The 72,089-nt window shown below is 42.2% G+C and overlaps 2 protein-coding genes and 2 pseudogenes across 2 annotated transcripts; 1 reads left to right on the top strand and 3 right to left on the bottom strand.

The window, feature by feature from the left end:
• Positions 1-35,079: 35,079 nt before the first annotated feature.
• Positions 35,080-36,102, bottom strand: LOC147418009 (uncharacterized; annotated as a pseudogene).
• Positions 36,103-40,614: 4,512 nt separating this feature from the next.
• Positions 40,615-48,977, bottom strand: LOC147418008 (uncharacterized). Its single transcript, XM_086507060.1, has 4 exons — positions 48,937-48,977; positions 41,023-41,185; positions 40,828-40,929; positions 40,615-40,726 (listed from the first exon to the last, which is right to left on the bottom strand). Exons 1-4 carry the CDS (start codon positions 48,975-48,977, stop codon positions 40,682-40,684), a joined length of 351 nt encoding a protein of 116 aa, XP_086363186.1. The 3' UTR covers positions 40,615-40,681.
• A 5,000-nt stretch (positions 48,978-53,977) lies between these two features.
• On the top strand, positions 53,978-57,849 carry LOC147418007 (uncharacterized; annotated as a pseudogene).
• Positions 57,850-58,409: 560 nt separating this feature from the next.
• On the bottom strand, positions 58,410-59,732 carry LOC147418006 (uncharacterized). Its single transcript, XM_086507351.1, has one exon. The coding sequence runs from the start codon at positions 59,717-59,719 to the stop codon at positions 59,255-59,257; it is 465 nt and encodes a 154-aa protein (XP_086363477.1). The 5' UTR covers positions 59,720-59,732; the 3' UTR covers positions 58,410-59,254.
• Positions 59,733-72,089: the final 12,357 nt, after the last annotated feature.

The raw sequence follows: 72,089 nt of genomic DNA, 5'->3' as shown, positions 1-72,089 counted from the left end.
CACACACACACACACACACACAAAGCATAGAATTCATAAAGACAAGCTGTAAGAAGGTGTGAGAACATGGAAGAGAAGATTTAGGCTTAATTAAGGAGTACACAGAGAACACAGAATAGCTTAAGAGATGGGATATGGAAATTGAGAGCATCTACACAAGAAAGGCCTAAAATCCAACCCCCAACTCCACGGCACCTCTCTTGTGGAGTTGGTATTTGATATTTGATTTATTATTGATGCCAAAATTGAAGGCCCCTCTTTTACACTTTAGCTCCACTTAAGTAATGAGTGGTACATACTAGCTATTGCATGACCCTCTTAGGGTGGATTCTCACTGTCCTATTTACAAAGGAGCCATAGTGGCTTATTTCTAAAATGTTGTGCTAGGATAAAATGACAGAGAAGTATTATTTGACGACACCTCCTAGTTGTTCCAATCAACAAACCATCATGAACTCACTGTTAGTAAAATTCAAATAGATAGCACATAATTAACCATTAAGCCAGCTATCCCAATTACAATTAACCACATGCAACAAGAGGGTCCTAGTCTCGTTAAAAAAATTGCATTTCTCAACCATTGCAGCCTCTATTTTTGCTCCAAAAAAAAAAACAACCTCTATCATCACTCACTGGATACCCCTCCCCCCCCCCCCCCCCCCTCTCTCTTTTCTAGCCAACCCAAAGGGCAAAGGCCATAGAGATGCTTTCTCTTTTTGGCTCGCAAAAAATAGCATTAATTTTTTTAGTACAAACAAATTGATTGGTGAGTGTTGTAGTAAACATTCATTAGAAAGCGATGAGTATGTGGATGTGGTGGACAGTTGACGTGGGATGTGCTAGCCTTTATGAAACGTATACCTCTCTCTCTCTCTCTCTCTCTCTCTCTCTCTCTCTTATGCTCCGTGTTTTTGCTAAGCTGTGTTCTCGTTGTCTCCATGCTAGAGAGAGAGAGAGAGAGAGAGATAGATAGATAGATAGATTTTATTATCGTCCTCGGAGGTCAAATATGACCTATGGGACCAAAGTTACATGTGATGTAGTATGTGTATGGCTGATGAGTGACTCTCGATGCTCCAAAATTGTAGTGATGAGAGTCGCAATGGAGAGCCCACACTTTGGCTGGGAGAGGAAAGTGTGTAGGTTTAGTTATGGCTGAAAATGTGAGAGAAGCAAGTTCGGATGTGATCAAAAGCTGAGCACTCTAGTAGTGTGTGGTACTCAGACTCTCGAACTTGCAGTGAGCATAATGTGCACAATCGATTTGACTCTTCTCCATTGCCCCAACGACCTATCTCGCATCGAAGGAAATGGGAGCTAAGCCGAATTGCTGCGATAGTGCGTATCGCGGACAAGGGAATAGGCTCAAGCATGTAAGTGTGAGTACGGTTTCCTCTCTCAGCAAAGAACATGGTTTTGTAGTTGGGGGCAATATAGGTGGTGTAATGTATGAAGCGTGACCCACCGGATTTCTCCCAAGCCGTAATACATTGGTGTTGTAGAAAAGCTTCATTCACTTGAGAGTCAATTGAAGCATCATGTAGCAAGTGTAATGCATCCCATCTCCCAAACCACTTCTTTATGTCTTGCATCCATCCCGTGCTCAAGATCTTGCTTTTATGCGTCTTTTGAACTTTTTTGCTTGCTTCCCATGCAATTGTAGGAAGTCGATGTGAGGGGTTTTGACGCATCTTTATCATGTACTCCACAACCCTTTCCATGCCCATAACCTCAATTGGAAGAGATCCCGACTCAAGAAGTAGGAGCATATATGGTGTTTGTGTCTTAACTTGGAGAAAGTTTTTAAGAAAACGCTTTTGGACATTCTCAAACTCTTTCCAAGTAGACTTTGAGATGCTCTCACCCCACACTTCAACTCCATAAAGAAGAACCGGTGTCACCAATGCATCAAAAAGATACTTCTTGAGAACCCAACACTTGATGTTTCCCGCATTACACATGTTCTCAAATGCATAATATGCTCTCTTTCCCGCTTCCAAACGACGCATAGCACATTCATGCCACTTGTGATTGGATGGAACCTCAAGGCCGAGGTACTTAAAGCTCTCAACAACTTCAAGTGTCTCGTTGTTGTACACAATGCATGGCTTCTCCTTATGGTTGGTTTTCACAAGCATAACCTTTGTTTTGGATTCATTTACAATCAGCCCACTATGCAAGCAAAAGTTCTCAAGGACAACTATAAGCTTTTGTGCATCTTCTAAAGTGTGTGCTAGAAGCACTACATCATCCGCATACAACAAAAGCATGATTACTGCATTGCAAATAGTGACCTCTTCAATGCCTTCTTCTTGCATAAAGTCAAGTACCATTTGTTCCAATTGATCGATGCATAGACCAAAGAGAGTTGGTGACAATGGACATCCTTGTTTAACCCCAATAGTGCTTACAAAAATTTCTGAAATTTCTCTTCCCATGCGCAATTGACAAATCACCTTCTCATAGATTCGAGAAACCACAAGCATAAACTCACTTGGCACTTGGAGTTCTTCCATCCTTCTCCACAAATTGTTACGTGGAATCATATCAAAGGCTTTCTTAAAGTCCACAAAACAACAATACAATCGCTTGCCTTTCAACCGACTTTCCTCCATGAGAACACGAAGAGTGACAAGATGATCAATGGTGCTATGGCATCGACGAAAACCCGCTTGTCCCTTTGCACGCTTGTCATTCTCTTCAGCCCAATCACTCAATTTCATCTCCATTATGCACCCAAATAACTTTTCCATAAGAGACCCAATCATTATAGTCCGGTAGTTGCTTACATTCTTTACATCCCCTCCTTTATGCAAAGGCTTAACCCAATTAGTACTCCAATCATAAGGCATACCATGTTGAAGTGCAAGGTTGAACATATCACACATCCACTCATGGGTAAAATCTCCTGTCCATTTGATCATCTCCGGCTTGATACCTTGAAGATCTCCCGCTTTGCGAGTGGCCAACTTTTCAAGCCCACCGCATACATCCTCAATAGTAAAAAAAGACGGCATACATGGGAGTGAACCATAAAATGGCATTTTTTCAGTATTTTCTTGCTCATATAATTGCCTACAATGTGTGTACATATCCACTAGACTCAAGTTACCAAAATTCTCAACCCGCTTGCCTCTCAAGTTTCTCCAAAATCTTCCACATGCATGTGCCTTTTCTTGGACTTGAAATTCTTGTTGCTTTACTTCCCATCTTCTTCTCTTCTTTTGAATCAATGCCTTGTATGTATGCAAATGACTTTGATAGTTGTCTTTGTCCTGTCCATAGTTGCATCAAGCTTTATCAAGGACTTGAGAGAGAGAGAGAGAGAGATATTGCATGCTCCGTGTTTTTGCTACATTGTCTTCTCGTTGTCTCCATGCTAGAGAGAGAGAGAGAGAGAGAGAGAGAGAGAGAGAGAGAGAGAGCTTCATGTTTTTGCTAAGTTGTGTTCTCGTTGTCTCCATGAGAGAGAGAGAGAGAGAGAGAGAGAGGGGGGGGGGGGGGGGGGGGGGGGGGGGGGGGGGGGGGGGGAATGAAACAAGGGCTTTTCTCTTACTGCACCCGCCTTCTAAGCTGCATCTTCACATCTCATCCTGTTCGTCCTTGGGATGTCTTATTTCTCTTCTCCATGTCTAGCGGGCAACATTGCACATGATCCTCATTTCTGCATAATCTCCCTTGTGTGCCTGTAAGAAACATGCTTTGCCTTTGAGTGGTGGTTGGTAGAGGCTTCGTACACTATTCGATGTAAAAGATCACTATCTGTAGACTAATTTCTTGCCATGGCTTGGATGCTTGCAGTATGTTGAAGCCCTTAGCCTATAAGGGTTAGATGTCACACCAATTGTAACAGGTGATAGGAATTCTCTCTCTCTCTCTCTCTCTCTCTCTCTCTCTCTCTCTCTCTCTCTCTCTCTCTCTCTCTCTTTTTCTCTGTGTGTGCTTGTGTGTGTGTGCGCATGCGCGCGCACGTTTTCATTCAAAACAGCTTTACATGCTACACCCGTTAACCTTGTTTATGGTTTGGATGCCATACTGCCAATAGAATTTCTATTGCCGACATTAAGGGTAGTAAGAAAGCTTGAGTGGACTGGACATGAATTGTCAGAAAGACTTGAAGATTTGGAAAAGCTAGATGAGCAAAGGCTAATTGCTGTAGCTCACATCTATGCACAAAAGCAAAAACAAGAACAGTTTTTTGATTCCCACTTAATCAAAAAAATCGTCAAGAAAGGGAACTTAGTTTTAGTCTATTCCCTTAAGCAACACATTCCCAAGTTTAAGAAAAAGGAAAACGGACTGTTTATCATTAAAGATGTATCTCCAAGTGGACCAGTAAAATTGTCCACCCTAGATGGTGAACCAATGGCTAATTGGATTAGTGGATGTTGTTTAAAGAAATACGATTTGTCGCTAACCATAAATTTCTCAAAAGAATACATGCAGCCAAGCAAAGGAGGATAAAATGACAGCATGTTATTGATGAAGCCCAAGAGGAAGCTCGGCTTCGGGTACTCAAAAGGAAAGATGCTCTAAAAAATCAACAGATATCGATTCCCATCAACACTCTGGAAACAGATGACCGACAATGGGAATTACCTAAAGATGCAGTTTCAACAGATGATGACTGGTTAGACGGAATGGACCTGCGTATCAAAGTACATCTCAACAATCATAGCACCAATGCCTTAGTCGACACAAGAGCTAGAGTGAATGCAGTAAGTTATTCCACGTACAAGAAGGCAATAAGTCAAGCATTGACAGAAGGAATAGCGACAATCAAAGGATGCAACAAGAACCCAACTCGAACATTGGGACTAGTCAACCTGAACGTGATAGTACATGGATGTTCATGTCCTCATTAGTTTGTATGCTTACCAGATGAACACATGAATGAGACGATGATTCTTGGAATTCCCTGGAGGCGAACATACAAAGAAATACCATATTGGGATACAAACCAACTAAAGCTATCACCTAAAGGCGGGCAACTCATTGTTCCAATTGCACCAAGCAAAGAGGAATGGAAAGGAAGCAATCAACATACCAAACAACAAAGTAGTCAATCTTCTCCATCCCCTCGACAAGAAAATTACAAGTAGCATGCAAGGAGTCATGCAAATTTGGGTACGAAAAGCACAACTTAAGGATAAACTGATTTAGATCTGGGTGCCTAAAACTTCACCGACAAGACAAAAGAAGGTTCCAAGGGTTAAAACACAAAGAAGAGCATCTCCAAGCAAGGAATCTAGCATGAAATTGGTTTGGAAGAAAAAAGATAACTTATCTTCTCCACACATTGTAAAACCAATCAAGCAATGGCGAGTTAAGTCTCAAAAGACTCCACCACACCATATAGCACCAAGCAGACCAAGCTACCAATGGCGAGAAAAAGCTCGACAGCAAACTAAAGTGCTACCAACAGCTCAAGCAATCAGTGTGCTGAAGAATCCTGATGGTACAATCAAACATAGAGCACACAAGCTACAAGATTTTCTCTTTGGAAGATATCAACAACAAACATCGACATCAGAAACCTTTGAGTTAATTACTCAAGACCCAGCTCTTGCACAACATAATGGTTTGAATTGCATTGATCTTCAAAGCATGGTAGAGCCAACCATGGATATGCATAGACATGATTCTTCAACCCATGCACACAGTCGTCCCGGAGTATGCCATCTAGGAGGGGTGGAAGGGTACTAAATACTAAGTAATTAAGGGCAATATTTGAAGAGGGAGAAAAAAGTTTGATGTTAACGTGTGATTTTTTACAAAATTACCTAATAATGCCCTTATAATTCATCATCAAGGGAAAATTCATTGATAATATCTTCTTGATGAGTGTAAATAGTGTATATACTATCAAAAAATCATCAAAAATTAGTCCTTTTTGGATATTTTTCATCATTATTATTGATATTGAGACTTAAAAATATAAAATCCAACAAAAAATAATAATGCTGTGTTTTTCAATGGATTTTCTTATTTATTGGATCTTCACTTTACTTTTTTAGAGCATTTTGCTATTTTCTTTATTTTTTAAATAAACAGGTAAAAAATTAATAATAAATAGTAGGGAAGCTCATATGGAAAATGAAAGACACGATGGTGATAAAAAAGACAAGGCATATAAACACAAAAATGAAATCAGAAGATGGAAGCGGGAAGCCTAAATTAGGGCGCGGCCAAGCCTAGTTTTGCAAAATTCTTGCAGAATGAGTTATAGGAATCCGATCAGGGAAATTTTTGAGTTGAACATAAATTTCACGGCCTAGTAGGACTAATGGAGGAATATGGGGAAAATTGGTTCGGGAAGTCCGGGTATAGATATCCAAGGTAAACTAAAACCACCTCATTTCCACTTGCAACCTTTGCAGAGAGAGATTTTGACCTCTTTCGCGCGTCTTTTTCGGTGTCCACAGTTGCCCGTTTTTAGCACCGTCTCACACGAGACATGAAGGGTAAGTTCTTTACTCATCAATGATCCATTTTGTACGGCCGGTAGCTAGTCTAAACCCCTAAAAAAAACCCTAGAAATAGAGCAGTGCACGAAGAACTACGACCAAAAACTGACCATAGCGGCGTGTGAGCTCGACCAAATCATATGGGAATTGAACTACAATATGCCCTAACATGATAGAACCTATCTATACCATCCGTTGACCATTCAGTAGGGGTCGAGGGGGTCATTAGTAGAAAAGCTAGGTTTTTGGCAAATGCCAGAATTCCGATTTGACTCCACAGATAGCTTACCTACGAGATCCATATACAACGTATATGATTGGTTTAGTGAAATCAATCAAGCAAAGCCCTCGAAAAGCAAAAAATGGCTCGGTACAAAGCGTCAAATTTGACATACGGGGTCAAATTGACTCCAAATGAGCCAGAATTGGACGAGTTGCTTCACGACTATGTTGCGGACAAGTCCAAAGCTTCAAAGTTGACTGACCAACTCAACAGGTAGTGTAGTCACAGAAAACGGTGATTTCAGAGTCAACAAAGCACAAAGTGATGCCGACATGACCAAACTTAACCAAATTCAATTTAGGACTTGTTTTAGGTGTATAGAATGTGTCTAGGTCAAAAGTTGTAAGCTTTGCAAAAAATTTGTCACTGTTGTAAATAATCGCGATTATTTACTTTTGCATCATTTTTGCTTGGAAATTGTATCATCACCTCACCTATCATGTGTGCACACCTATTATATGCCAAAAATCAATTATGAGCCAAAATGAGCACCTATAACTTGGAAAATTGCCAGAAAACGCAAAGAAGTCTTTGCAAGCCAATTTTTGGGTTATGGACAACATTTCTTGATCCAAATCACCTCATATATCATACACACGGTCTATACAATGCCTAGAACCAAATTGTACCAAAAAATGTTGATTTTGGTAGAAAAGTTAATAATCGCGATTATTTACTTTCTAGCCAAATTGGGGGAGTTTTGATATTTTGCCATCATACATCCAAGGTACATGATGTGTTAAGCCCACTAGCCAAGTTTGAACCAATTTGGAGCTCAAGATCTCAAATTTCCTTTATATCTACTATTTCAGAGACCTAAAGCAAAAATCTGGTACCATTTTCATCCTATGTATCCAAATGAGCCCATATTTCATTCAGAGTATGTATTTGGTATATACTTCAAGCCTATGAAGCCAAAGTTGCAAAAAGTTGAAAAACATACTCAGCTATAAATAATCGCGATTATTTACTTTGGTTGCAAAAAATTGTTTTGACTTTACAGTTTTGTTCCTTGCATGTTTTTATGCATCTATGCTTGCTCAAAACTTGATTTGAAGCAAATTGGACCAAAATTGTCAGCATTTCAAACTAAAGGACATTTCAGAGAAAATACCAACAAATTGACTAACTTTGACACTCTATTCATTGAATAGGAGCCATGCAAGCAGCAGAGAGAGCAAGAAGAAGCTCAACCAAAAGGAAAATTTGCAGGAACTACCCGCATATCAACTAGACCCCAATTCAGTCAAAGCAGCCAAGGCAGCATACCTCTCCAAGGAACAGCTAGAAGAGCATCATACCACCGTCTTCACTGGTAGATTCAAGAGTGAAGAGGGACATTAGGTGGAGTTCTCTTACCTAAGGAAGTATATGATGTTGCCGCGAAGCCTAAGACGAAAGAAGCCAACCGCAGGCTGGGACTCAGAGAATTTTATGAACAGGAGCCTTGCGGAGTGGATTTCCAGAAAGCTTATGAGCTTTTGTCCACTATGAAAGAATATGGAACTATCCAAATATCTGACACTCAAGAAATAAGGTCGAAGTGGTAATAACCAAAGATATAGTGGCAAAAGCACTCAGACTGCCCATAGAAGGAATGACCATGAGAGCAAGGGACCGGAAAACAGCACGAACTTTTACCAAAGAGATTGCTGTAGCTAGCTTTGCAGATTAATTCACAAACAAGTGGAAGAGCCAGCCTGGTTATACCATTAGCACTTCAACTTCTTGGCAAAAAAGGCCACCAAGGTACACTACGCCAAATCACACGGTTGCCACCACTTTCACACAAGTTCTCAAGTCAACAACCTGGCAACCGGTGGACCACGCCCAATACGTCCTGACCACCTTGAAGGGCACCAAGAAAGAAGGGAAGATCACTTACTTGGGTGCATCAGAAGTCTTGACAAGGATAGCGTACCATGCCATCGGCATGGCCGACAATCTACCACCAGCCCCTGACCAAAACACATGGATATTGGTAGCACAACCATCTCCGGGAGCTACAAGATCAGCAAAGAGAGCCTACAAATCTGATGGAGAGTCGCGGCTGAAAGCTCGCCGAAAAGGTACAGCAGAGAGCGAGAGCTCAGATAATGAGAAGAAGAGAGCTCGTAGAGAAGAGATGAAGAGAAAAGCTGTGGCCACCAACCAAGAAGAGCCAGTGCAAAAGCAAGCTAGCTTTGAAAGAGAAAAACATGTCTACCAACGCAGCCAACAAGCACCCCAGAGAAATGTGTGCCTAGTGGACTTAAAGGCCCAAGGACAAAGCATCACACGAGAAAAGAGGCTGAAGATCCAACACTCTCTAGAAAAAATGTACCAAGAAGCAGAAGCCCTCAAGCTGAAAGAAACCCAAGAAGAGGCACGGAAAGCAAAAGAGGTAGAGGAACAAAGACAAGTAGAGGAAACAGCTAGGGAAGAAGCACAAGAACAAGGCTATGAGTCTCCCAAACCCACTTCACCGTCTACTGAACAGCAAGAAAACACTATGCCAAGCCCACCACCATCACCTGCAGGCAAAGACACCACCAAAGAGAGAGAATTTGAGTCAAAAGAAGCAGAGCCGGAACAAGAGAAAGCCTTCGAAGCCATGTAGAAGCCTGAACAGCAAAAGACAGATGAATCTGCACAAGAGGCTACCACTGTGCAAGAGCCTACTGGTACACAAGAGCAGCAACAAGATAAAGAACTTGAGCCAACAAAGGAAGTGAGTCTTGCACCAAAAGAGACCACAAAGCTTGAGCAAACACCCTCTACTTCCACACAGCAAGAAACAGCTAAGGCATCCACAAAGCCTCAGGATGACAAAGAAGAAGAAGACCAACCCTCTACCTCCACACAAGAAGAACCAACAGTCACGACACAACAGAAGGACACACAAGAGGCTACAGGCACATCAAATCAGTTACCAAGATAGGAGGACTGGTAGTCTAATGACGAGGTAATACTGCAAGTAAAAAATATGCAAGGCAAATGCAAGATATGACAGAGAGATTTTGATGAGCAACACTTAGCCGCAACACAAAGGCTAAAGAACTCGAGATGGTGATTGAAGCTCTCCAAGGAGAGTTAGAAGATAGAATGAACATCATCATCGATCTTCAAAGGCAAGTGCAGGAGATGAAAGCCGAAGCTGCACAACATCAGCTAGCAAGAGATCGAAAGCAGAAAGAGATGGAAGAGCTAGGTGATCTGCTCACAAAATTATCAGATGCTTGCAAAGCGAAAACGAACAACTTACATACGTTAACAATGAACTTCTGACGACAACCGTGTCAGCTCAAAAAATTCAAGTGCAATTGGATGTTGCAAATGCTTCTTTGCAATACTCCAAACAAAGAATAAATGATTAGGCAATCTTTTTGCGGTAAATAAGAGAGAATCCACCAGCTGTGGCTTGATCAAAGGAACAAATGAGGTCTATAAAGCATTGGAGAAGAAGAACAAGGACCTCGAGCTGGAGTTAAAGCTGGAGCAATCTCAGTGCAGGGACCTGACTTTGATGCGGGCCCAGAGAGACGAAGAGCTCCTAAAAGAAATAGCAGAGCTCTAAAGAATTAACCAGCTCTTGAGAGATGGAAAGCCAGAAACGAAGGAAGAGGCAGGCCCTTTAGAGCAACCACAAATAGATATGCCCTCGATCTCATTTGCTGAATTGGACACACAGTTCACAGCAGAGCTAAGTGGTGACGATGATTTTTAGATAGACATTACAGATGTAGACACAATACCTATGGTCCAGCTATCAAAAGATGAAGAGGACGCACTGAAAGAAAAAATGACACAAGAGGTTGATGAGCAGTGGAAGGCCGCGATGGATTGGGAGTTGAGAGTTCTTCACTCTGTCAACGTCACTCAACTCACTCCCAATTAGATCAATGCTCAATGGCATCAACAATCCCTGCCATACCCCTTGATAAAGGTGGAGTTACTCCAAGTAAAAGAAAGACTGTACGCAGACATGCAAACAGATAGCGCAGATAAAGACCACCCAAAGTGGAGGTTGAGCTGGTTGAACAAGAATCCGAGGTATTTGATTCTATTCACAAGAGCACCTGCAGTCCTGCAAAGAGATCCCACTTTTTGTCATGTACCTAGAGTAAGGACTTGGCATGAGCATGAGGCACTGACAAAGAAGCGGCCAACCTAGCTGAACTACCCAATGCTGCCAGCTCCAGAGGAGGGACAAGCCACAGAGGAATACATGGTGAAAACCCTAACGGGCGTCATGTCTTTCTTCAAGAGTCTACCGGATCTCTCCTACGCAATGTTATATAAGATATGCCGAATGCTGCTCACCTGTATTGAAGTTTTTCATGAGCCAAAGCAAGCTGGTGCCCGGTGGATGTCATTCCTCGAGGGTCATAAAGGATTATGCAATGATCTTAGTGGTTAGCCTTCCAAAGAAGTCCTTTATGGCTTCTATGCCCGGTGTATGTTCTTACCATCACATAATATGTTTGCGTTTGAGGAAGCTTTCTACACAGGATTCTTCACTTGGCGAACGAAGATATTTGCGTCAGTGATTAGCAACCTCACCTCAAGATTTGTAGGCTACTCAGTGGTGGAGCTGAAGAACAGAGTGACCATGCAGTTTCTGCAAGTGCCAGATAAAGAAAGAAAAATCAGATACCAAAAGGCACTGAATGCGTTTAAAGACTGCCTCGCCAGCCCGAAGACTATTTCAGCCCATAAAGTTGTGTCAAGGGATGACATAGGCGAGGAGGGGGAGAATGTTAGCAGCAAGCTAACACAGATACCATTTTTCGAATTTCTCTTTGTAAACCACTTATTATTTTGATAAATCGAGAATATTGTAACTCCTATTTTTTCAGACAAACTCTATAATTAATGAGCTAGGGCTACAAGCTTCCAGATTGTATCAGCCTGTCATAACCCAGCTTTGGTAGAACTCCATATCATTAGTTTGACCACCCAAAAACCTTGTCTAAGGTGTAGAAGCCAATTTTTGTAAGTTTTTCATAAGTTCTTGGATAATGAAATACACATCGTGACCTAACGACGCTCACTGCTCTCCTTCTCGTGCTTCCTACTTCCTCCCCGGTTCTCACATTGCAGTCGCGTTTGTTACGTGGCAACCGCAGGTAAGAGCTCTACGCATTGACATAAGCAGTTCACAGTATTGCGTAGCTTTTGGCGTCGCCGACCCACGGCATAATTTTATCATAACTAGGAATTTACACTTTCAAATAAAAAACTAAGCATAGGCGGGGTATTGGGGCATCATTGCTAAGCATTTAGATGCATTTTGGGTCGAAAATGACTAGGTAAAAAATCCAATGCTGTTAATAATTGCGATTTTGAAAGTTGACCTAAAGTGGGGTTTGAGACCATAAGCATGTGTGCTTAGGTCTTATAAACATGTCCTAGAAGTTTCGTTACATTTGGACGTGATTTGATGCTGTAATGGATGTGATTTGTTTGCCGATGAGCGATTGGCTTTTGGTGATTTCAGTCCTTGAGTGTAGCTGGAGTTAGATGCAAGTTATTAGTTGTTTTCCAAAAGATTGACAACTCTTGTAGCCTCTATGCACTAGTCGAGGCAGCTTCGTCCCATGGATTGACAATTTAATCGTGGTTCTCGCTAATATTGCAATAAGACAGGATGGTGAGATTAGACATGCGTCCCACACACGTAGACCCTAAGAAAATTGAAGCCATTCAATCATGGCCTAGACCCAAAAATCTTCATGAACTTTGTTCTTTTATTGGTCTATGTGTGCATCCGTCGCATGTGTCAATGCAAGGGACTTTCCGTACACTGTGTGTGAGCCACAAATGGCTGCAAGCACACAACCAGACTAATCTAGCAAGCTCAAGAGAGCAAGGGTGCTTCACTCACCGCCCTACACTCTCCTTTGTGGAGGATTCCTTGTCACGAAGAAGAGGGAGCTACCACCGTGCTGTGCTCAACCTCCTCGCCGTCGTCGTGCCTTCGTAATGCTCGATCACACACACACACACACACACACACACACACTCTCTCTCTCTCTCTCTCTCTCTCTCTCTCTCTCTTACGTATACACATACACACACAAGGAGGAGAAGAAGAAGATGGAGATGGAGCAAGAGCACTTCGTAATGCTCGATCACACTCTCTCTCTCTCTCTCTTACTTATACACACACACACACACACACACAAGGAGAAGAAGAAGAAGATGGAGATGGAGCAAGAGCACTTCGTAATGCTCGATCACTCTCTCTCTCTCTCTCTCTCTCTCTCTCTCTCTCTCTCTCTCTCTCACGCATAACACACACAGAAGGAGAAGAAGAAGAAGAAGAAGATGGAGATGGAGCAAGAACACTCTTCAATTGCACAAATGAGAGAATACCGTATTTTAGATTTAGATTGACTTTTATATGGGCTTGCCCGTTTACATCTAGGCACCCATGCTTAGCCAACTATCCCTTGAATGTTCCAGTTAGAGTGCGCCTCTCATCGGTGATCACTCTTACCCTTTTCCTATTGGACCAACAAGCCTGGCCCATGACTCTAACAATGTAATGTCCATGGATATGCTGATGCCTATTTGCCAAGGTCAACACCAAGAGATAGGTGGCGGTGGGTAGTCCCCAAGCCTCCTAATCGCCCGGTGTTGATTTCACTGTCGTATATCATGTCTTTGTCACCAAGGTCAACACCAAGCGATAGGTGGTGTTGGGTAGTCCCCAAGCCTCCTATTTGCCTAGTATTGACTCTACTACCTCTTGTATATCTTTAACCCTAAGGTCAATACCAAGTGATAGGGAGCATTGGGCAATCCCCAAGCCTCCTATTTGCCTAGTATTAACTCTATTGCATGAATTGTAATCACATCACCAAAAGGGTCTCTATCGTCGGTTATACCAAGGTCAACACCAAGCGATAGGGAGCGTTGGGCAGTCCCCAAGCTTCCTAGTTGCGCAGTGCTGACTCCACTGTTTGACTTGTTGGTTAACATGCCCCCCTTCCTGATGTAGATTCCGTCCTCGAAATCTATTGAGTTGAAGTTCGTTGTCGAGGTGGAAGAGAATTTGAGATAAATGTCCTTAGCCTTCTTCAGTCATCTCACTGCAAAATTAAACAAAAAATGCAGAGTAAGTGCATCCTTATATACAATTAAAAAGCATATACAGTTGTAGGTAGACAAATTGATTGGTAACAAAATTTTAAATCATTTGTCAGCAATAAACATCAAGTTGTAATATAATTAAATGCATAAACAATTGTGAAGGTAAAAAATTAAACAAGTTTGGGGTCGCTAATTTAATGGTTGAAAGGCACTAGAGGTCAACTATTAATACCATGGCAAGCTCCTCAATTTTCTTTGGTCAATTAAGTTGTTTAATTGCGAGAGCCAAGTATTTTATGTCCAAGGGATGACTAGAGGCTATACCTAGAAGACCTTATAGTTAAGCTACGATAAAAGGAATTGCTCATGAAATCATTGCCTGACTGATTCCCTTTTCTTTGACCCCCAAAGTCTTTTCACAGTGAGTCAATTTTGATGTGTGTGCTTATTTTGTATGCCTTGGGTGTTTTGCTTTTCAAGGAAAAGCGCCCACACTGGGAACCTCTAGGGCTATAGTACCATAGGAGATACATGTGAGTGAAGTACCAAATCAAGCTGAGATTATCTTACCGCTTAAGATTTTATATTGTGGCACTTTGATTTTTTTGTTTGTTCTTTTGTTTCCAGCATTTTAATTTTGTAACTTTGGGGGGTCACACTGTTACCCTCCCCAGGCTCATCACACTAGTAAAATCCCTTTATAATACTTAAGCTAAAGGTCAATAGGGACTAAGCCCACTAGAAAGCCCTATTACATTTCACACAATCTGCCTAAATCGGATTAAGAACCTAAAGTAACCATTGATTATTAGGAATGCATTTCCCATGGTATTAAGAGAAGATCTCTAACGCCTCGCTTGGTCAAACTAGCTTAGTCGAACTGCTTGATTTTTAAACCTAAACAAGTGATTATGATAGAAAATCACATTGAATTTAATGTTTGATACTAAACAAATGCACTGAATATTATGCTACCAATCACAATTAAAGCAGACAAACATGGATGCAAAAAAGATAAGGGGCCATGCTAATGGATAAGAAACACCTGTTTATGTTGATGATCGCGCTTGATTTGAAGAGTGAACGAGAGAAAGATCCCATGAAGGTCCAAAATCCTAACAACAACACGTTCTTGTACACACGAGGAAACACAAAGAATACCTCTAGGAGGCACATCGATGGGACAAAAGAACTTTGCTAATCACTAATCTTTAAAACAAAAACACTCCTATCGTGCTAATCCTACCTACCCTCCATCACTTGAGTGATGAGGATCAAAGGTGTTTGATGACATAGGTTTCTGTTTCAGTGTATCAGATGTAAATGTGTAGTTCTTGGTCAATGTTTTGACTTTTATTGTGCACACTTGTTTGCTAATTGCTCTTGCTCTTTACTATTTTTGTTTTTTGTGAATATAAGGATTTATATATACATTCCCTAGGATTGGATATTGAGAGGTCAGGGATGAAGGTTGAGAGAGAAGCAAGTGAATGATGGACGTCAGCAAACACTCCCCCCTTCCTTGGGTAGATCGTATTTTTGGAATGATGTCGTCACCTTTTGAAACCAATTGTTCCAAGTTGTTATGGATGAAGATTTTGACCAATAGTTTTTGTCTGCCCTAGGCATTTCATCTAGTTGCAAGGGTGGTAAGGTACTCTCCCATGATTTTATTTGCAATGTTTTTGTAGGTGGTGAACTTACAACAGGAGGTGCAAATTCTTCCTTGTTTGTATGGATATGTACAGTGGTAGGTGGAGGTTGTGTCGAAGCTTCTATTTCCATATAGGAACTATATGAAGAGCAAGAAGCTTCATTTGACTTCCCTGTTGCTGAGCTAGGTGGAACAAATTGTTCTTTCTTCGGTACCCAAACTAGCTCTGGAGCGGGTGTGTAGCATTCCGTGTTTTTTTTCCTTTCCATGATCTTCCATCGGCTTTGTCATCACAAAATTTGACTCACATGGGTTAGGTGACAAGTAGGAACACAATCTACGTTTTGGCACCCAGATTTTATCATTTCCTTCATAGTAGCCTTGGGCTTCTAGTAGATTTTTAGGAATCCAACGCAATGTTTTTTTACATTTCTTGGGGCTAGTGGGACGTCTCTTACCAGGCTCCTGTCTTTTAGCACTAGCTATGGTCGCTAAAGAAGCTTTAGGGACCCACTTGTATGTTTTTGTTATATTGGGATGGGTCTTGTGTGGCTCAAGCTTTATTTCAACTACATCAATTGAAGCTATAGAGAGTTGGGATATGGGGACATATGGTTCAACCGCCTGGACATGCAATGTTTTGGGTTTTATTTCCTTAAGAGGCAATATCTTAGGGACTATGGCTTGAGTGGCAGGGCTAAGAGTTGGTTTCTGCGTTGTGACACTCCCAGTCCCCCAATCAATAGTGCATTTGGCGGCTATCATCCACATGCATCCTAGGTTTATATTACCCTCCATAGTTCTAGCAGGCATGACCAAAAAGTCTTGAGCTACAACCCCATTGTCATAACTGACATAAGTGTGCCAGATTCCAAAAATCGTAGTTTTTTCTTGTTGACACCCTTGACTTGGATAATACTCTCAGATAGAGATGGCTTCGCAAACTGACACCACACCCCATATGATAGCAGATCATACTTAGCACTGTCCAATAAGGTGATATATAACACTTTTCCATAAGCACTGTTTAGCTCAATAGGGTATCGTAGAGGCATGTTAGAGTCCAACCAATCCTCGTCTGTTTCAACGTGGAATGCATGTGTAACTCCGAGGTTGGCCTCTGTGGTAGATTTCTTTTCATTTATTCTAGCACACACATTTGCTTGATATTGTTGTCTCTTATATCTCTTACTCTTCTTGTCTAATTTTTGATTACGGCCGACCTCTAGTGAAGAGTTACTAGATGAATCGCTACTTGTGTCTTCTGCTCCCTTGGATAGATTGTCATATCTAGGGTACCACTGGGTCCTGAATGGTTTGTCCCCACATTTTCACTAAGATTCAACTTAGATTCTTTGTCCTTAGAGTCAATTTCAATTGATGATTCTGACCCCAAATCGTGTGGGCTATAGTTTGGGCTATAGTCTAATGAGACACTACTGGTTCGACCTTCATCTTGTAGGTCATCAGAAGCTATATGCATTGCTTCTAGAATATTAATGGGTATGAGTGGTGGCATTTCATCCCCCTTAGGTGTTACCAAGGTTGTCCCCCTGTTTTCCCAAGTGTCTATGGTTGCTGCTAGGTGGACCCAATCCACATTGTCCGACTCAGTCATCCCATGTGGTACGTCCATTAAGGAGAATCTTCCCCAACATTAGTGTCCGCTTTACACGTGTAACAATACTGCAATGAGGCCTAGTGAGCTATGGTTTCAGATCTATGATCAATTATAAACCTGTTTCCTAGAGGATATGCTCGACCAGTTACAATATCTACTCGAATAACAAAATCTTGGAACTGCAAGTAGACATGGTTTTTAGACCAGTCATGCACCATTTTTGCTTCCCTCATGAAAGAACGTCCTAAGATCATCTCAAATGCCATAGTGTGCTTGGAGAAATCCATAACAATGAATGTAATTTGTATTTTATGTCCAAAGACCTTGATCTTGAGATCTTGTAGCATCCCAATAGGTTTAACAATAGACCCATTGGCCATCTTTACTACTATGGTTGTGGTCCCAAGGTGATAGTTTCTCATCAATTTTTAGTCACAATGCTAACCCCAGTGCCACCATCAACGATTCCCTTCACAGTTAATCCTTTGATAGTGATTGGTATGGTTGCATTGGATTCATCGCCCTGAAAGTATTGTCCCAACTTGTTAACAGGTAGTTCTACAACGAGGTTCTCATCTAGGTTGGATTGTGGATCTAAGTGTTCCTCCTTTATTGGCATCTCCCCAACTCCATCCATCTCTGAAAATTGTGGTAGCCCAACCTTCAGTTCTCCATTGAGGAAAGCTCGAAGAGCTGAGACTAGCTCAGGGTCTTCATATAGTTTCGACATGATGGTGGTTCTAACTTCTGAAGACATGAAATCCATCAATTTGGCAATATTTAATGGCACCTTTTGGGCTTTAGTCCCTTGATGTGGGGAAGATGGGGTCTTCATTTCTTTGATAGGGTCAGATAGTCTCTTTTTAAACATTCATTCCATCAAGAAGTGAGTAGGCCCACTTTCCCATGACTTTAAGTCACTTTCTTCTTGGATGACCCTAGGTATGGCTAAGGGTCTATGGACTTGGTAAGGTTGTTGTTGCATAGGGAACACTGTGTCTGTAATCTGGATCTGCCTAGGTGCCGGCTCTAGATCCCTTTGGGTATCTTCTACCAAATTCCTTTATTGCTTGACTTGATCGATCTCCTTTGTAGGGTTTGGATAAGTTCCTATCTTCTTCTTTGATCCTGGCCATTGTGGCTCATGAAGATCTTCTTTGTTTGTTTCTATCTTAGTGGTCATTTTGATCTCCATGGTTTTACTTGAATCAGAATCCTCTTCAGCATTGTTCATATATACGGGGTCCTCACCAGTCCCTATGTTGGTCTTTGAACTGGGGTATGACTTCGCTGCTTATTGCGATCTCTTCCTTCGTGTTTTCTTCTTTTTCTGAGATTGGAAAATTCATGCCGTGTCTCTTTCCTCAAGAATAAAATTTTGTTTTTGGAGCATTGTTGGACGGATATGCCGCGACGGACGTCAGCACAGCGAGAACTCATCAAACAAGATTTGTCAGCTAAGGACGAAGCTCGACCCGCAGGCGCGTGGAAGCAAGCATAGGGTGTCAACCTACACTCGATCGACTCCTAACTAATTCCTACAGAGGTCTCTACCCAATGTCTAAGCTACAGTCTTTAGGAGTGCATAAGAGCAAACTTCCTACAATGCTTCCTAGAGCCAAATACCCATCAAACCATCTCGAAACACCACAGAACTTGATGGAGACCCTACTAACACCAATAGGTCGCTCTCCGTAAGGTCTATGAACCAAAACCCCATCCCAAGACACCTGGTGCAAAATCACGTAGGATGTCTGGCTGAAATTTGCAGGTCGTCGTTTTTGAAATCTAAAGTGCCTAATGTGTAGTTCTACTCAATGCGAACGCGTGGATATGCTGCAATGCAAAAACAAACAACGTATGCTCACCGAATCACCAAATGAATCTCGTAGATGGAGCTCGCAAAACTGGACTGTACGCGCGCAATGTAGGTATTGGCGCGTAGCTCTTGTCGGGGGCAACACGCTGCACTTCTCCGCATTCGATTCCGACCACCGGTGCGCACGTAGCATCAAGATGAAGCTCTCACTCTCTCTCGTACACAGTACGCTCACTCACAGACTTCAAAACTTTTTTTAAATGACAAAAGGTTTTTCATTAAGGTCAAAAAGTGGTATAAATACCTTACAATTCTCAAACCCTAGTGTTCCAATTTAACCATCTACTCAATCTAAGTGTCAAAACTTGGATACAATCTAGAAACTTCTGTAAGCCCCAATATTTACAAAGGTGAAATGTCGGATTTTCTCAATAAATGAATAATTACAAAAAATAATAATTTGCTGAGCAGTCATTTTCCGTAGGGTGTGTCCAGCTTCTAACACTCCCCCCTTCCTTGCTCATGTCGTCCTCGACATGGCTGTTGAGCTGCTTCTTCATCTTAGGCTTTCTCTCATCTTAAGCAGTGACTCATATCTTACATGTTGAGCCAGTAGTGTCGGGCTGAATATTTCAGTGCTGATTGTGAAGAAGCCAGTGTAGAAAGCTTCTTCAAAGGCTAGGAGGTGATAGGATGGCAAAAACATGATCCTTTGATACAATGCATGTATCAGCTCCTTGGAAGGTTGACCAGATAGATCGTATGCACATTTGTATGTATCTTGAAAGAAGAAGATACTGTCTGTCGCGTGGCTTGGTTTGAATGTCTTGAAGACTGCCAAAAGTGTTTTGCAAATCTTTCTCATCATTATGCAAGATAGGTCAGGTGAGCCAGTGAACAATTTGATGGCGTCCGTTAGGGTTTTCACCATGTATTGAACACTTATTCTCTCGCCTGCCTTCAAGCCTGGCAGCTTCGGATAGTTTAGCCAAGTAGATTGGCTTCTTTGCAATAGCTCCTGGGCCTTCCACGTCCGCATCCTTCGTAGAGGGCAGAAACTTAGGTTATCTCTGATGACTTTTGGTGCCTCTACCAGATGGATTAGGTACTGTGGATACTTTGTCAGCCATGACTTTCTCCACTTGTGTTGAGAATTGACTATCAACTTTACCCCTTCAGGCTTGGAGATGTCTGCTGTGTACAGTGGCATTGTTGGTTCTTCTCTGATTCTTTTGTTGATTGTGGCGGCTTCGTATTTTAGCAAAGGATATGGGAGAGAGGGCTGTATCCATTCATGCCGAAGGTTGCTGTCGTCTATCTTTTGAATCGTCATTGATATAAAGACCCTCTGCTCCCATTCCAAGGCTTCTTTGGCCATGTCTCTGATTTCTGCTTCTATGGCCTTTCGCAACTTCTCTGATTCTTCTTGTGTTAGATCTTGTGGCTCTTGAGAGGGTCCTACAAGGATTTCCTCTTGCACGGGTGTGTCCACAGGATCTGCCACATTCTCTAAATCTATTCCTTCCATGGTTGCTGGCCCGGTGGTGAACTGCTCTGCTGTCTGCTGGCCTCTCAGCTCTTCTATTTGCTTTTGGAATGTCTGCTTTTCTGCCTCAGCTTGCTCTCCCATACTCACAAGGAGGTCATTCAAATCGGCATTTATCTTCTCCGCCTCCTCGAGCTTTCTCTTGATGGTTTCCAGCTCATTCTGCATTGCCTTGTGCTCTTCTTCCATGCGGTTTTGCATGACAACTGACCCCTTGGCCATCATCAGCCTTTGCTTTTTCTCTAAGGTTAACTCCTTCTGGAGCTCTTTCATTTGCTCCTCATAACTGAAGTGGTGTGAGTCGAGCTAGTAGCTCTGACTCTGGCAGGAGATGCCTGTGGCCATTGGATGGTTTGATCTTTAACTTTAATCTGGTCCTTGAGCTCATTGACCTCATCCTGGCTAGCCTCCTGCTCTATCTCTGCCTTCTCTTTGGCATTCCGCATGGCTTCCACTTCCTTGGACTCTTCAGCAAGTTGTAGGGTTAGGTTGTCCCTTTTCCTCTTTGCATCTGTCAATAACTTCCTGAGTTTTCTGTATTCATCTTCAGCTCCTTGCAGTCTTTGAGCTACTGCCTGATTTTCTCTTTCCACCTCCTGGCATCTTTGCAATGCCTTTGCCAAACTGGCTTGCAGCTCTGCTTCCCTCTCTATATGCCTTTGGCTTTGTTTTTGTAGAGTGTCGACTTCAGACTTGATCTGCACTTCAGTGGCTTTGAGATTAGCCATCTCACTTTCCGTGGCCAGTGATTGTGCCCTGAGCCCGGTTAGCTTGGTCATCACCGCATCCCAATCATTGGTGGGTGGCTGCAGGTCCACTGTATCAGTGGCCATCTCTTTTAGCTCCACTAACTACAGGCTCTGCATCTGTTCTTTGGGCCCTGTGCTTGCCAAGTCAAATGCGACTGTGGCTACCTCTTCTTTTGAATATCTAGCAGCTAGTAGATCTAGAAACGTGTTATACCTTGCTTCATTTGGCTCTGGCTGCTCACTTTTGGGCTTAGTTTCTTCTTTTTGATCTTGCTCTTGGCTCTATTCTTGCCTTGAATCTTCTTGATCTTCAGATTTGTCTAGCTCCTCCTTCTGTTGAGTTTGTGGAGGGCTACGAGGAGGTGGTGTTGGCAGTGGGCTAGACTCCGAGCTGGAAGGTGGAGTTGCCGGCTTTTTCTTGAAGTCCCTGTCCGCCTTTGTCTTTCTCTCTCTCTCTTGGCCTTCCTGCTCTTCTAGCAGTTGCCGTCGTACTTCATCCACTTCTGCTTCTGTAAATGGTACATTTGGGATATTTTCTATCGTAGTATCCAAGATCTCAATTTTTTTGATATAATCTTTAAATCTGTCTCTGTGCACCCTTTGGGATGATCTCGACATGGTTTCCAGTGAGGGCTTTGTTGGGGTACGCCCACTGACTTGTATACCTTATACATAGCATAAGTGTATAGGGGGCTGCTCACTCTTTGAGTCTCTCCACCCATATCTGTGTGTCGTGTGTCTCCTTCTCTCTCTCACTCTCTGTCTGTGGTGCTCTCCGATCCCCTTCAATTGGTATTAGAGCGACAGGTGTGAGAGCGTAGATGGACGGCTTCGCGATGAACTCGTCGGCTATGGCAGAGAGGTCACAGATCTGAGCAAAGAAATAGAGGAGGCTTGTGGACAGCCATACAGAGGCTTGCAAGAGATCTCTTAGGAGCTTCCTAGTGCTCACAGATCGGTCCTCAGTTCCTCTACAGATCAGCCCACTGTGTACATCACCTTCCCTCTTCTCAGCAAGCTTTGCAACGGCTACATCGGCGACAGATTGGAGCTTGGAGCTTCCATAGACATGGAAGCACTGTGAGATTGGTGCATTTAGCTCATGCATAGAGGTGGGAAGTGAGTTTGAGACTTTCTATGAGCTCAAAGAAGCACAGAAGAAAGTCGTTCAGTTTTTGGCAGTTTGACAATAGTCTACTGTTTTGCTCATAACTTGAGCTACAAAGCTCCAATTCCAAAACTTTTTGGTTCAAAATGGAGCTGGCTTCAAGCTCTACGACTTTGTAGAAGGAATCATTTTCTGATTAGGAGTGCAGGTGGGTCTCAAATTAAAAACACAGAGACTATTTTCCAGGACAGTTTTGGGCTCTGTTGTTTTCTTTGCTGCAGACAGCTTACCCGTGCACATTGCAGGTAGCAGGCACATATGAGGTGGATTGGTTTAATTTTATTGATTGTGAGCATTTTGAGGTGTTACAAGATCGGGTTTGACTCCCAGGTACAGGTTGAGTCTAGTACCCCCACAGGTGTTGTCAGTTTTGCAGTTGAGTGGTTCTTCTGCAGTGTTGTGGCTTGCATACATGGTCTTTGAGCGGGTAATGCTCTATGTATGCTTATGTGGTGAGCAGTAGATCTTGTGATCAAGTGCAGAGGTTGGTTGTAGATGACATGTATGGTCACCTGTGGTACTCTTTGTGAGCATTTGTTGGACACAGGTTTGCAGAGCTTATGCATGTATGTTGAGTGTAGTTTGATGCGCATTGATTGCTCATTGTATTGAGCTTGCAGGACAATGGTTATTTTGTGTTGATAGCCATTGTGCGTCGAAACTTTGGCAAAATTTTCCCAGGAGTTTTATGCGCATCATTTATGTGATCTAGGTAGAGATTGCGGGTTGCACTCAGCATTTGCGTGCGGTGTTCTCTGCAGGTGGGAGATTTGTGTGTGTGTATGCATCGATACCGCACAGTGTGGGTTTGGTGATTAGCTCACGGTTTGACAGGCGTACAGTTATCTTGGCACACTCATATGAGTGAATATTGTGATGTATGCTTGTGTGGCTATGAGCTAGGTAGCCGGATTCGAGCACTAATGGCTTGAGGTTTTTCAACAGGTTTCAGCTACAGGTTTACAAGTTTACAGGCAGGTTTGAGGGCTAATTTGGGTGCTGAATTTTCAGCCATTGTTTCCTCTTTACAGGTGTCCATGTATGGCTCAGTTGTAGGTTGATCTGGGACACGTTTGTGACTTGTTTATGCAGCTGTTTAAGAGCTGAATTTTGGGGCTGATTTGCAGCCATATTTTTACATCCATACAGGAGCTTGGTTTACTCTACAAGAGCCTCGTACTTGGCATTTGGGATTTGCATCATTGCCATTTGTGAAGCACAGTGTGGTTACACTACTGCGAGAGATTTTATGCGTGGATTTGCATGAGCATTGTAGGTGCTGGAGCTCTTTTTTTTTAGAGCATTTTCTCATTGCAGGTTGCTTCTTTCGGATCAGTTGAGTGCATTTCATTGCTACCGTACCTAGAGTAGAGTTACAGCTCTTGGTTATTTTTGACATTCACTTATCGTAGTCAATATGTGTGAGACTTTCGAGTCTAGAACAATGACTCATGAGAGACGACATTCTCGTTCGTGTCAACACCTGAGATGTTGGCATTGTGGTCACACACGGCACATTAGATGGTGATGCTTTCGTCGTATGAGACAGCACAGGAGACAAGCTAGTCTCAAGGATGCAGAAGATGCTATAGGCTCCGTTGACTTGACAGCTGCAGGATCAGATACAGTGTCTGAGTACCTTAGTGACAGTGAGGTCACATTTGCCTCCTGTATTACTCCTGATTTTTTGACGTCTAAGGATAGTGCACTTCTTTTGCAGTGGATGCTAGACAGGGACGCTATTTTTCATGTCACTCCGTATCATGATTGGTTCAGTAGCTATTCTAGCAGAGTGCATGGTAGTGTGCGATTGGCAGATGGGTCATTCCATGAGATTCTTGGTTCAGGAGATGTGAGACTGTCATTACCGAGCGGTGCATCGTACGTGCTCAGAGATGTGCGTCATGTGTCAGATTTGACGATGAGTTTGATCTCCATTGGTCAGCTCAGGGATAGTGGATGTCGGGTATTGCTGCTTGAGCAATCTTTTGCGTTGCATTTGGGTTCGCTAGTGATTGCGAGAGGTGCTAGAGCTAGCACATGGTACCCATTGCACGTAGTACTGGTGCGAGATGGTCGAGTCTCAATCTTGTTACAGCCATGCAGAGAGCGAGAGACCCGGATAGTCTCTTTTGCTTATGGGTTGCAGGGTGCTTTGCATGGAGTGCAGAGTAGTGAGCTCATTGTGCACACAGTTGGGGCACGACTTGAGCAGTCACACAGAGAGGTGACAGAGTCAGACATGCATGCTTTGCTAGTGACTGAGCAAAGCAGAGAGTCAGTTGTGTGAGATACTTCTATGCAGGATAGACAGGTAGAGCGGTCTTGCTCTAGTGAGTCACGACAGGAGGAAGTTGTGCAAGAGTCTATGCATAAGGAGTTAGAGCATGAGAGCTGTAGTGAGTCATAGCAGATTGAGTGGTCATGTTTGCAGTGGATGATTGCAGAGGAGGCTGAGACGTCAGCGATTATGCAATCATTCCTTTCTATGCTCGACAATGAGCATGGGGATATAGTTGTGCAGGATATGTCTTCTAGCAGACACCTAGAGCAGCTGGTTTGCTCTGAGGTTGCACGACAGGTTGATGCGTCTTTTGCAGACAGTCAAGAGACGAATGTGGCTGACACGCCTTGTCAGTCAGAGATACCTATTGCCAAGGATATATATGTTGATGCATGCTCCGCAGAGCTAGTAGGGCCCGCTAGCATTGCATTGGCATTCGGTGGTCTCATGTATGAGATGCTGATCTTGAGACCAGATATCGTAGCTGCAGTGGGAGCATTTGTAGTTGGGGTTGTCAATCCTTTGTTGACTGATGATGGCATAGTGCACGAGTGAGATATGCAAGTATTGCGTACATACTTGCAGTACGTGTACGGTACGTCTGGTGGTGTATGGACTTACACGGGAGCAGGACAGCCGGATGCACACGATCATCACAGCCAACCAGTGGGCATCGATTGAGAGCGGTTTTCTCTTGCCTTTTGTAGTCTGTAGTCTTTAGACTAGGTTCTCTTGCTTAAAGGCACATTTTCCTTTAAGTGGGAGGTTGTTGGGGTATAGGCGCCTGTGCCTTGCCCGGCCGCCCAGAGTTTGGGCGTCCACTGACTTGTATACCTTATACATAGCATAAGTGTATAGGGGGCTGCTCACTCTTTGAGTCTCCCCACCCATATCTGTGTGTCGTGTGTCTCCTTCTCTCTCACACTCTCCGTTTGTGGTGCTCTCCGATCCCCTTCAGACTTCCATAGCTCGCTCAAATTTCCCTTGAGGGCTCTTTCGGCTCTGAAGCTTTCCATTAGCCGCTCTAGCTGTGCCGCTTTCTGTGATTTTGTCTCTTTGATCGGCACTTGTACAAATTCCTTCTTTCCTTTCTTCAACTCTAGATGCTCCTCTTGCACGGTCTCTAATCGGCGTTTCAACCTTGTGGCAACTCTTGGTGCTTTGGGCTGTTCCTCTTCCTTATCTTCCTTGAGCCTTAGCTAGTCATTCTATGATGGAGGGTCAAGCCATCTTCCCTTGGTGTGAAATGCCCCATAAACCACTTTAGTGATTAGCTCACCCGACACAATGTAGGTGGGGTTCTTGTTGCCCATCTTCACTAGATTGTCATGTATATAAGCAGCACAGTTGATCACCTTCGGCTTGCTCTTCTGCATTGCCCAAGTGAAGGTTGTGGAAAGTGCTCCAGGCGGCATTCTGTACTTCTGTGGCCGCTTTGTACACATGTGGAAATACTGATTATAAAGCTGGCTCATGATTGCAACTTTAGGGTTTGAAATGTCTTCAAAGGTGTAGTTTCTCTTCTTTTCAGAGTACACCTTTACTTCATCTCTTCTTTTGGTTAACTATCCCCTTTGTTGGAGAGGTCTAGTGCGGCTGCCACCACTCTCTGTGTGATTAAAATCACCGTGTCTGGCTTGCCCTGCAGATCCGTAACTCTAGCCACTCCATCTTCTTTGATTGTAGTCACAAATTCCCATACTCTTTTTATGTCAATTCCGGCTGGCACAGCTTCAAAATAATTATGGAGATCTATCTTCTCCTGGTACTTTGCCATCTTGCTTCTGACAAATTCATTGAGCTCCCGCGGTTGCATGGATAGCTCTACTACATTTCCTTCGGTGTCTTTGAACACACGTTGGTAGATGTTCATATCATTTGACTCTAGCAAGTCCTCTTGAATCCACGTGCTGGTTGGCTTTAGAGTTCCTTCTGGGATGACAAACGGCTCTACTTCTTCTAAGTAATCTTTTATGGTCATCTTCTTCTTTTTTGCCGGTGATTTTGCGGCTGCCATAGATCCTGTTGCACTCAGTAGTCCGAAGTTAGCGTTTTTTCCATATCAGTTGAGAAACTGAGTTTTAACTATCCAAATGACTTGAAAGTTGAAAATAAAACTTTAAAGGAACTTGGGAAACTGTGCATGTGCTCACAGTATGATTTTGAACAAAATTTATCATTTAGACATCCTACGCGTAGGATGTCTTTTTCATCAGTTTTTGGTGATACTTGACAGGTTGGTGGCCCTTGGCCTGTGCAACATGGCTATATGATTGGAATTGAGTTTGGGCATCAAAAAGTGGATTTTTGGGCAGATTCAGGCTTTAGTCTCATAAATTGGGTAGGATGTCCACAACAGGTGGCAAATGATATAATGGGTTGAAATTTGATATATGGGCTCCTTGCATCATGGTAATGGCTCTCATGATGTCACATTTTGCACAGAAGGTCAAATTTAAGCTGGAGACATCCTACGCGTAGGATGCCTATTTCATCAAAATAGCTTGATATTTGTTCTGTGGGTAGCTCTTGGCCTGTGGATCATGGCCCTGCTCTTGGATTTTGATTTGGACAAGTTTTGGTGTTGGTAAGACCATGTGTAGTATTTTTGGGCTCAAAAAAGTGTATCTTGGAGGTGTTGGGGGTCAAAAATGATTAGAATGGCTTCAAACTTGATATATGAGCTCTTGAAGGTGATATGAATAGATCTGGAATTCAAAAAACACGCTCTCTAGGCCAAAATGTCATTTAGACATCCTACGCGTAGGATGTCTACTTCATCATTTTTTACAGGTGACCACACAGATTTGTTGGCAATGTGCCCATGAATGTATTGTGCAAGTTTCACGTGATTTGGACAAGTTTTGGTAGGTCTATGGCCCATTATTGCCTCTATGCCCTAACTTGCGTTTTTGCATGCATATGAGGTCAATTTTGGTCCAAATGTGATAAAACTTGGTGGCTAGCATATAAAGGCTATTCAGAAAATGTGTGTGATGAGAGTTGTTAGATTTGGTGCCCAGAAATGGCCTTGAGACATCCTAGGCATAGGATGGCTCCTGATGAAATTTTTACTGAAGGTGTTGCTGGTGCCTGCCCTTAGTCCCCTGGAGTCCCTTTTAAGCCTTATTTCAACAAAAAAGTCAAATAGATAGAAAGTAACTCCCTGTGTGGATTTCAGAGCCTCCGAGTCGTTTTCTGACTTTTGGTTTTTGGCGATGAAATTTCTTGATGTTGGTCTCCATAGCTTCCTGATCCCTTGGGGATCCTTGTAGTATGGTTTTTGTCGACTTTGGCTTCACCGGAGCTCCGTTTGGCAATTTGTCACTCTAGAAGCACCCGTGGTTGCGTTTACATGTCTTCGATGACTTGTGGTGGTCTACCACCATAGGACTTGGTTGTCGATGGTCTAGGAAAGCTGCTCGTGAAGTTTGGTGGCAAACAGATATGCGGTTTGGCCGCGAGAGCTATTTGACGCTTTGTGTGTCTGATGCCGTTTTTGAAGTTTAGTGCCGCTTCGGGTCACCTTTTGGTCATGTGGGCTACATAGACTTGTCGAGCGTGTCGAGATGCTCCTACCCATGAATTTTGGTAGCATTTGGGCGCCTCTCCGCCGATTTCCCATTTGGTGGCCTCTTGCGGGCTCTAGGAATTAGGGTTTTTTCCGATGGTTTTCTACTGCCTTTGGGTATCCAAGACTGGTCTCCTATGCTAGGGTAAGCTGCCGATGAAGTCTCATTGCTTTTGGATTAGCCGTTAGGTGGCCACTTCTACTTGTAGGTCTCTACTGCCCGCTTTCTGTGTGAACCCTACGCTAGTTTTCGCGACAAAACGACAATGCGCGAAAAGCTCAAGGTGGTGAGCCTACCTCTCATGTCTGAAGCCCATCGGGTAGTTGTGTGCGTCGTTGAAGCTGCTGGAAGTTCCGTTCGCTCTAGGTGGCAGAAGCTCTCTCTCAAAGGTCAATAATGGAAATGAGCTTAAAATGAAGTGAAAAATTCTTATAATGGGGGTCCCCGAACCACTTTTCATGAAATTTGACATGTGCTCCTAACTTCTTGCGAGATACGGTTTAGGCTCAAAAATTTCTTGATTTGGACTCCATTTGCCCAGCTTACGAGAAATTCGACGTTTCGGTCAAAATCTGGCCAAAACACGCTTTCCGCTCCAGTCTCATAATTGCACCCCCATTGTACCACAGGTTGTCCTATAGTCACTAATCATCCCCATATTTTTATTTTTCATTACGACCGTTTTTGACCCGCTTTTTGTATTTTTGAAGTTTTTCTGCCGAAAATTAGTAAAATTAAAAGAAAAATAGCAAATCAAACCCAAAAAATCCCCAAAAATCATAATAATCACCGCAAAACATTATATACACACACATGCATTTTTTATGACCGGATTTCTTCGTTTTACCAGTATTTTGCCCGAAAAATGGCTCTTTTTACTTATATACACACACCTAGGGGCTTGATTTGGCGTTTGGCCCCATATACTTGTAGATTCATGCTGTATAAGGTCATATGTACTTGGGTTAGTCCAGAAAATTTCGCAATCAAACAAGAACCCTTAAAAATAGTCGAAAACATGCCCTTTTTTGCTCTTTCTGCCATTGGGTACGCATTTGAGAATGCCTCCCCCCCTCCTAGCCGGAGTCCTCCCGGACGACAAGGTATCGCCGTGCATAGGTTGAAAAAAATTGTGCTAATGCTTGGCCATGTAATGTGGCTCTATTTTATGCATACTCGATCAATGCATGGAAAAATTAATGCTGTGTAAGAGAAGGGTATAAGCAAGATGCTTATTGGCATTCACCGTCGAGGTTTCTTGTTTTCTTTGCAAGTAAAAGATGTAACTCTAATGCTCTTTTTTTGATTGTCTTTCTTGCAAAAGTCGCTTGCTTTGTCGCTACTGTTGATATGGTCTTAGTTGTCTCCTTGGAGAGAATTTTCGTGGCGGATTTGGCCGTAGACCTTGTCTCTTTTGCTTTCCATGTGTAGCTGTGCCTTGCCGGTTTTTGTAGGTTTATGGCTGATTCCACGGTTGTCATTGTTTTGCTGCTGATGGGCATCCACATAAAGCGGTTTGCCGGTTTCAAATGCAGTTGTCTGCCTTCCGATGTTGCTTATACTGAAGGGAGTTCCTGTTGCTTCGGTTTCGGTATCCAAATGCGAGTCGTATTTGAGTTGTTGCTGAGCATTTTCTTTGGGATCCATATCTGTTTTATTCCCTTGGTTTTTGGTTGAACTATCTGCTGCGGTTGAATTCTTCTGTTGTATTGTGGTTTGTCTGCCATGTCATTTATATCCTTCCGCACCTATACTTGTTTTTCTTGTGTTGGTAACCTTGATCTTTTCACTGCGGTTGGTGACTTCTTATGCATGTAGTGAGCATGGTTGGCAGTTCCTTGTTTGCTTTTTAGTGGCACCCTGCCTTTTGGTGCTTTATACAATGATTACATGGTTGGCAGCTGATTATTCCGGGGTTGCTAAGCAAAGGCTACCACCTGTTGTTGTTGTGCATGCTGAATTTTGACTGCATTCACATTCCAATCTATCTGCACATTATACTCCTTTTTCCAAGGTTGTCCCAACAACATGGGGTGTTGTGTGCTTTCATCCTCGACCACATAAAACTTGTGTGGGTAAATATATTGATGTATTTGTACATGCAATAGTCTAGCCCAATGTTTTCAATGAATGTGATGTACTACTTTCCAGCACTTGTGGATAGGATGAAGTTGACCTGTGGGCTTGAGTTGTTTGTATAATCTATAAGAGATCAAATTTGCTTGAGCTCCAGAATCAAGCAATGCCGTAGATTCAACTTGATTGCTACCCACTTTGACTGCAATTATTGGCTCCACTGTATCTTCATACAAAATTCGTTAGTCGAACATCATTTATTCGCAATGGTGGTCCACATTGTTGTTGTTGTCGTAGAAGCTTTCTTTTTGCAATGCGTTCTTTTGCTTCTGCTTGAGCTTCTTACCGTACCCTTTGTTTCTCCGTCATCCGTTGTTTTTCTTGATGGATTTGTTAAAGCATATTAATTAAGACAAACGGCATAATTCGATACGCATAAATTCCCCATTCTGTGGAAAACGTTGTTTTGTGTTGATCTTCTATTGCAATTGCCAGTTGGTTATACCCTGAAAACCCATCTAGAAAGGAATAAGCCCATTTCTCGGCCACCCTCTCAAGTACATGTTCTGTGATCGGCAAGGGATAATTATCCCTTATGGTGGCTGCATTTACCTTTATGAGGTTTACACACACTCGCAGTTTTCCGTTCTTTTTGGGGACAACCATAATGGGTGACACCCAATCTGTATGTTCGATTTCATAGATGAATTTAGCATCATCAACTTGTCAGTCTCCTCTTTGATTCGTTTAGCAAATGTGTCATTATATGTATAAGGACGCTGTTTGCTAGGTTTGGCATCTGATTTCAAAGGAATTGTATGTTGACATATCGATGGATCAACTCCTTTGAGGTCTTTGTAGAACCATGCAAAAACATCTTTATACTTCTTGAGAAGTTGTGTTAGCAGTTCTTCTTCTTCAGGCTCTAAATTGGTTGCGATATAGACCGGCTAAGGCTTCTCACCTGGTTCAGCGAGGTCTATCCTTTTTGTATTTTTCGGCCCATCGTAAGATTCCTGGTTTGTTCTTTCCCTGACTGGTGGTGTCATTATGATTTTTCTGTCCTGGATGGTGAATTTCCTATAGTGTGATGATACATTCATGTTTCCCTTTTCTGACTCTTCCTTACCATCACTATCTTCCTCAGTAGTCCATACCTCTCGTAAAGATTGTTTTAGTTCTTGGTATTTCTGTTTATGCTCCAGTTTGGTCCACTCTGGGTCTTTTGTTGTTTCTCTTTTTGATTTTTGAGTTTTGTGATTTTGTTTCTGTTTTAGATTCCCATACTTGTCTTATTTCCTCTCGCGTTCTTTCCCTTTGAACTTTTGAGAATCTTCTTGATATTTGATCTTTTACACAATCCTATGCTTTGACAAGCATTAGATAGTGAGTTTTATCTTTTATCCTGGGCATCGAGTTCTTTCTCATTTTGTTTTCTGCTCATTTTCTCCTATAGCGTTCTTGGCGTCTAGGGTGCTGATTGGCAAAATCATAAAATTTGATATTCTCTGTTTTCTCCCCACACTCGCTTGAGTTGTTTGAACACTCGTTATCTGCATCGTTATTTACCTCCAGATGCTCAGAGGAGTTATAAAAATCTTCTTGTTCAGGTGGTTCTACAAACTCATCTCCTCCTGGTATAAGGCTTACCATGTAATAGGGTAGCACATCATGGCCATCTTTATCGCAAAATTTTGTTGTTGGACTATGTGTAATGGTGCAAACATTCAATGTTGCTAGTATGTGTTCACATTCCACAGGTTCCAAGGCATCTTCAGGAAAAGGTTCCGGAATATAATCCTTGTCCTCAATAGCTCTTTCTAAAACGCATTCCTCTCTTTTTAAGCTCCCATAATGTGAAGCTCCGCACATCCATAGCTCTTTTTGTTGCCCTAACCATGCTGGGAGTTCCGCCGACCCTGCTAATGTAGCTGAATTAAACTCTTCCACTGGTGTCAGGTTCACATCCTTGTAACTATGGTCTTTCAAGTGAATTTTGGTTGTTGTCTCACCATGTCTGAGGTATATGTGGTCGTAACCCCAATCCTGGACCATCTTTAATTGTCTCATGAATGGTCTTCCCAAGATGATCTCGTAATTGTTCTTTTTGTCGAAATCGACTATTGAAAATGTATGCTCATACTCGATCCCGCATGAAGTGACAATCACTTTTTCTAAGAGTCCTAGAGGCTTCTCCATGAACCCATCTGCTAATTGCAATTTCATTCTGGTAGCTCTCAAAGCTGGTTTTCCCCATTTTTTCGAGATTTCCTTGGTGGCGATTGCGACTTCTGCTCCACTGTCAAGAATAGCTTTGGAAACTACTCCTTGGAATTCTACTGGTAACGTGGTGTTTCCATCTTCTCCCTCGCAATATTCTCCAAATTTTTTTAAAGGTAATGGCCTAGCGTTTAGTTGAGGCCTGTCCAATTCTCTGATCCCTTCCTGAAGCTTCGAGGTGGGATCTTTCACTCCAAATTTTTCTAGGCATTTGCCTACTGTGGTCCACATGTTTGGTCGTAACCTTAGGAGTTCGGCTAATGTGATTGTGCATGCCACCTGGGTGGACAATAACTCAATCAATCCTTGTGAATCCATCACTTTGTTAGAAGAAAGTCTTTGAGATGGGATTACTCTCACCTCAGACTTGGCTTCATACTCTCCTAGGTAAGAGGGTAGAGTTTTCAGCGAGTCTGGTTGGCTGTGCCGCGAACTAATTGATCCCTGGTCTCCCCCTTGTGAATGCATATCAAAGTTCATTTGCGATCTTGCCTCAAATTCTTCAATAGGAGGTAAGATCTCATTTTTCTCTTTTCTCGTGCTGTTCCTGTGGTAACTCACCCTATTAGCTTCGTTGGCCTCACGGATTTGCTTCCACAGATCATCTAGACCATTACAATCCTTACCCATTTCTACCAATGTTTTAGGCTGGAACCCGTCACTTGCCTCATTTGTTGTATTTGGCACTATGATAGGCTCTCCCCTACACTCATAAGCATTCGTGAGTCTTTCCTTCGTTTCTACTTGTTCCTCTAAACTTGGTTTGATAGGGGTTGGAGCTGGTACTTCATGCTAATTTGCAGGTTTACCAAGCGGATTTTCTATCAAAGATTGAGCTGTTTCAATCATCTTTCTACACATTTCCAACCTCTGTTTTTTCATTTCAGCATATGGATAAGTCATCCATCTTTGCTCTTGGGTTTGGTTCTTTTTGAGTATGACTTTGTAAGCTTTTAAAATTGCATCCAACTGCTCATTTACCTTGTCTGCCAGTACTGATCCTCCTAATCCTACACTTTTGGGTTCTGCTATTTCCTTGGGTGCTATGGTTGCCGTAGTGTGCGAGCTTAGGCTAGCTAGATCCTCTAACCACTCTAATCTATCCTTTGTGTGTTTCAATTCTTTGGATAGAGCCGTTTGATTTTGTTCTCTCCTGGCTTTCATACGTGCCTTTCTAGGTTTCCAAGTGCTTCTTTGATTTTTTGTTTCTGAACTTGGGGCATCGGTTTTTGGCTCTTCAGTTATGGGTTCGTTTGTCATTCTTTGAGCTTGGGCTCGTGTCACTGCCTGAATAGGTATGATTGTCTCGTTTTCTAACCCTCCACTGGAAGGCAGTGCTTCCAGCATGTTCAAGGTAGCTTTTGCTCCTTTGCTCGGGTTCTTAGGGCAATCAGAATCAAATGAGTAACTCCACACTCGGTGCAATATGCGTTGACTCTAATGATTTTATCATGAGGAGAGTCTCTTAGCCAATGGTCTCCGCCACACTTGTAGCAGGGTCCTTTAGGCTGTGGAGGTGCTCCTTGAGCTCCTCTTTGTTGGTATGCACGTCTCTGCCCGCCTATGCCTCCGTTGGTTATGAACAACAATGTTTGTTCATCCAAGCTATATCTTTCTTCTCCTGCTACCTGCGGAGCGGTTGATCGTCCTGTATTTTCTATCGTGCTCCATGGTTTTGGTGTTGAGGATTCTTCCGGTGGATAATAGGCAGGATTTGCAGCATATCCATTGGGATCTTCATAATATGCATGCATAGGCACCAAAGCCTTCTCTTCTGATTCGGTTATGGTTGGTGTGTATCTTATGCCAACTGGTCGTAATCCTGGTAGGGGTGGTTGTTGCCCCAACACTGGTTGTGGTCTTTCTACACCTACAAGTCCTGGTAGGTTGCCTGCTTGATACCTGGGCATCGATGGAGCTTGAGGAGATGCTACCTGAGCTTGGGGAGCATAAGGTCTCTCTCTCACATATCCCTTGTTATAATAACATTCCTCTGTCCCATGGTTTGTCCATTTTTGTTCAATAGCACACCACTTGGGCTGTTTAGCCTGGGGTTTGGCGTACAAGTTAATCTTTTTTAGCACTTCCTCTACAAGTTGCTCCTGGTTTACAACTACCTCTCCTTTCGGTGCTGTCTTAGAAGACTTGCTTCCGCTTTGTTGTGAGGATGAATCATCATCAAGATCCTTGAACTCACCCTCTTTGTAGACCGCACAACTATCCACAAGGTAAAGAGCCTCCTTAGTTAACTCATTTAACGTCGTGCTCCTCTTCATATGTAAGTCCTTCATGAGGTCTGCATTCCTTGGTCCTTGGATAAATATAAGCATAAGTTTGGACTGAGGTGGCAGTTCTTCCACATGGCAGAACTTAACATATCTTTTTAGTCATAGGGCTGCCTTTTGCACAGATTCCCCGTCTTTTTGTTTGAATTTATGGATTTGTGAGACTGTATTATGAGCTATCCCCCTTTGTGAGAATTCCTAGATAAACTCGTCAAACACCTCCTCCATAGACTCAAAATCTCTACGCTTCACAGAGTCGAACCAAGTAGCAGCGTCATCCTCTAGGGTTAGTCCAAACCCTGCAAATTGGGTAGGGAAGTCTAACACCTCTTCAGCTCTAATTACACGCACAAAGGCTGCTACATGATCTCTCGGATCTCTGTTTCCCGTGTATTTTTTGTTTACCCATTTTTGCACTTGAGATGGTCTAATTCTATGATGGTCTACAAATCTCATCATTGGATCTCCTCGTTCCAATCTATATACCTCCTTTGGCCTTCTGTAGTAGGCTGGTTCCTCTCCCAATGGTGCTCCTAAGCCATAGTTTCTAATAGTTCTTGCCAGAGATGGTTCATCTCTTCGAACTCGTTCTATGGGTGGTCTTCCAGGCTCTGTTGACCCTTGAGTTTTTGGCTTACTCTCTCCTTGATACCGTGAATAGAGTGGTGGTTCTTGTAAATCCCTTAGCCCTCGTGCGGCTTGATAACCATCTCGGTTTTGGTCCTGTTCCAATGTTGCACTCTGTCGAAGCCATGCCTGCAATGATGGTTGAGTTGCTAGTTGGTTTTGGTTGTTGAGTGTCTGTGGTCGGGTGGAATGTGAGGTCGCGTCATACTCCTCTGAAAAGGGATTTGTCGACTTGCTAGGGGTGTAGGTGGCTCTTGGCACTTCATCGGGGGCATATGTTGATGCTCCTAGAACTGTTGCCTTTTCTACCTCCTCTGGGAGAATACGTTGGTATTCTCGCCCGTACTTATCAACAAAAACGATATCTTTCCCCATAGCAATTTCATAAGAGAATATGTAAAGAACCTTATCTTTGCTTAACTCGGTTGGGTATGGTTATTTGCAACAAAAGTAGGAGACTATTCCCTCGCTCTCATGCTTGTAAATTCCCACATTCTCATTATAAGTTGAAACCCTGGTTGTTTTCTTATCATATATAAAAATCGCTCTAGATCGATCAATGTTTGGAGGCGGTTCTTGAGTTTCTGAAACCATTTTCCCCTTTGTCACGTTATCTCCATATCTATTGTAATCCTCAGGGTTACTAACTATCAGATAGTGGTTCCCCTTTTCGTCTCGAAATCTATCTCCATCATCATAGATTCGAATTATCTCCAGTCTTTGAGCCAACCTTTCTTCAATACAAATACATTTGCGTCCTCGATAGTCAAAATAAACTAGGGCTCCCCTCGAGTTTGTTCCTTCTAAGAAGATCATAGTAAACTTGGAATCATTCAAAGGATTTAGGGAGGTGCTTCCTTTTAGCATAGGGCCGTCATAGGTGAAACCTCCTGGCTGTTGACTACCCATCATGAAGAAGGATTTGTCTGATGAAGTGTCAATATCACTACCCTCCTCAATAATTGGTGCTAGTGGATCTAGCCTTGCCTGAGTTACACTCCCTTCGGTGGACACTAAGCTACCTTGGTCACCTGCCACCTTTTGGTCTCTAAAAATGTATCTTCCTGATCTTAAATTCATCAAACTTAGCAATGCAATTTATTACAAATCCAACCACTCACCTGGCAAAGGATCAGTCTCCGCACAACTTCTTGATTTGTTACTGAATATATTTGTTACTGAATATATCGGCAATCGAATCAAAGCATCTAACCTCTAGAGGTGATTTTAGTAATGATTGGTATAACTGGAGAGTTAATCTCAACCACTACTATATTTTATACACTACTGGTGTTCTAAATTAGGTCTGCTAATTTGGAACTGTACTTCCCTCGGATGTTGGTCAATTTACCTGAAAAGTCTTAATTCTGTCTTTGCTCTATCAAAAGGTCAAACAAGGTCCAAATTCATTTCTGAAAGAAGTTCTGGAACCCTTCAGCCAAATGGAACCTCACTGTATAAGCTCAGTCAAATTTTCTCTTCACTAAGCCCCAGTAGACATCCTACGCATAGGATGTCTCCTACTTTGTTTTGCCTGGATTTTTGCACTATGGATTCCCCTTGATGTTCTGAGTCCACATCTATTTTTACTTTTTGATTTGGACGCCTATAAGCTGGTCAATGGATTAGAAATCTGTTTCGATAGCTTGCTGTTGGTCTGATCAGTTTAATCAACTCCAATTTGGACCAAAATTGACCAGGAGGCTTGCCTCATGCTATACAACACCTTGCTATGCCTACAGTCAGTATCTGGCTTCAATTTTTTGCTTTAGAAATTCTACGTGTAGCATGTCTTTTTGCTCAGAATGGCTTCAAATACACAACACAGACTCTCCCTAAGGTTTTGATCACTTTGGTATGCTCAAAATTAGGTTTGGAGTGCAAAATCACACAAATGACATCCTACGCGTAGAATGTCTTTTTGGTCTGTTTGACCCAAGACTTGACCCACAACTTCCCTTGATGTCAGCAACCCAATGGTATGCTTAGATTTTGGTTTGGATTTCCAAAGTCCCCAATTTTAGCTGTTCTAGACTTTTCAGTCAAAAGTGCTAAAGTTTGCTTAGAACCCAATTTTCTCACCCAAATGAGATGAAACCTCTCTCAGTCACTCAATATATCATGAAGATCATGCTCATGCAGCCATCCTATGGTTTTGGTCTTAAAATAATGCCTTGGCACAATTTGGGTAGGATGTCTGGCAATTTCTGTCTATCTAGCCTTATCCTGCCAAGATATGGTCAAATTTCAGTCAAAAGTGCTAAAGTTTTGACTTTTCAGTCAAAAGTGCTAAAGTTTGCTTAGAACCCAATTTTCTCACCCAAATGAGATGAAACCTCTCTCAGTCACTCAATATATCATGAAGATCATGCTCATGTAGCCATCCTATGGTTTTGGTCTTAAAATAATGCCTTGGCACAATTTGGGTAGGATGTCTGGCAATTTCTGTCTATCTAGCCTTATCCTGTCAAGATATGGTCAAATTTCCACTTTCCAAGTGAAAATAGGGTAAAACCTACCTTCTGAACACACTGGTCAACTCAAAATTCCATAATTTCCACCAGATTAGCCTGTAGACATCCTACGGGTAGGATGTCTTCTAGCTTAAAATTAAATTTTTTCCTGATAGAAATGCTCCTGATGCTCTGCAGCTCTATCAAAAACACTCACAGTAACTTTTGGACTTCACTTTAGCTTTCAAACACACTTTTGCGTCTTTTACAACTTTGTGATGAATCTAACAAGCAAGTATACATGCATGAAGTGCTCTAGATCCTGAATCATGATGTCCTACTTACCCTACTCCTACTCCTCATGTGAAATGGTGATAATGGTGTTTTGGTTACTTCTTGGCCTCTCCGGACTCTCAAGCTCTCCTCTCACTGCTTCTACCACTCCAAATCCTACTCTCTACACCACAACTTAACTAAAAACTACCTAAGTCTACCTAAGTCGAAGGATCTAAGCCAGACACACGCTCCCTAGACTCCCTCTAAGACCTAGAGAGTCCTCCACCCTCTGATCCTATCTAAATGTGAAACGAGACTCTTGGCAAGCCAAAGAATCCCTCTCCTCAAGGACTAGTCTCGATCACCTGCCTAAGGTTTTCATCCCCGACAGCGGCACCAATGTTGGACGGATACGCCACGACGGACGTCAGCACAACGAGAACTCACCTAAAAAGATTTTTCAGCTAAGGACGAAGCTCGACCCGCAGGCGCATGGAAGCAAGCACGGGGTGTCAACTTACACTCGACCGACTCCTAACTAATTCCTACAGAGGTCTCTACCCAATGTCTAAGCTACAGTCTTCAGGAGTGCATAAGAGGAAACTTCCTACAACGCTTCCTAGAGCCAAATACCCATCAAACGATCTCGAAATACCATAGAACTTGAAGGAGACCCTAATAACACCAATAGGTCGCTCTCCCTAAGGCCCTAGGGACCATGTGTTCTGACGTTTGTTCAAGGGGTGGGGCCGGCATCAATGCAGGCACTCGAGGTGTGTCTGTCCATGCTAAGGCTGGTCTATTGGTCATTGCGTGCTTAGTACTATGCAATGGCCTTGGTGAGATCTGCTAAATTCATCTCAGATATCTTTGTCTCCTTAGCAATAGGCTTTAGGGTCATTGGCTAATGCCTCAATACTTGCAAGCTAGTAGATTTAGGCTCAACAGACACTCTTCCTCCTTGAATCATTAAATTATCATCCAATTGGATCGCATTTGTGGTGACTGCGTTCCAAGTGGTGATACCTCTAATGACTAAGCCATTGTAGATATCCTCATGTCATAATCCCCTAATGAATCTATCAGGCAATTGATTATTATTGAAGCGCTCATTTGGATTACAACGAGAATTCAAATGGTTCAAGTGACTAATAAAGTCTCTAACCAACTCTCCTTCCTCTCATTGGGCTTTTTGGAGTTGAGAGGCTACACCCCAAAGCACTCCCTCTTGTATGTATTCTTTCAAGAACAATCTCCTAAGAGTAGGGTAAATTGTTTTTTCTTCCACCCTTAGGGTTCTATACCAATCCCCTGTTAGGAAATAGGGCGTATCTTAGTAGATAATTGAGTAGATTACTTAATGGAGAGAGATAATTTTCACACACAAGAGATTATAGAGTAGAGAGAGAGAGAGAGAGAGAGAGAGAGAGAGAGAGTACACACAATATACGTGGTTCACCCAATGTGGGCTACGCCCATGGGAAAGCAGCCACTCAATGGCTTTAGTACTTCAAAACAAGAAGTAGGTTACAAAGAGATTATATCCTTTTGGACCTTCCACCTTGATTCACTCTCACCACCTCACACCTACCTTGTTGCATCAACTTCACACTATGAAATGTGTGTAGAAATGGCTTCCTTTTATAGGCCAAAAGGGCTACCCTCTCTCATGAGAGGCAACTATGTGTAGCCGCCCTTGTGTAGATAAGTCCAAATCAAACCCTCCAATTTGCCCATGTGTGGCCGCCCAAGTCCGCTTTTGAATTCGGCCACCTGCCACCACCGGCCATCGCCCATTGACTTTCGACCATCGGACACCGGCCATTGACTACCGGCCAAACGATCGGCCGTTTTTCGACCACTTTTCGGCTGTCGTCCGGCCATAATATTCCAACAAACACTACAAGAGGTTGTGTGCTCTTGTGACGCTGTTAGCGACGAAAATACACTGGGTTTTTATAACCCCCGGCGTCGCTACGAGCGTCGCTACGAGAGCGTCGCTATATGCGTCGCTATGAGCGTCGCTATATAGCGACAACGACGCTACAGAGCCATAAATAGCGACGCTTATAGCGACGCCCGAGAGAATTTTTTTTTGGTGACAGGGTATTGAATGCCCTGCCAACCATCAACCATATTGTACTTGATTCACTTTTTAAAAAAAGTGCAAGGATAGATAATAGACCCAAAATAGTCACCCACAAGACGCATTGTTTGCAAAATTGACAATTGTACACATCATAGGCAAAATGAATTGATTGGCAAATGTAATAATGACAATTGTACAACATCATAGGCATAAAGAATTGATTGGCGAAAGGAACTCCGGTGACAAATGTAATAATATACATGGTTCAAAAAGACGTATAAAATTTGTCTCATGATACATAAGCTATGAGAAACCCTAAACTAATGCTATCTAGCTACGGCTAAACTGACGTCGTCTAGTCAGACGTCTCATCGCGTCCAAGCGGCGTATCTGTCGGATTCTGCAAAAAAAGACAATAAGACAACTTTCAGTAAGTATAAACATATAACGACATTTATAAAACAATACAAAAAATAAAAAAGAGTAAACCCTAATACTAACCATGCCGCCGCGAGAACTGAGAATGTCCATCAGGGCGTTTAAGCCCTTCCTGCCTGCGTACTCGCGCTCGTACGGTGTGGGATCACGTCCTGTCATCGACCACTGTCAAAACATACAAAGATTTCATTATGTTAGAATTAAAAAACTCATAAACCCTAAACTATCGAACATAAAGAGCAATGTGAAAACACTTACAAAATCGGCCTCAAATGATGCCCATCCACCGCTCCCCAAGTGGTGCGAGCTCCCTGCCTCTACTCGCGCTCTGGCTGCATCCTTTTGTTGCTTCCACTTGTCGGGATTCTCGCGCGCTGCTTTCTTCGCATTCTTCCAATCTTCTTTGGCCAGCCAATCTGGCCTGTTCCACCCATTCTTGATTGCTTTTTGCACTTCGGAACGCTTGTGTTTGCAGTATTTGCGCATTCGAATCTTCATCATGTCTTCATTGAAGCGTTGATCCCGTGTTGGAACGGGAAACTCATCATGAAGTATGCTGATGACTCTGTTTTTTAAATCACTTGGTACTTCACTCCATTTGTTTAGTATGTAGTGTCTAAACAGCTGAGAGCAAAGACCACGCATGCGCGAGATCACCTTCTTGCCATCATCATCCATGATGATGCCGCCGCTGATGTCGACGGAGTAAGGCAAGCCCTCTGGCCGGTGACGCGTGAACCTGGGTGTCCCGACAGGGGTCTCTAGCGGCGTGTCGATGGGGTACAGACGTCAGGTGTCTCCACCGGCGTCTGGGCCCCGAAGCGAGGAGTGTCGAGTGGGGTGGCTCCTGGCGGAGTAGGTAGAGGTGTGTAGCTTCTAGGAACAGTCAGCCGTGCAAAACCTGGCGTAGATGGCGATGCTGTGGCTGGTGTGGGGGCGGGCAAAGAAGGGGAGGGTAAAGAGCCTCGTCGAACACGAGGCGGTGTGGAGGCATCGGTGGCGGAATCCCCACAACAACCGCCACCGCCACCATTAGAGCGCCGGTGTCTAGACGAGTGTGAAGCTCGTCTCGTCGACGCCGAAGCTTCGGAGCGCGCCGAATGCTCCGAAAGAGAGGGAGATGCGGATGGAGTAGGAACGCGCGATGATGCGCTAGAGCGATGATGCTCCACGTACCACTGTCTCTGCTGCGGTGACAAAGAAGAAAGAAACTCCTCATCATCCATACCTGCATTAAACACACAAATATTTAAACTCAATATTGAATGAATAGAGTAAACAATGACGCAAAGACCATTAAATACAATGACGTAATGATGCATATAAATACAATGACGCAATGAATTGAGTGATAGAAGAGGCAAGTCGAAAACTCATAATTTTCAATCAAAAGATGTGAGCGTGAGTAGAAAAGAGCGTTATACACCATGGAGGGTACTTAGAGAGCCAGAGCTTTTACAACACGGAGCAAAATTGTTCAAATACAATATTTGTGGCTTTAATCTCTCTCTCATCCTCGCATAACTCAGCATAACTTCCTATATCTATATAGAGCTCTCCGTTTAAACACATATCCTCTGTTTCATTTTGTAGCTCCTCTGCATGCATCCCATATAGAGTAGTAGCATCTTGATGCTCGTCTGGCACCACCGCAGCGGCTTCTGATTGAGCATCTTCTCTGGTCTCCTCCATTGATGTCGTTGTGATTGGCACATGGTAGCCTTCATACGTCCTTGCACTACGAGGGGCTACCTCTATGACGTACCACCAGTTTGATGTAGACTTTGTAGGATGAAATATTACCTGCCAGAGCCACATAACTTATATGAGAGCTTTCAAGCACATAACTTGTAAAAGGGGGATGTTAACTATTTACATACTTACTTGTTCACAATGCTCGGGTAGTACGAAAGTGTCTCTTAGGTCAGTCCATTTCTTAGTAGAATCCACCTCAAGAAAACCAGACTCTCCTCTACGCACAGTAGCATTGCGACCCTCCATGATTATCTTGAACCATTGCACGTCGAACAAGTCGACAAAAAATCCTCTGTAATCGATCCTCAAAATCTCTTGCAGCGTGCCGAAGTAAGTGAGTTCCGCCACCACAGGATCTGCATCAGAGGAACGTCGTCGACTAGACTGTTCAAATTTTGCCATGATTCCACAATCTTGAGTAAAACGCTTTTTGTCGATTCGTTCGACCTTTACACCATGCTGCTGTGTATGACTTATACTACAACGAACAAAGATTATGAGTGGCCGTTCAAACGTTTATAAATAAAGTCACTTGCTAGTCGTACATTGCAAACTTACCTTGGTCGCGCAACCCCGAGAGTACTCCCACTCTTCTTTAGTCACTTCGTCACCGCATTGTTGTGCGCTTTTCAATTGGTTGTGCAACCATCTTAAGCTCATGAAGGTTGGTAGGCTCTCCAGAACCGCTGGATAGTGCATCGGTGGTCGTCTTCCCCGTCTCCACTCGATTCGTGCCCTTTGTCGCTCTTGCTTTGCATCCTCATATTGTGAAATCCACTTTTGCATCACTGGATTGTGAAGCATGCAAAATCGGTTGATTTTAGCCTCTATATCTTCCGTCATCTTCTTCTCAACACCAAGATTGCACATGACAATCCCAGATATGCGCTCATCATCTATGGTTCGCCATAGGGTGTCCCGGGATTTATCAAATCCGTCTAGCCACTCTCCAATGTACACTAGGGACTCTGATACCAACCAACCTTCTGCCATGCTACCCTCCGGACGTGCCTTTTGACGCACATATCCCTTAAGCGTTTTCATGAAACGCTCTAAGAAGAACATCCATCTGGAATGAACCGTGCCAGCTATTTCCACCTCATCAACTATGTGAACAAGAAGATGCACCTGAATGGTTAGCATTGTAGTAGGAAAATGTTGCTCAAACATGCACACAAGCTCCGCAGCATTTAGTTTGGCGAATGGTATGGAGTCTACGTTGATCTCCTTTTGTGAGATCCATTGCACCAGCTTTGCAAGTTTGTAGATTGTGTTACGGATGTCGAGAGACAAACATCCCTCAATGGCAACCGGTAAAATAAACTGTAAAGTATGTGCAGCAATGATATTAAAGTCCACATTTTATGCAATGATATTAAAGTCCACTATGAACGTACCTGACACATTTTATGCCAATCCTGTGACTTCAAACCGGTAAGCTTTCCTTCTTTAGTAAAACACGTTCGGAGCGAGTGCATTACGCCAGTGGGGGTCCGCAAAGATCGAATGGTCTCTTTTACTTTGCATTCTTGGGCTCCTGTGAAAATCCATGGTGCTTTAGGGAGTTTTATCGATCCATCAGACGCTGTTTGTGGCCAATATTGCTCCATACGATCCACATTTCTAAGGTCAACTCTGGCTCCCAAAGTATCTTTCTTGCCGGTCAGATGGTCCCATAGTAGATTACCCACATTCTTGAATATGTGCATTGGATCGAGCAAGTGATTGATCATGAGTTGGGGCCAGTATGGTAACTCGTACCATAGAGATAGTCTCTTCATCCCTGGAGGAAATCCGTCATCGCACATCTCCTTCTGCTCTAACCATGCTTGTGCAGACATCCTTGGTGGCTCTCTTCCCAAAAAGCCGTCGCGTAACACATGATTCTCTGGAAGATACGCTTGATGGCCTTCGTAGATTTGCTTCTTCAGTGAGGGTGCCCTACGTGCATTCAGTCTAGGTCCACATGTGACACATGCTCTGTATCCGCTTGTTTGAAGCCCTGCATGTATACACATGATAATAGATCAACTATGGGAAAAAACAAGATTTACAGTGTCTGAGTGAGGAGTGTCAATAGATCACCTGAGCATTCTGTTAGCCCGGGATAGTCATGCATGGTCCACATTAGAATGCCTCTGATCAAAGCATTCCGTCGTCCTGTGTGTCGGCTCATATCCACCACCTCTATGCCAATCCACAATTGTTGTAGCTCTTCCAATAGTGGACGAAGATACACATCCATATTCCCCACTTTATATCGCCCTGGCACAATCAAGCTTAGCCATAGGTGCCCCTTCTTCGTAGTCAACCACAGGGGAATGTTGTAGTTGACGATGACAACGGGCTATACACTGTAAGATGTTGATCTTTGACCAAATGGATTTACGCCATCCATAGCCAGGCCTAAGCGCAAATTTCGAGCTTCCCTGGCAAAATCCGACCATGTTCCATCTATATGTTTCCATGCTACGCAATCTGCAGGAATTCGTAGCACACCATCCGAAGATTTATTCTCCTCATGCCATGATGCTAGGGCGGCCATGGACTTACATTCGAAGAAATGCTTGATGCGAGGAAGCAGAGGGAAATATCGCAAAACCTTTTGTGGAATTTTTGTCCCGTGGAGATCTACTCGATATCTTTCGGAATCACATTTCGGACACTTCTCCATGTCTATGTATTCCCCTCTGAAAAGAATGCAGTCATTAGGACAAGCGTGGATAGAATTGTAATCCATCCCCAAGTTTCGCAAAATCTTTCTTGCTTCATCTCGGGAATTTGGCATCACATTGTCAGCTGGTAGTATGTGCTCTTTCAACAATCTACACAACATAAAAATATGATACAGTCGTGTAAAAATCTATCAGATCATTATACATTTAGAGTTTTATTAAAGTAAACTAATTGTAATAGATCACCTGAAAAGCGATGTGACGCTAGTGTCACTCCATCCAAACTTTGCCTGCATGTTGAGAAGAACCAGGAGTGCTTTCAATCTAGACATACGTGCTCCATTATACAATGGCGTATCGGCTTCACTTTTCATATCATCATAGATAAGCCTTTCTGAATCCATGATCGTCTCGATCATTTCATCAATCTCGGGCTCAAACATTGCCTCGTTGGGAATGTGCTCTGCATGATCATCCCCCGAGCTGTCAGAGGCTACATCTTGTGGCCTCACATATGCTGCTTGACCAAAGCGCCTGCGAACACGTCTATTGGGTTGCAAGATTGCTGCTTGTTGGCCAACGTCAGAGTCCGACGAGTTATAATTGGCAACAACTCGATCTATAATAGATGGATCGAACTCGCCAAATTCGCGAATGTGCTGCAAAGAAACACGTCTTGTCCGTCACACAGCATGCTTGCATTGATTACAAGGACATAAGACCCTCGTTGAGAGATAGGTGTTTCGGTTGGACGGTCCCACATCCTCGTCGCTACTCATAATGAGGATAAAAAACTTATAACTTGGACAACAAATTTAATATTCTATTGGCATTCTTCGTCTTATCTCTCTCTCTCTCTCTCTCTCTCTCTCTCTCTCTTTACCTCACATTCTCTAGTCATGTCCAATCCCCGCACACCTCGGTCTAGAGGTGCACGAAGATCAGAACCACCGGGTTATAATCTCGGCTTTATTGGTCAATACCTATATTTGTGGGTACAAGAAATCTACACACCCACGTCTACATGATACTGCATGTAGTGGACAAAACCCCTTTGCCTCTTCTCTAGCTGTAGCACTTCACAGCATCTTAACATCTTTTCACAGTAGATCTTTTCACTGTTCGTCTAACTCTAAACCCTAAACTGTAAGTAATTCTTGCGTGGACTCGATCTAACGTAAATAAGCGTAAATCTAACTAAAAATAAACCTAAATCTAATTTAACGTAAGTCTACATCTAACCTAATCTTTAACGTCTTTTGGGATAGTTTCCTACGACGTTAAAACTCTCTTCTTCTTGTGTGTGTGTGTGTGTTTGTGTGTGTGTGTGGGTAAACCTAAATAAACCTAAGTCTAATCTAATATAACATAAATCTAAATCTAACGTAAATTATGTTATATTAAAAACAAAGAACTAAACTAACATGGATTATAAGAACCTTAAAACTGATTTAACACATAATTTTTCACATAACTCGGCAAGAGTTGGCATTCTAATCACTAAAGATGTGAGAGTTAACTTCCGGCGGTGACGCTGCCTCATCTCCATCCACATCTGACGACAGCAATTGGCCCTTTAGACCGTTCTTGCTCTTGTTACTAACTTTGAAGTTGCTGTTGAATGACTAGAGGTTGTCTAGATGGTCATTGTGTCGGGGATGTAGTGACTCTTGCCGCCCTGAAGATCCACCTTCTTCCCTATCTTCTGAAGACATTTCACCGGTACTTTTGGATCGACGGAGCCCACCATGAGTGAAGGCAGCAATACCCTATATTCCATTGAGGGCTTTCTTCACCCGCTTCACGCAGGCATCGCAGTCTATGGAGACCTAAATCTAATCTAATATAACGTAAATCTAAATCTAGCGTAAATAAAGGTAAATCTAGTTAAAAATAAACCTAAATCTAATTTAATGTAAGTCTACATATAACCTAATCTTTAACGTCTTTTAAGATAGTTTCCTACGACGTTATAACTCTCTTCTTCTTGTGTGTGTGCGCGTGTGTGGATGTGTGTGCCAATAAAAAGAGATAAATGGTATAACCTTTCTATCACCCATGCCAAGTATGATAGATTGGTTATGCCATTTCCCTCTTGAATAACAGGTCTTGAGTTCAACTCCTCGTCGGCTAGATCTTTAGGTCTTTTAATTTTAATTAGTTTCCTACGACGTTAAATTAGTTTCTCTCTCTTTCTCTCTCAATGTGTGTGCGTTTTTTTGGATCGTATGCATGTTTTCTCTCTCTTTTCCTCTCTCAATGTGTGCGTTTTTTGTTTATGCATGTTCTCTCTCTCTCTCTCTCTCTCTCTCTCTCTCTCTTTTCCTCTCTCAATGCGTGCGTTTTTTGTTTATGCATGCTCTCTCTCTCTTTTTCTCTCTCAATGTGTGTGTGCATTCTTTGTTTATGTATGTGTGTGTGCGTTTTTGTTTTTGTTTGTACTCTCTCTCTCTCTCTCTCTCTCTCTCTCTCTCTCTCTCTCTCTCTCAAAAACACTATGTGTGTGTGTGAGAGAGAGAGAGAGGGAGAGAGAAAGAGGGGAAGAGCCCATGAGAATGAGGAGAGGGAAGGAGCATACCTGGCTCTCCTTCCTCTCCTCGTGTGTGTGTGTGTGTGTGTGTGGAGAAGAAAAAGAGAGAGAGAGAGAGAGAGAGAGAGAGAGAGAGCGTTACCTGCTCCTTGCTTGAGGGCGCCGAAAAACTCAGATCTGAGATCTGAGTTTTTGGGCGTGCTCGGTTATTTTTTTAGCCCAGCCGTCGTCGCTATGAGTGTCGCAAATTTCTTTGTAAATTTGCGACACTCATAGCGACGCCGGGAATTTTTTTTTTGAGCGTCGCTGTGTGAGCGTCGCTAATATGAATAGCCTCTTGTAGTGAAAAAGGAATATTTCGGTGAAGCCAATCTCGAGCTTGGGATTGAGACTGCTGGTTTGGTGAAAATTTTGATTTTCGGCGAGTTATTTTTCTTCATGCAGGATGGCTTCTCCTCATAATGGGGGCCTTACAAGGGGTAAAGCAGGCTCCATACTTAACAATCTCCCACTTGGAGACTGATCTCCAAACCAAACTTGTGACTGCTTTCCATCTTGGCTTCTTATCCTTGAATGCCGATTGAAGATGAGAAAACGCTCAACTTCTCCTTGTTGACCACCTTTGTAAACATGTCTGCAGGATTTTCACTTGTATGCACCTTTCCTAGCTTTAGCTGTCCCTCTTCCAAAAGAGTGCATATGAAGTGATATCTCATCTCAATGTGCTTTGTCCTTGAGTAAAAGGCTGAGTTCTTTGCAAGATGGATAGCACTTTGGCTATCACTGTACAAGACACAATTGTCTTGTTTGAATCCAATCTCTTCTAAGAATATGTGAAGCCACAATATAATTTCTTTGCTGGTCTCCGTCATTGCTACATACTCTGCTTTTGTGGTAGAAAGTGAGACCACTTTCTGCAGCTTTGAAGCCCAACATAGTGCTGTGCCTCCAACTATGAAGACATATCCAATAGTGCTCCTTTGAGTATCTTTGTCACCGACCATATCTACATCAGCATACCCTTGAAGAAAAATATCAGTTCCTCTAAAATACAAAGCATTTGTTGTTGTCCCTTTTAGATATACACACCTAACCTACCTACTTACAACTAGTAGATCTACTGTTACACACTAACACAGTACTACAACAACTCATTAGCTAACAAATCTACTTACTGTACTTTACACAGAACTAACATTATAGATCTGCTACCTTAATTCTAACATCTTATCAATAGAGAAAACATAGTACATTGCAATACCTTATTAACAAAAACAATACACTGCAGCAAAACAAAGGTCGCAAATCCTTGTCAACAAGCCACACACCTTCTTTCTCTATTTTATTACATTTCATAATGCACCACAAAGAAGCATAGAGTGCTACTCGTGCTTAATGCAGGGCATTTCCCCGGAAACGGTGCCAAAAATGTGCACGTTTTTCCGGGGGGGATTCACCATGGAAAAATTACGCACCATGTAAGTGCAAGGGAGGGGGGTTTTTTTACAAGTTACATAAGCGTATAAGTTAGGAGCAGGCCCCCATTAATTTATCTCCCAAGCTTAAAAATAAGGGAGGGGGTATCATATTTATTTGCAGGGGAAGGAGAAGTGAGAAAAGGGGAAAATGCGAGGAAGTTTTTATGTTTCAAAATTATGGCTTCCCAACATGAGGTGTCCACTATGGAATATGTAAGATAGCACGTGCGTTCAATGGAAGGGTATTGAATTTGCTAAAGTCTTACATTATTTATTTTACATTAGGGGCATAAGTAATCAATAGATGTAAATTTATTGAAGGGGTTTCTAAAATCCAAAACATCAAGAAGTATGAACATATTTGTTTATGCTCACCCATCTAATAGAGTTGCATTGATTTACCTACTATACATATGAAGAAATATTTGATGGCATGCACAATCCTTAACTAAACACCCAATGCGGCCAGTGCCTTTGTTGATTTGTGATAAGGACTAAGAGATTGTATCCCACCTATGATTAAGACTGTATCCCTCATTGCAAATTTTGTCATCTTGTGAAGGTCTTGCATAAGGCCACATGTCTTCAAGATGCAAGCATAAGTGATTGGATATGGAAAAATGTCATCCTTTCACCTTCGGTTAAAACCACCTAGGGTTTCCTTGCCATAACCATGATGCACACTGTAGTAAGTTTTATTTCAATGTTTCTACACCCTCTCTTGGGTATTGATGATGTAGTAGGGATGCCATAGTGTGTAGTCAATAATATACATGATGAAGCTAATGGCTACAATGTTCACCATTATGGCATCATCATACAGCAGTACGTGTACCTCTTGAGCACTTTATGCCGCAATAACATCAAGCATAAAGGAAAGGATATGTCTTGCAATCTAATTCAGCTCATTTATGAAAGCAATCAAGAGAAGGCCTATTGCTGCTCGATCAAACTATATTTTCTTCTTCATATATAGACCATGTGGTTGTAGAGCACACACACCTTATGATCATGAGTGTAAGTTTCCCTAATTATTAGTGCATCACCGTCTTCTTGTGTACTTAATGTGCTGATAATGATCATGTTCACTTGTAATGTCAACGACATTGATATATATGTATTGGTCATGCCCATAAATTTTTTCTTTAAACATGGGTAGGTATGGAGAGGGACATGGGTATGCTTGGATCTATGTCTGATATGGCGTATTGTCATGTAGTTCATGCATTTTTGGGCTTTGTAGTAGCAAAAGGTGGAACAACATACTTCTTTCAGCAATATGCCACTACTAATGGGTGCTGACGACAATCAATCACTTATGAACGATGAACTTGTGAAGAGAGCTAGTTGGCTACCATTTGTGGTGGTGGTGGTGGGGCGGGGGGGGGGTGCTAAGGATTTTCCCGAGTTTGGTCTTTCTTATGTGGCATGGTTCCTTTTTGAAACAACAGATAAGTAGGTGTCTTCCCTCCATCTTGTGTGGGCTCAAAGCAGTTGTTGCTTTTTTTGGGAAAATATGGCACGTTGCCCTCTACTTTGTTCCCTGATGTGCGCCCTCATCGATGGTATTTCCAATCTTTTTGGCCTGCCATGGGGAGGCCTTTGTGAAATGTTCATTTTTTTGCATGTGACGTGGCAAACTGCATGACCGCTTTTAGAAATAAGGCACAAGTAAGGTAGAGGAGCGAGGAAGGAGCTTCGATGTTGAGCCAGTCTTTTCGGCAATAAAAGAGATGTTGTTTCTCCCATATGAAGATAATGGTGTTAGTGTAGTGGCCAAAAAATCACTGATGCATCACATCTCCATTGGACTAGACTAGGGCTTCATCCCTGCTATCATGCATTGCTCTAAACATTCCCTATGCTAGCTTCCTCAAGGCTCACATTTATTGTTACATACAAATGCAAAGATGCAGTTTTTGCTTCATGTTTGAGCACCATTCTCCTCGAAGAGAGTTGCTCTCTTTTCCAAATTCCCACCTGCAAATTTAAATTTTAGAGCCAAATTTGAAATTTCAATGTTAGAGGTAACTTCCAAAGTTTGTTGGCAGGATAGAGGTATTTTTGGACTATTGACTTTAGTCTTAGTCCCTGTCACACTGGGGCAGGCATACCACGACTGTGTTGAGATGGCGTGTGGTAATTTGTCTCTCTCTCTCTCTCTCTCCATTAAAAAAAAGTGGCTTTCCATTGCGACTCTCATCACCACAAGAGTCACTCATTAGCCATACACATACTACATCACATGTAACTTTGGTCCCATAGGTCATATTTGACCTCCAGGACAATAATAAAATCTACCTATCTCTCTCTCTCTCTCTCTCTCTTTTTCTCAGTGAGAGATCTTAGGGAAGCGTCTCTCTCTCTCTCTCTCTCTCTCTCTCTCTCTCTCTCTCTTTGATTTTCATTGATGCAGCAACTTGCTATCTTGACTTTGGTTCCTATTTTCAGCACATTTGCTGCCACCAAAGCCAACATATGATGGAGGTGCATGTGGGTGAGAGCAACAACATAGCTACACAAAAGAAGCAAAAGGGATATGGAGCTTCGAGTAGAGGCAAAGAGAGGACAGTGCAGCTCTTTAGGAATCAAGCCCGAGCACACAGAAGATTTTCAAGCTCAAGGGTGTTAATGGGGGAGTGACAGTAGGTTCCACCAACAAGAAGCATAATGTGAGGTAGACGTGGACACAAATGCTGAAGATGAGGAACTCTTGGAAGCTTAAGAGGGAGCTTTGCAACATCAACAAGCTACAAGATGGCCTACACTCTCGACATCCCCTCCTGACAATGTCTTTACTTGCCTTGTAGACATCATTTCGGGGTGGTTTTTGCTTCCCTTTTAAATTTTTTGTTGCTTTTTTGGAAAGCTGATTTAGCGCTTTGCCTTTTCAAGAGAAGACATACGCTCTTTTATCAAGGCATTGAGTTGTGGACTTTCTCTTCTAGATCTTGGCGTTGTAGGTAGGTGTGACCGCTGTGCCGATCACGATGTTTTCTGGGGGAGCTGGAGCTTGTCATCAGTTATAAGTAGGTGTTTGCACTTCAGTCTTAGGCATGCACACTCAGGCAAAGTGATAAGGAGATAGGCCCTAAGGGTATAGGTCACGAGTTTGAAGGTTCCTCATTGAAAGTGCTTTGACGCTTCTGGTCAACCCGCTACAGTTGCTTGCATTTTATTGGCAATCGACTACGGGTGCTTGGCCATGATTGTCAATTGGACAACATTTAACGTAAACCAAAGCAAGTAGGCGTGCTCTCAAAGAGGAATCTTACAACATGTTGAGGTAGTCATGGAGGAGTTGCTGCCAATAATCAAGTGAGTATTGGGATATTCACACTACAAAACCCATATCAATGTTCACTACGTCCGTGTCCGTGTGTGATGTAGGTCTAAGAGCTCAAGTTCCAAAGTTGCATGAGAATTCAATAAGAGGTGCCCCCAAAAAAATGGCGTGTGAGTTGAACATGCTCTATTTTGAGTTGTGAAGAGAGAGAGAGAGAGAGAGAGGGACAGAGGCAAAGGCTTCCAAGAATGCAGAACAGTTGAAGCTCGACTGCATCGCTACGAAATTTTAGGTACATGCACCTTCCAGATTTTTTTTCTACGTTGGCCTGAGAGTTACTCTAATCTGCCATAGACTTCAGCTCTAATGCTGTGAGGAAAGTTGAGCTTTATCAAGCGCCGAATAGGGTACGTTGATAAGCAATAGAATAGGGTACATCTGAGCAGTTTTTTTCTTTGTGTTGTGCCTAGGTGTTTGGCGGACGCTCTCAGAAAGTTTGAATATCTCTCTCTCTCTCTCTCTCTCTCTCTCTCTCTCTCTCTGTTCACCTACTTGGCTGCATGGTGAGCGACAGATACATCAGAGACTGCAATGGGGTCATGCATGACTTATGCACTGTGTGGCCTCTTAACTATGGAGCTCGTTTACTGAGTTGACGGACAATGCAGAGCACCAAATCTCCCACTCTCTTTCTGCAAAGACCCACATCTCGGACTCCCTAAGCTCTCTTAATAAGATTCCTGATAGTGCAAGTCCTTTTGGCAAAAGGCCTCGAATAGAAAACCTTGCAGGCTTGCCGAGTACTCCCATATGCAGGGAAAAGGGCATGACTCAAATCTCCATGCAGATTTTCTTCAACCTTTAGCAGGCATTGGGAAAGCAATGCTCGGCCACTCACTAGAGTTTCGGCTCTCTCTTTTGCCAGCTGAACACATTGGCACCTAAACTAGGCACAACCGTTAGAGGTGCAGGTGAGGATTGTATGTTTGAAAAGAACGCTTACTTAGCCTACAGAGTAGTCAGCATCTGATAACGTCGTCTGGAACGTCATCTGTATGTTTGGAACATCGTCTCTGAGAACACACTATAGCAAGATATGGCCAACAGGGGCAGGGCCTAGAAGCTCTGGGCTATTTTTAGCGGATGAGAAGGAGGAAACTCAGTATGTTTAGTAGCTTTCAAGTGGCCTAAGCTCCCTCTGTCATGTGTGGACACATCAATAGATGCAGTCGACTACGCTTGCATGTAGAGAGAAAAGTAGCTTGCAGAACACGTAAGACATTTGCTTCATTATGCAGCCCCTTCGAGTCACCGTGCACTGTTTCAAGCCTTGGATGATGACTACTCAGGAGATGTGCATGGATTTTGCCCTCTTGACCTGATGATCTCCACCCTTGTGGTCATTATGACCACTCAGCTCATTACCTGCTGGTGTTCAACCCAGACACCACTGGCGCCCATACCATTCTGCCTCTCACACCTCAACCACATGAAGGCTTTCAAATATGATGACGCAGACTTTGGCTTTGGCAACATCTACTTGTTGGTCTGGCCTGCTCATGAACATAGCTACCGCGTGTTCTTATAGCCATGCGTGATCTTCCTGGGGATCTTCAGTTTTACGACTCCGGTGCTGCGACTTGGAAGGCAGGAAGGCCTTGCTCCAGCTTGGACGATGCTAAGGCCGGTGGTGCAATGGAGCTGGCGCGTGCTGACTTCTTGTACTTCACATACAGGTGAGGTGCTCTTCTTGCTTGCAATGTGGTTCTAGATGAGTGGAGCCAGGTGAGTGAGAAAGGATTTCCAGTGACCCACAGAAGAGACAGGTTTGGATTATATTCGCATGGGAACACCCTATTTAGGAACAGGGGCCGGGTGTTTGTAGCTCTAGCTCAGTATCGTATCGAAGGCATCTGTCATGACATGGGGTTTGCAGTGTGGGAGCTGCAACCACACACCGATGGAGTTTCTGTCAATTGGGTAGAAGTTGCACAAGCACCTCTTGACCTTTTGCAGGATTTTGTTAAGATTGATGGCAAGTTGCTACAAGTTTTTTGAGGTGAAGACCGTGTCCTCGGGGGGTCTTCTCTGTATGACTGCCCGTGACGAGGACAACTATTTCTTGCCTCTGCTGTGTGATCTAGACCAGGGAGCGTGGTATCTCATACCACCTCCCCCCTACTCCAATGATCTTTCTGTTGTTTTTGGTGTGACTCCTTCCCTAGTTACTACTTTGACATAACACAAGGAGTTGACTGAAAGTGAAGTACTAAATTTTCCTCTTAGTAAGTTCTTGCATTCCATCTTTTCTCTTGTATGTTTTCAAGTAGCATTAGTGCTCATTTGCTAGGTGAAGTGATTAGATTCTTTATTGCAATCTTATTCAATTCTTAACAATTAGGCTCGATGTATATGTATTTTCATTCGTTTCTTTCAATTTTATATGACATATTTTGTTGCTGCACATTGGATACTCTCCCAACAAAGGTTCGTTAGCAGAATCAGGTTTTGGATTACTTGGACATGTATCCCTCGAGAGAATGGTCCTCTAGATGCTCTGCCTCTTTGTTGCATAGATAAAATAGTGTTTCCCTGTTGATGCAGTCTATCACCAACATGTTGGATTGTGTGTCTCGGGGCATGCCAAGGCAAGTGGGAGGATTTGAAATGCGTGCAAGGGCAATGATCTTCGGATTGGGATAAATAACAAGCTCCCCCGTTGTCTTTTTGTCCACATGGAAATTGGGTAGAAGTTGCACAAGCACCTCTTGACCTTTTGCAGGATTTTGTTAAGATTGATGGCAAGTTGCTACAAGTTTTTTGAGGTGAAGACCGTGTCCTCGGGGGTCTTCTCTGTATGACTGCCCGTGACGAGGACAACTATTTCTTGCCTCTGCTGTGTGATCTAGACCAGGGAGCGTGGTATCTCATACCACCTCCCCCCTACTCCAATGATCTTTCTGTTGTTTTTGGTGTGACTCCTTCCCTAGTTACTACTTTGACATAACACAAGGAGTTGACTGAAAGTGAAGTACTAAATTTTCCTCTTAGTAAGTTCTTGCATTCCATCTTTTCTCTTGTATGTTTTCAAGTAGCATTAGTGCTCATTTGCTAGGTGAAGTGATTAGATTCTTTATTGCAATCTTATTCAATTCTTAACAATTAGGTTCGATGTATATGTATTTTCATTCGTTTCTTTCAATTTTATATGACATATTTTGTTGCTGCACATTGGATACTCTCCCAACAAAGGTTCGTTAGCAGAATCAGGTTTTGGATTACTTGGACATGTATCCCTCGAGAGAATGGTCCTCTAGATGCTCTGCCTCTTTGTTGCATAGATAAAATAGTGTTTCCCTGTTGATGCAGTCTATCACCAACATGTTGGATTGTGTGTCTCGGGGCATGCCAAGGCAAGTGGGAGGATTTGAAATGCGTGCAAGGGCAATGATCTTCGGATTGGGATAAATAACAAGCTCCCCCGTTGTCTTTTTGTCCACATGGAAATTGGGTAGAAGTTGCACAAGCACCTCTTGACCTTTTGCAGGATTTTGTTAAGATTGATGGCAAGTTGCTACAAGTTTTTTGAGGTGAAGACCGTGTCCTCGGGGGGTCTTCTCTGTATGACTGCCCGTGACGAGGACAACTATTTCTTGCCTCTGCTGTGTGATCTAGACCAGGGAGCGTGGTATCTCATACCACCTCCCCCCTACTCCAATGATCTTTCTGTTGTTTTTGGTGTGACTCCTTCCCTAGTTACTACTTTGACATAACACAAGGAGTTGACTGAAAGTGAAGTACTAAATTTTCCTCTTAGTAAGTTCTTGCATTCCATCTTTTCTCTTGTATGTTTTCAAGTAGCATTAGTGCTCATTTGCTAGGTGAAGTGATTAGATTCTTTATTGCAATCTTATTCAATTCTTAACAATTAGGCTCGATGTATATGTATTTTCATTCGTTTCTTTCAATTTTATATGACATATTTTGTTGCTGCACATTGGATACTCTCCCAACAAAGGTTCGTTAGCAGAATCAGGTTTTGGATTACTTGGACATGTATCCCTCGAGAGAATGGTCCTCTAGATGCTCTGCCTCTTTGTTGCATAGATAAAATAGTGTTTCCCTGTTGATGCAGTCTATCACCAACATGTTGGATTGTGTGTCTCGGGGCATGCCAAGGCAAGTGGGAGGATTTGAAATGCGTGCAAGGGCAATGATCTTCGGATTGGGATAAATAACAAGCTCCCCCGTTGTCTTTTTGTCCACATGGAAATTGGGTAGAAGTTGCACAAGCACCTCTTGACCTTTTGCAGGATTTTGTTAAGATTGATGGCAAGTTGCTACAAGTTTTTTGAGGTGAAGACCGTGTCCTCGGGGGGTCTTCTCTGTATGACTGCCCGTGACGAGGACAACTATTTCTTGCCTCTGCTGTGTGATCTAGACCAGGGAGCGTGGTATCTCATACCACCTCCCCCCTACTCCAATGATCTTTCTGTTGTTTTTGGTGTGACTCCTTCCCTAGTTACTACTTTGACATAACACAAGGAGTTGACTGAAAGTGAAGTACTAAATTTTCCTCTTAGTAAGTTCTTGCATTCCATCTTTTCTCTTGTATGTTTTCAAGTAGCATTAGTGCTCATTTGCTAGGTGAAGTGATTAGATTCTTTATTGCAATCTTATTCAATTCTTAACAATTAGGCTCGATGTATATGTATTTTCATTCATTTCTTTCAATTTTATATGACATATTTTGTTGCTGCACATTGGATACTCTCCCAACAAAGGTTCGTTAGCAGAATCAGGTTTTGGATTACTTGGACATGTATCCCTCGAGAGAATGGTCCTCTAGATGCTCTGCCTCTTTGTTGCATAGATAAAATAGTGTTTCCCTGTTGATGCAGTCTATCACCAACATGTTGGATTGTGTGTCTCGGGGCATGCCAAGGCAAGTGGGAGGATTTGAAATGCGTGCAAGGGCAATGATCTTCGGATTGGGATAAATAACAAGCTCCCCCGTTGTCTTTTTGTCCACATGGAAATTGGGTAGAAGTTGCACAAGCACCTCTTGACCTTTTGCAGGATTTTGTTAAGATTGATGGCAAGTTGCTACAAGTTTTTTGAGGTGAAGACCGTGTCCTCGGGGGGTCTTCTCTGTATGACTGCCCGTGACGAGGACAACTATTTCTTGCCTCTGCTGTGTGATCTAGACCAGGGAGCGTGGTATCTCATACCACCTCCCCCCTACTCCAATGATCTTTCTGTTGTTTTTGGTGTGACTCCTTCCCTAGTTACTACTTTGACATAACACAAGGAGTTGACTGAAAGTGAAGTACTAAATTTTCCTCTTAGTAAGTTCTTGCATTCCATCTTTTCTCTTGTATGTTTTCAAGTAGCATTAGTGCTCATTTGCTAGGTGAAGTGATTAGATTCTTTATTGCAATCTTATTCAATTCTTAACAATTAGGCTCGATGTATATGTATTTTCATTCGTTTCTTTCAATTTTATATGACATATTTTGTTGCTGCACATTGGATACTCTCCCAACAAAGGTTCGTTAGCAGAATCAGGTTTTGGATTACTTGGACATGTATCCCTCGAGAGAATGGTCCTCTAGATGCTCTGCCTCTTTGTTGCATAGATAAAATAGTGTTTCCCTGTTGATGCAGTCTATCACCAACATGTTGGATTGTGTGTCTCGGGGCATGCCAAGGCAAGTGGGAGGATTTGAAATGCGTGCAAGGGCAATGATCTTCGGATTGGGATAAATAACAAGCTCCCCCGTTGTCTTTTTGTCCACATGGAAATTAAACACCCCCCCCCCCCCCCCCCCCCCCCCCCCCCCTCTCACACGCAGAGCAAAGCCAGGCGTGCAGGGAGCAGGGCGATGAGCGAGGCGAGTGAGAGCGCACATCGTGCACCCTGAAGGAGCTTTCCATTCAAAGTGGTTCTATTGCAATGGAAACCCCCCTGGATGCTTGCTCGCTTTCTTCCTTCTCTCTCTCTCTCAAAAGGTCCACGCGGACAAACGACAAGGGGGGCAGCTTGTCATTTATCTCAATCCGTGATTGTCCGGCTTGTTGCAAAAGGGCTTGGTGGTGTGTTGTTTGCACAAGCCAACCAAATTCTTGCCCTGCGTAAGTTCAATTTGCATTTGAACAACATTAGCGGTGCTATTCCATCCTCCCTTAACTCTCTATCTAGCTTAAGAGGCTTGAACAGAATTTGTTTCTTGAGCACACACTCGTGAGCTGATAGGTGACATACCTCAGCTAGTATTGTCTCTCTCAACCAGTGCAAGGGCCTACATGATGAGGCGATTCCTCTCTCTCTCTCTCTCTCTCTCTCTCTCTCTCTCTCTCTCTCTCTCTCTCTCCCCCCTTCTTCAGGCAGAAATGGATGAGTGGATTCATGTTGATGTTGGCATTAGCTCCATGGGCAGTAGACTACAGGAGGGATTGAGATGATGTAGACCTTAGCTCTTCAAAAGGGTATCAACCACATGAACCTGATCTATTCAATATTTATCGACATAGGGTTTTAAGTTTCATGGAACAGTTTCTTTGTGCATTGGCTTTTGTGATCATAGGAAGGGATTGTGCGTGTGTAGTAAATTGCCACACCTATGATTTCTTGAAGAGGGCTGAGTCAGATTTGGAGGCCACGGGCCCTGGGCGCACTAGAGACAGTGCAAAGAGTAGGCGCTTGGCAGGATTCACGAGAACCGAGCGTGAGTGCGGAGTGTAGCCCAACCGGGGGTGGCAACTTCTATGGTTGAGTAGGAGGAGGTTGAGGACAATATGAGGAAGCATCAAATGAATGTATAGAATTGTCATGTCCAACTGTTGTCAAAGCCCCTGCATAAGCCTTACTTGCATGCTGAACTCGCAAAGTTTGTAGCTCATGTAGCCACAATTCCAATGCCTCCCAATACGCAAGAGCAACATAGCTCTCGATGATACATGCAATAAGAAATTGAACCCCATCGGCACCCATAGAACTAAGGGCATCGTCTGTCTGTAGGATCTTGGAGAAAGCAATAGCAACACTCTCAAATTGTCCTTGGCTCTCATCAACCATAATGGGAAGATTCTCTTCAAGTATCCTAGTATCAAACATCCCCCTTCTCCACATCGTCTCTAGGCTCACTAGCTCTTCCTTATCCTTATGTAGTTGTTGCCTTGTGATCTTGAAAGTGGGAGAGGCCTCCTTTGATGTCGCGTTATGTTCCATTGATTGTTTGCTATGTGTTGTGCTCACTTTGAAGCTTCTTTCAAAACTAGTAGGACTCCTTTCCTTGACATTGCCTGCATCATAGGCCTCAATGCTGCTTGGCTCTTACCTTCCACGGAAATAGCACGACCTATATAAGTCGAAGGTTGCTGCAATTGTTGTTGTGTTTGTAGATGTTACTTAAGATGAAGTTTATGCAATTTGAGAAGAATTTGCTGTATACGAGGTAATAGAATCATGTTTGTTTGGTTATGTAGGTACTTGTTCTCGACCATCAAAACGTTGATAGCTTCTTGCAAAATGTTAGCAACATAAAAGGAGAGGGCTCGTTCCTCACTCAGGATTTGGCTTCATCTTTAAAGTTTTCATAGCTTTCAAGATTTTAACAAGTAGTCTTTGTGGTAGTTGATTTGCTCTTGGATTGTACATGCGACAAAATGAAAGGATGTTACCCATGTTTGTTCTAGCTAGTTTGCACCCTTAGTTACAAAGATTTATTTTTTTGCTTTCTTGTTTATTAATTTGTCTTGAAGCATGAAGTGGGTTTGAAGTTTGAATTTCTAGAAAAAATTAACATCCAAAAATAGTAGACTGTCCATCAATAAGACTGTAAATAATACAAGTGAAAAAAATGCTCATGGTTCCTCAAGTAGAAAGCATGCTATTTGTTTGCTTCATTTTTTTCCGACAAACATTCATTCGGTACTTCTTTGGCCTCTTTTGTAATTTTTCCATAATTCCTTGTATAAGAAAGATAATTTTTTTTGAAGAAATTAACATTTTTTCTAGGTTTGTTACTAAAATAGAGAAAATGATCGTTTGTTGGTCAAATCATATCCAAATCAAGTGAGACTTGATAGGTAGGTTGAAAACATCATAACCAAGCTGTTAAAACCTAAGAAAAAAAAAATTGGTGGCTTGGAATGAACTCATTTGTCTAGGTCTCTTATGAATCCTTGGTTCAAATTGAGAGCGCACTTGCGAATAAGGCTTCCTAGCACTCTCCCTCACGTCCATAAGTCATACAAAACAAGATGAAGGGATCTATTGCCATGTGGATCTACAGGATGCCTACTAATGATATGAAATCTTTGAGTTTCTTTTTAGTTTCAACATCCACTAATGTAAATAAAAGAGTTCTCTTCCACGTCAAAATTATATACATAGGTTTTAGGGTGCGCTTGAATTTTTGTTAAAAAAGTATTTACATAAGGTACACAAGCATATAAATACACAAGCATGTCATTTTTGTGATGTGCCAGAAAAAGATCAGTACTTAGATCCCAGAAGTAGCCAGAACTGCAATCCTCCTTATGACAACCCGGCATTAATTTAGAGATCCAAAAAAACTAAAAAATTTCCTGTTGTAGTATTGAGTTCAAAAATGTCTCTTTTATGCATAGTGTGAATGTTTTTATGAAAACCAAGTAGACAATAAGAGTCACAGAACCCGTAAGTATTTTTTCATGTAGAGTCCCAGATGTGTAGCTTTATATGGTGCTTATGAAAATTAACCAAGTAGACAATAAGAGCCAAAAAACCCATATGTAGTTTTTCATGTAGAGTCCCAGACGATACCAAAATCACATGTAGAATCTAGATGTTGTAGAATCACATGTACTACATGTGCTAATTTTAACAAGGACACCCACTTTGCCCAGTAGCTATCCACTATGGGAAAGCCAAGTGAAAGAGTAAGGTAGGCACTCAATACCAATAGCTATATTAAGTTTTGAGGAAAAGGTACTCCAACTACATATTGACCAAACTAATTCAGCTAAATATCCAAGGTTATCTTTAGGTGAATTACAAATCCAGTAGGGAATACCATTTTAGGTATAACAAAAAACATTTTAGGTATACCTTAAATAATCAAAGCTATATTAAGTTGGAGACAACTTGCACAAAGGTAATCTAGCTAAGTATCAAAATCATCTCAGGTAAGTTACACATTAGGAAAAGGATGGGGTCTAGGAGGGCCTCTTTATTTGCCATGAGATTATGGAGGTGATAAGAATTTTGACAAATAGGTTCATGACATGTATGCAAGAATGGTGGGTGTGTAAGAGGGGTAAGAGTGGTCAAAGGATGCACTTTTTTTCCAAAAAGGGGGGAATAACATTTTGATTTTTGGTCTTCCATAACTTCTACATACTATCTCTGATTTGAGCAGAGAGTATAAATCCGTAATCTACACATTGAGCTCTTTCCATAGGTATGTTACACGATATGATTTTGTCCGCTAGATTTTGACTTTCATTTTGGAAGTAGAATTTGAATTCAAATAAAGTAGCCGTTTGCCTGTTTGAAATCAAAAACTGTCCTTTGATTGCTTTCTTAATAATAGAGGTTTGACTCCCTTAAAGTGCCAAATAAAAAGGCCCTCCTTGACCACATTCTCTTCCTAATGAACCGAGTAGGAAACATTGAACTAGGGATGCAATATATATCATTAGTCAACAGATTAACAATGTATCAGTGGAAAATGAGATCAGACGATATCACTATGCTGTGTGGTTGGGATACACATGGAAGAGAAGTTTCACTGTTTCACGTTTAAATGTGTGTGTGTGTGTGTGTGTGTGTGTGTGTATCATGCAGTAGTGAATGTTTAGGTTTTTAGGGTGCGCTTGAACTTTTGTAAAAAGGTACTACAATTTTTTAAAATGAGTACTCCTTTATATTTTTGTTTTGTTTTGTTTATTTAGATATATATACTCCAGGATAATTTGAGCTATCCATGGCAAGAAAGGAGATTGTCGTGCATTTGAATGAGGGTAGTTTAGACCAAGACACAACTTTAGGTTTTGTTCTTCTAAAGTTCGGAGGTACTTACAAATACTTGAGAGCAAAAATTTCTCGTGACAAGATATTCCTTGATGACTTTGTGTTTTTGTGAGGGTCCAAAATGCTTCCTTTAGCACTATCAAAAGAGGAGAGGTGGGAAGTTGAAGTGGAGGAGGTGACAATTCATGAAAAACAGAAAGTAATACATGCAAGCGTCCACAAGTGGATTCCATGGGTTTAAGCAATGATCCACCTACCTTGAGCTCTAGCAATGATCCTCATATACATTACCAACTACCTAGTGTTGGTAATGATGACATTCCTATGTGTGAAGATGTGGCTATCACCTTACACAAGATGCTAAAGAGCACTTTAGAATCTGCAAAGGAGGTTAGAAAGTGGGAAGTAGATGTCAAGGTTGCTAAAGAGAAACTTAATTCTATGGAGTGTCATGATAGATTTGAGTTGATGTCAAAAGATAAGTATGGGAAAGCTATGTTCCGACTTTGGTGTGTTGAATGTGAAAATCCATACAGGCAAGGAGGGCATGATACAATTTCTAACTTTCTGCACTCACACATCAACACAATGGATCATCGGCGCCACCTTGGAGTGGGCAAAAGAAGAAAGCAGAAGCACGACAATAAAGGAGCTCTCAAAAGTGGACATGAAGTCCAAAAATAAGGCGAAGGTGGATGAAGCCTTGCTTGAAGTTTCCAGCTTTGAAACGGACAATTCTACCATCTTTAGTGTTGTTCTTGACACTCTTGGAGAGTATGAGAATTTGTCAAAAATATTTGTGGCATGTAGTTTGGACAAGAAATGGATACCTTTGTTTCCAAAGACCGGATCGATTGGCTAATGCATGATTGAACATGTGAAGTCCAAGCTTCATATCAAAGCGGCTAATGGAGACATTGATGAAAAGATAGCAAAGGTGGGACGTCCAAGCAAAGTGCCGGTTGAAGATAAGAGACAAAGGAACTTACATGGTTTCTTCGAATGCAACACTAATCTAGGTGAGTAGAAAAGCTTTTTTTTTAAACATGAAAAATGATTAGTGTGTTTAACATTTCAAGTGTATTTTTTAATCTTATTGTAGAGCCTTGCAATGACACTAACACAAATGCGTCACAAAATGCATTATGTATCTATCTTTATATAATCATTTTCATGTTTGAATAAAGGAGGAAGATTGTATACTTAATGCATCTATGCACAATATACAGAAAATTATTTGCTACCCACTCTTTGTTGGGGATTTTGGCAAGACACTTATAAGGTTGAAGACAAGATGTTTTGATTTGAAATCTTTTTGGATGACTACAAAGGAGGTGGTTGTTGGGATTGCGAGCCAACTACGATGGCCACATTTTTTGTATCCGAGGGACATTTCGTCGTAAAGATTGCAAACGAGTAAATCCTGATGGGGTTCCCTTTGAAAACTTTCAATGTACAAACTGCACTACAATCTCCAAAGAGCAAGACTTTCGCATGCGTTTGTTTTGATAAGACAAAGCAATGGAAAATAGAGGCTCTCGTGGTCCGTTGATGGAAGAAGATTGGATTTCATGACCCACTCAGAAATTTTACAGATTGTAAGAGCCAAGGGAAAGATGGTTAGGAAACTTAAAAGGCAGGTTTGGTTCACCAGAAAAGGAGTTGCAGCCTTAAGTGTCAAGGTTCTAAGTCTTCAAGAAAGCACACTTGAAGCAATGAAAGGAGGAGATGTGAAGAAGTTTTGCCATGACATAGTCAATGCTCATAAGTATGGCCTTTTTGAAGGGAAAGAGGCATTATGGAACTTTCTTGTGGATATTTCTTAAAACATAGCAAGAGAAAATGCAGGAAAGCGATACTCAAAAACAACAAAGAATCTCTTTGAGGCTATAAAGATTTAGGGAGGTACTCGATTGCATAATTTTATTTCCTTGAATCTTGAAGGTCCAAATTTGTCAACCGCCATGTGGGCTACTTGAAAAGCTCTTTCTTATGAAGAGGCCTAAGAGAGGATATATTCAAGCATTTGATTGAAACTTACACTTCTCACATGAAAAAAATGGACTTTGTATGGGAAATGTGCCAGTAATTATTGCTGAAGATGAAACCGTTGTCAAAAGAATGATTCATTGGGTAGCATGGGATGATCATCTACTCGGATTTTGTGGCAAAAAGAAAAACCATTTTTGCAATCCAAACTTTGTGGTACTTGTTGGAAATGGCGAGGAGGGTTACAACTGATTATTGACTCTTTTCAAAATAAAGTGATTGCACATTATGCAAGAGTCTTCATAGAAAATCCCTTGATTGATTGCTTGCCAAAGTTGTTTGTTTTAGTTCAATTGACATGCAACAACTTGTTTATTAGAGAGCAATGGATGGGAATCTCCCTCTATTGGAATAAATTTGTGAGAAGCATTGTGGGTCCCTTAATTGGCCATGCTTCTGATGGAGACTCGAGGCAAAGGAAGCTTATGCTAGAGGATTATACATCATCTCTAGGCAATAGATTCTCAATGTCATGGCAACCTTGGCCTTTCACAGCTTTCGTTGAGATTGATGGGTCTATTTTTGGTTTGGATGATTTAAATTTCATTACCAATGGAAAGAAATTGATTAATCCTCTTGATAATACATCTAGAAGATTAGTCCTTGGCCAAGACTTGGCTACTTTAAATCATGTAGCTTTTGTATATCAAACTTTCAAGGTTGAGGAGCATGGTCTTCAACAAGGTGACATTGAAAGAAAAGATTGTCAAAATTGGAGGTCCATACAAAGAATAGCAAGCCGCAATGTCAAAATTTCTTAAGCTTGTTGCAGACCCAATCCACTATACGTCAAGAGCGAACACTTGCTAGGGAGATGTACCTATCAATAGTCTCATCATACATTGAATCTTTTTATCTCCTTCTCTCAACTTATTTGATCGGGTCAAAGCAGCTGGGAGGGTGTCTTTCTTTTTTAGGTACCTACATCATCAATCTTATTTTGTACCTTTGTATTGTCACATGTTAGAGCTTTAAATAGTATCAAGGAGTAACTCTCATGCTTAAATACTTATATAATCTTCCATTGTGATTAGACTATGGTGCATGTGGATTATGAATCATGAAGCATACTCTTTGAAGCAGAATTTTATAAGCAGAGAAACCTTTTTATACATTTAGTTGTCTTGCCATTTCGTCATCCTATTGATAAAGGCTTTCAGGGATAAGTATGGCCACTTGCATGTTCCTCTTTCTTCCACAGGTTCTAATTCTTGTGAAAACTTCTTCAGCAAGGTGGGACGCATGATAAGAAATGAGAGATGCTATGATGGTTATGATTTGTTGCGAGTAGCACAGGTGCTCTAAATAGGATTGCTGAAATGCAAGCAGGATCATCTCTTGTTTTTCCTATGACTCATGCAAAGCAAGAGAATATTTGGTTTCAGATGAATCATTTAGCAGGTGTTTCATTAGCTAATCGGTGATTATAGCAGTGTGTAGAGTGATAAACATATGATTAGCAATCTAAAAGAGGCTTTATCGGAAGCGAAGATGTTGTGTTCAACACTAGGTATGCAACATAAAATTGGTGTAATGATGCATGGACAGAGTGTGATCTCTCCTATCTTCTTAGTGCTGCTAACGTTGATAATGACAATGAAGAGGAATCATCCACTCAAGTTGATGGGCATACCAAGGATGAGAATCATGGCTGAAAGTGAACTCTGCCATACATTGGATTGTCTTATTGATGAAGAGGAGAGTGGAGTGAAAGAAATTTCATCTCTTGTTTTGATTGATTCAAAGACCATATGCAAAAGCACTCTTGTAAGCCATCTAAATGTGAATCCTACATTGTCAAAGGATAGGTTCACAAGGGTGCCTCAGAATAGAAGTTCTTTTCTCGTTGGAAAAGAAGACTCAATTTAGATACACACATGTCTTGTAATCGGCTCAGATTGTGCTGTTTTGTTTGAGAAGACAACAATGGAAGATAGTGCAAAGGAGAAAAATCGTGGCCGATTTGCAAGTACTAGTGAAGGAGTAAGCAAAGGGACATGGTACTTGGGAAGAGTCATGAGCATGAGAAGGAAGCTAGGAGGTAGTTTCAAAGAGACTCATGGTCCTTTTGATCTTCTAGATCGTCCTCCTAATGTGGAGGTTCATCTATCATGGTATCAAGTGGCCAAGGGTAGAAGAAGCTACACATATGATTTAGTGGACAATCAAGCGGTATCTTTGGATTCCATAATTGCTAAAGCGCACTTGGATTACGACGCCACAACAAAAAAATATGTGCTTGATGCTAATGATTATAAGGTCTGACCTGATTATTTGAAGAATGTGAAAGGTAATTTGATCTTGTGTGGATGGCTATTTTTAGTTAAATTTTATTATATGCTCAAAGTCATCGTGACATGCTTGAGTTTTTTTTGTAGGATGAATGGGGATGGATAATATACAAGTTTGATTTTTGAGGTATATGTTTTTTCTTCATTTCCTTTTCATAATTATACCCTTTTGTAAATTCTAAAGCTTATAAACTTTAGCTTCTTAATTAACATCAGTTTTCATCTTATGGTGAATTTCAATATGGTGCAGGTGCAAGAGTTTTGGCTACAAAGTTTTGTTGCGTTTTGCTGATGGATTATATCATACTTCCTCAAAAGACCTCTACTTATAATGACAAAACATTTTGTTATGTAGAACCTCCATGGCATTCAATGAAAGATGCCATTTGATACATCTACTTTATAAAGTGGGTTAGTTACTCATGTTAAAGTATTTTATAATGTGACTTGTATTTTATGGAGAGCTTCAATATGGTACAAGCCCACACATTTTAGCTACAAATTATCTTTGTATTTTTCCAATTGTTTTATATCATACTACCTTAGCAGATCTCTACTTATAATTGATGAGACTAATATTTTTTAGAGCATCCATGACGTTTAAAGAAGAAGAATTTATGTGGATTAGTTACTCATATTTATTGATTTTTCATTGTCCTTTTTGAGATTGTGTCATTGTTATGTATGTTTGTGAAAAAGATGATTCAATGCTATCATATGATCAATGTGGTCTAAAGATTTTTTAATAGTTGTCTATTTTTTGCACTTGCCAATGGACAATGCTCACTAGTTGGCATTTGAATGTTGTCTCTCTGAGTGTGCTGATAAAAATATTTCTCCAACATGGATCTCACATTGGACTTGGTGTCTTTAAGCGAGTTGATAAAAGGATATGACCATTGGTTTGTGGCTTTGTGCACCAACATTTTGTTTAAGGCTTGTGGCTTTGTGCATTGACATTTTATTTTATTTTGGAGTATGTTACTAGCAAGATGTTGTGAGCATGCATATGGCAAGGAAGGGTTTGGGTTTCTTGTACCACATCTGATCATGTAACTTGAAGCTTGCATCGTGCATTACACTAGTGTGGGTGTGAGAATTCTTAATGAGATTGTTTGTATCGTCGATTGTTGTTGGAAAAACATGATGTGATGTTTATGCCAAATCTGTCACCCTCAACAAAGCACAAATGGCCCTTAATTAACTTTTGACTATACATGTAATCTATTTGAGCAAATAAAATATATTGTTCAAGAGTGTTCAACTTTACATGTGGTTTCTTTTGACTGTGAACAAAAGAAATTTGTTGCTTTTTGAAGCACACCATTTGCAAGCTATGAACATGCTTTATGTTTAAATTTGTTAGTGAACACATTGGGATGCATGGTACTCAAGACCTATTGGAGAAACATGTGCTCTGTGGTAATTTGGTTGATGTGTATGGCCAGTTGTGGTTCACTCTTATATGGAAAATTGATGTGGTTTACTGAAGTGTGAAGCTGTGGAAAAACAAACTTCGTTTGGTTAGTTGTAATGATTGGTCATCGCTGTGCACTAGAACTTGGATAAGTTTGGGGAAGGGTTTTATAAGGTCACACATCAAATTTTGCATCAGCCGGTCATAGATAAGGGATGATTTGAAGCAGGTCAAGGGATGATTTACACTAGCTTTGGATGGGTCAAAATTGGACGAGTATCCAGAGTGCATGCTGACTAGGCACATAATTTGAAATTCAAAGCAAGACACATTGAGGATACACCCAAGTCGGTTCCTTAGTATGTTGTCAGTCACTATGCTACACACTCTTTGACTAGTTTTACTCAGCTAGATCATGTGAGACCTAAAATTTATATGTAAGATAGGGGTATGATAGTTTCCTTCATTGATTGTCGTATAAGTGAAGAAAGGGGGGGCATATTTCCTAATATTAGTTGTATATAGGGGTTTTATCAAAGTTATCCTCTCACAGATGGCATCCCATTTTGCATATAGAGTGAATCCCCTGGGCGTCTGTCGCACGTGTCAATGCAAGGGACTTGCCATACACTATGTGCGAGCCAGAAATGATTGCAAGGACACAACCAGACTAATCTAGCAAGCTCAAGAGAGCAAGGGTGTGTCACTCACTGTCCTACGCTCGCCTTTGTGGAGGATTCCTTGCAGCAAAAAAGAGGGAGCTACTGCCATGCTGCACTCAACCGCCTCATCGTCGTTGCCAGCCTTCGTAATGCTCAATCACACACACACACACACACTCTCTCTCTCTCTCTCTCTCTCTCTCTCTCTCCCCCCCCCCCCCCCCTCTCTCTTACACACACACACACACACACACACACACACACACACACACACACACACACACAAGGAGAAGAAGAAGTAAATGGAGATGGAGCAAGAGCACTTTGTAATGCTCGATCACTCTCTCTCTCTCTCTCTCTCTCACGCATACACACACACAGAAGGAGAAGAAGAAGAAGATGGAGATGGAGCAAGAGCACTCTTCATTTGCACAAATGAGAGAATACCATATTTTTAGGTTTAGATTGACTTTTATATGGGCTTTCTCATTCACATTTGGGCACCCATGCTTAGCCAACTAACCCTTGAATGTTCCAGTTAGAGTGCACCTCTCATCGGCGATCAATCTTACCATTTTCCTATTGGATTGACAAGCCCGACCCATGACTCAAACAATGTAATGTCCATGGATGTGCCGACGCCTATTCGCCAAGGTCAACACCAAGCGATAGGTGGCGTCGGGTAGTCCCCAAGCCTGCTAGTCGCCCGATGTTGACTTCACTGTCTCATATTATGTCTTCGTCACCAAGGTCAACATCAAGCGATAGGTGGCATTGGGTAGTCCCCAAGACTCCTATTTGCCTAGTATTGACTCTACTACCTCTTGTAATGTCTTTAACCCCAAGGTCAACACCAAGCGACATGGAGCGTTGGGAAGTCCCCAAGCCTCCTATTCGCCTAGTATTGACTCTACTGCATGAATTGTAATCACATCACCAAAAGGGTCTCCATTGTCAGTTATACCAAGGTCAACACCAAGCGATAGAGAGCGTTGGGCAATCCCCAAGCTTCCTAGTTGCCCAGTGCCGACTCCACTTTCTGACTTGTCGGTTACTTTCCCCAACCCTCTTTGGGCTACGCATTGATGAATTGGAATGCATGGTTCTTGATTTTATGAAACAAGAAGAGGTTAAGATTGTAAATGTGGTGATCATGCTTTTGCTTTATGCCAATGATGTAGTGCTCTTGGCACATACCTTAGAAGATGCACAAAAGCTTATGAGTGTCTTGGAATGCTTTTGCCTACATAGTGGGCTGATTGTGAATGGATCCAAAACCAAGGTTATGCTTGTAAAGACCCTCAATGATGAAAATCCATGCATTGTATACAACAATGAGCAACTTGAAGTGGTAATTAGCTTCAAGTACCTCGGCCTTAAGGTTCCATCCAATCATAGATGGAAGGATTGCACAATGCATCGCTTGGAAGCGGGAAAGAGGGCTTATTATGCATTTGAGAACATGTGCAATGCTGAAGAGATCAAGTGTTGGGCTCTCAAAAAGTACCTCTTTGACACATTGGTGACACCGGTGCTTCTTTATGGAGTGGAGGTGTGGGGTGGTAGCAGCGGGAAGTCTACTTGGAAAGAGTTTGAGAATGTCCAAAAGCGTTTTCTCACCAACTTTGTCCAAATCAAGACACAAACACCCTACATGCTCTTACTTTTTGAGTTCGGATCGCTTCCCATTGAGGTCTTGGGCATGCAAAGGGTTGTGAAGTACATGCTTAAGACACAACATAGCCCTTTGTATCGACTTCCTAGAATCGCATATGAAGCAAGTCAAAAGGTCCAAAAGACATGCAAGGGCAAAATACTAAGTTCAGGGTGGATGCTTGACATCAAGAAATGGTTTGGAAGATTGGATCATGTGACTTGGTCAAGTATGCGTCGATCGACTCCCAAGTTAATGAGGCCTTCTTACAACACCAATGTATCATGGCTTAGGAGAAATTTGGAGGTTCTCGCTTCAACCATTACACCACACACATTGCCCCAAACTACAAATATCTCTTCTTCTCCGAACGCGGTAACCGAACCCATCCCTACATCCTTGAGCCCATCCCATTGAGTGCAATCTGCACCATTGCCTCCATTCGTCTTAGCTCCCATTCTCTACGCTGCTAGACAGGACGTTGGGGGACTAGCGAGGAGTCTCATCGAATTTGCACCTTATGCCCTCGTCAAGTGCGAGAGAGTGAGTACCACACACTACTTGAGTGCTCAGCTTTTGACCACATTAGGTCCTCTTCCCCATATATTCAGCCATGACCTCTCACTACATACCTTCCTCTCCCAACCACGATGTGGACTCTCTATTGCAATGCTCATTTCAGCCATTTTTGAGCATCGAGAGTCACTTATGACCTCCACTCACACCACGTGACATGTTCATTTGGTCCCATAGGTCATATTTGACCTCCAAGGATGATAATAGAACTCTCTCTCTCTCTCTCTCTCTCTCTCTCTCTCTCTCTCTCTATGTGGATCACGGGGCATGCAGGCTCAAATTTGAGAAGTAAACATAGCCTATCGTGCACCATGTTCCAATTCTTGTTCTCTGTGTGTGTGTGTGTGTGTGTCTTCCTCTTTCAAAAACAACAAACACTCAAAAACACTATCTCTCTCTCTCTCTCTCTCTCTCTCTTACATCAACAAACACTTTGGGAAGTATCAAATACAAATTAAATTACCAAATAAAAGCTTTTACAATATATAGTTGTACAATCTTTTGATATTGTGGATCACGACGCACCTCATGGATTTTCAAAGGATTTTTTTGACTATAGCACGCTATGATCCTCAGAGAAATTCTATATTTCAAATGTCTTATCTCCTGCAACTATGTCTCTCTATCTATATGTCTATTTTCCATACCATTCTAATCTAAACTAGCTTAGCTTACATGATCATTATGTAAAGTTTTAAACAACAAGCTAGTCAGGTCATAATACCTCTCTTGGTGGATAAAAGTGGTTTGAAATGAGTATACAAGGCAGATTCTCCTAAGTGCTGCTTTCAATGGGTTGAAAACGCTTGAAGGAGTTTGTTTGACCTTAGTAGCTCCTCACTTTGTGTCTTCAGCAATATCAGTTGTGCGCCTTCGTTGCAGAGGTCATCTGATGCAATTCTCTTTAGTTAGGTCTCTCTCTCTATTTCTCTCT

This window comes from Adiantum capillus-veneris, chromosome 30 (genome assembly GCF_014529385.1).
Source record: "Adiantum capillus-veneris isolate H3 chromosome 30, ASM1452938v2, whole genome shotgun sequence".
Taxonomy (NCBI): Eukaryota; Viridiplantae; Streptophyta; class Polypodiopsida; order Polypodiales; family Pteridaceae; genus Adiantum; species Adiantum capillus-veneris.
This window is presented reverse-complemented; position numbering and strand designations above follow the sequence as displayed.

Bases quoted from the DNA above. Each gene is read 5' to 3' on its own strand.
- LOC147418008 (XM_086507060.1), bottom strand. From the start codon at position 48,977: ATGTACTATGTTTTCTCTATTGATAAGATGTTAGAATTAAG. The intron at 41,186-48,936 runs GTAGCAGATCTA...TGGGTGGAACAG, and splicing joins GATAAGATGTTAGAATTAAG to GCCAGATTGGCTGGCCAAAG. The intron at 40,930-41,022 runs GTAAGTGTTTTC...ATGTTTTGACAG, and splicing joins CATCATTTGAGGCCGATTTT to TGGTCGATGACAGGACGTGA.
- LOC147418006 (XM_086507351.1), bottom strand. From the start codon at position 59,719: ATGGAACATAACGCGACATCAAAGGAGGCCTCTCCCACTTTCAAGATC.